Source organism: Pollachius pollachius (genome assembly GCF_949987615.1).
Source record: "Pollachius pollachius genome assembly, chromosome: 6".
Classification (NCBI taxonomy): Eukaryota; Metazoa; Chordata; class Actinopteri; order Gadiformes; family Gadidae; genus Pollachius; species Pollachius pollachius.
Window position 1 is genome coordinate 21,275,694 of NC_136939.1, and position 70,887 is coordinate 21,346,580.

The 70,887-nt window shown below is 44.0% G+C and overlaps 4 protein-coding genes across 9 annotated transcripts; all 4 read left to right on the top strand.

The window, feature by feature from the left end:
* Positions 1–1,037: 1,037 nt before the first annotated feature.
* On the top strand, positions 1,038–22,376 carry ap2b1 (adaptor related protein complex 2 subunit beta 1). Of its 3 annotated transcripts, none has more exons than XM_079738681.1 (22): positions 1,038–1,170; positions 4,144–4,198; positions 4,690–4,795; positions 5,003–5,138; positions 5,305–5,550; positions 6,071–6,261; positions 6,997–7,218; positions 7,797–7,917; positions 8,349–8,444; positions 8,601–8,716; positions 9,021–9,186; positions 10,482–10,580; positions 11,019–11,278; positions 12,178–12,370; positions 13,524–13,565; positions 14,027–14,173; positions 15,621–15,766; positions 15,875–16,004; positions 16,596–16,680; positions 17,179–17,265; positions 19,731–19,885; positions 20,543–22,376. In XM_079738681.1, exons 2-22 carry the CDS (start codon positions 4,162–4,164, stop codon positions 20,615–20,617), a joined length of 2,856 nt encoding a protein of 951 aa, XP_079594807.1. In that variant the 5' UTR covers positions 1,038–1,170; positions 4,144–4,161; the 3' UTR covers positions 20,618–22,376. The 3 variants fall into 3 exon arrangements, with proteins under 3 accessions (XP_079594807.1, XP_079594808.1, XP_079594809.1); XM_079738682.1 differs by having other exon boundaries at positions 1,038–1,162; XM_079738683.1 differs by lacking the exon at positions 13,524–13,565.
* Positions 22,377–23,685: 1,309 nt separating this feature from the next.
* On the top strand, positions 23,686–29,848 carry LOC307077238 (protein C-ets-2-like). The gene is made up of 10 exons (XM_079738581.1): positions 23,686–23,812; positions 24,141–24,208; positions 25,249–25,363; positions 25,636–25,755; positions 26,395–26,595; positions 26,808–26,885; positions 27,247–27,453; positions 27,589–27,840; positions 28,265–28,383; positions 28,629–29,848. The coding sequence occupies exons 2-10, from the start codon at positions 24,146–24,148 to the stop codon at positions 28,842–28,844; spliced, it is 1,371 nt and encodes a 456-aa protein (XP_079594707.1). The 5' UTR covers positions 23,686–23,812; positions 24,141–24,145; the 3' UTR covers positions 28,845–29,848.
* Positions 29,849–36,038: 6,190 nt separating this feature from the next.
* On the top strand, positions 36,039–43,281 carry gmeb2 (glucocorticoid modulatory element binding protein 2). Of its 3 annotated transcripts, none has more exons than XM_079737646.1 (10): positions 36,039–36,099; positions 38,360–38,520; positions 38,624–38,709; positions 38,803–38,927; positions 39,081–39,184; positions 39,271–39,428; positions 40,442–40,507; positions 41,495–41,632; positions 41,885–42,007; positions 42,266–43,281. In XM_079737646.1, the coding sequence occupies exons 2-10, from the start codon at positions 38,393–38,395 to the stop codon at positions 42,895–42,897; spliced, it is 1,560 nt and encodes a 519-aa protein (XP_079593772.1). In that variant the 5' UTR covers positions 36,039–36,099; positions 38,360–38,392; the 3' UTR covers positions 42,898–43,281. The 3 variants fall into 3 exon arrangements, with proteins under 3 accessions (XP_079593772.1, XP_079593773.1, XP_079593774.1); XM_079737647.1 differs by having other exon boundaries at positions 36,042–36,099; positions 38,351–38,520; XM_079737648.1 differs by lacking the exon at positions 36,039–36,099 and adding an exon at positions 38,029–38,082.
* A 12,099-nt stretch (positions 43,282–55,380) lies between these two features.
* On the top strand, positions 55,381–57,720 carry lamtor3 (late endosomal/lysosomal adaptor, MAPK and MTOR activator 3). 2 transcript variants are annotated; one of them, XM_079737856.1, is made up of 7 exons: positions 55,381–55,434; positions 55,619–55,739; positions 55,920–55,954; positions 56,038–56,096; positions 56,806–56,939; positions 57,253–57,316; positions 57,520–57,720. In XM_079737856.1, the coding sequence occupies exons 2-7, from the start codon at positions 55,731–55,733 to the stop codon at positions 57,591–57,593; spliced, it is 375 nt and encodes a 124-aa protein (XP_079593982.1). In that variant the 5' UTR covers positions 55,381–55,434; positions 55,619–55,730; the 3' UTR covers positions 57,594–57,720. The 2 variants fall into 2 exon arrangements, with proteins under 2 accessions (XP_079593982.1, XP_079593981.1); XM_079737855.1 differs by having other exon boundaries at positions 55,414–55,529.
* Positions 57,721–70,887: the final 13,167 nt, after the last annotated feature.

Genomic DNA, 70,887 nt, shown 5'->3' on the forward strand with positions numbered 1-70,887 from the left:
TACTTTATAGGGGTGTTTGCCAACGATGCATGGATTGTTTCATCGTGTGATGTTGCTAGTATAAACATTCCCTAAATGTGCGTTTACATAAGACAGAAAGTTCTCCAGAGCCATCAACAAGTTTCTTTAAACTTCACTGTCTCCCGCTGAAAGTTTAAATAGGCTTATTTTAAATCACAATGCTTCATCAACATCCTTATTAAAAGAGGCAAAGAGGCCATGTTTGTAGTGTCTGACTTATCTTCAAACTCATGAAACCTTATATGGTGGTGTTGTGTTGACCTATTCCCATCGACCTCTATGTGGAGAATAATCCATTCGTAATTGGTGTCAGCACTTCAAATGTGTGGTCCAATGAGGTACTGATGTTAGCTTGAAAAATGCGGTCTGAATAAAGCATAGATAATATACATTAATGGACCAACACTAGTCTTTTTCCATCAACCAACGCTTTCTCAAATAAACATTCCTGAATAGATATTTGTATATTCATCCTTGTCCATTTTATTACCAACGGACACACTAAATCTAAATTGGCCAGTTTGAGGTGAAAGTGATTAAAGTTATGCTTCTGCTCATGACAACAGAATAGTGGCTGTTTGCATCTCACAATTTAAAAGGGCGGAGACGTTGCACACTGCCGCGTTCAAGTCAAACGAAAAAACTGGGAGGGTAATCTCCTTTTGCTTTTGACAGTCGAATTGTCCTTATGTTGCTTTACTTCCGCGTTTTGTAGCAATTAGTAGGAGGGAAGGTGGGGGGGGGGGGAGAGAAATAACCCCTTCAAATGTCAACAATGTCAACAATGCACAATTAGGCTGGCTTGCTTGGGTTATTAATATGGGCATGATTGGCAGATGCTTGAATTAAATGATAGACTTTCTAAATTGATAAAAAAATATATATTGGTTCGTTATTTTCGTGCATATGCTTTGTTTATATATATTGAAAATAAAAAAAGACGTCGCTTACACAATTCTGGAATTAATATGTATTCACAATTTTCTCTCCGACTGTATTCGAACGCGTCCTCCGTTAAGACCTTGAATTCCGTTCTCCATCTTCCTCCAGCGCTCATTTCAGTCAACATTTTACTTCCTACATTTCACGGCCTAGGTGTTTCAGGATCATCTACTTTGGAAATTAAGCCTTTGCATTACACGTAAGCAGGTATCGTTCATGTTTTATAAATCCGCGTTGTTTTGTTTAGATTAAGCTACTGTCCAGATATCTAACGATAGCTTGATATAAAGCCTTCTGGGATCACAGTTCTGGCTGCCGATGATCGATAGATGGACCTCTAACCCAATTGGTGTTTTCATTATAATCGATTGTTTTCGTTCTGACACTAAACCAACATGAGGGCAGCACGAAGTGCGTTTCCTCCCGATGTGTGGTATTATCAGTCGTGTTAGCATTGACTTAGCATGCAATAAACACTGCATGCTAATATCTGCTAATGTAAGCTAAGTAAAAGAGCATGATATCAAGCCGTCTGTGGGGTTAAAGATATACATTGTGTGAGCTGTCGTTCTGTCAACCTTGTGTTTATCTTGCACCGTGTGCACATGGCTGGGGCTGTCTGTTAAAAGGAAGGGATTGATGGTAAGAAGTGTACGAGCTGAGTGTCGGCCAAAACGCAGTACAGGTAGCGGCGCGCTCCCGCTGTTACGTTGTGCGCAGCTGTCACCGGTATTACGGTAATGGCGATGGGACCTAATTAAAGGGGCAATGTCATGCTTTTTCGACTTTTCCCTGTTACATGACGTATGTATGTTTTACGTATGTGTGCGAGATGCATCATGCCCCGCCCGCACAAGTGTCAAAGTGGGAGATCTCCCAGCTTTGCTACATTTCACCGAGGCACGCCCCCTTTTGATCGCATCCACCTGGGATTCTGAGTCCACCGAGTTCAGCGAGAGTAACTCGACAAACGAAGATGGCTGCATCCATAACGAGATGTATTTTCTTTATATTTGGGCCACGTTGGTCGTTTTAATCTCTATTTTAAATGCTCTTACCGATTGATTACATTGCATCTTGCTGTGCAATATAATGTAAAGTTGTGTTGTTTGTTTTGGATCTGGTTTGCTAAAGAGGCTAATGTAGCTAACAATAACAATGTCCGAGCCAGGCGGAGCATTCGCGCCCACCGAAAACGCCCCTCGAGTGCGTGCTTTACTTCCGTAACAGTGTGACGTCAGACCGTGCAGTGGAAGGAGCTGAATTGCAGAAGTTGCGCCTCCCGGCTATCCTCCATGTTTACAACTACTCGGGAGGGGGGCCTTAAAAGGACATGATACAAAACAACGTGTTTGAAAGACGCTGAAATTGGTTGTGCAAAAGTCAACAGTGAGAACAGCAATTAACAGCAATGCCATTACCCGTCCCCTGACCCGGTACACAAAACCAGAAACCTCACAGGGCCTGAGCGCAGCTGGTATGCACCCAGTGCTCTGCTGCCCTGCCAACCAATGCTCTCAGAGGACCAGCAGGTAGATGACCTGGTTGTCTACCCGCTGTTGTGGTTAGGTGTCAATGGATCTTAAAAAGCTCAACCAGTCTTGTCATTCTGAGGATTGACCATGTCGTTGTGGATTTCCTCACCCCCTTCCTCTGGCAAACCTTAACGATCAATTTAGTAGGAAAGTTCCACACTGATGAGGCGGTGGCAAACTGTGGCCTCTCAGCTGTGAAGGGTGGTAGAGTGCCGCTCGCAGTTGAATGGCGGCCGCTACCGCAGCCGGCTATCCTGCAAGACTTCAGCGGGAGGATGAAGTCTTGGCTCTCCCGTTACCAAATATCAGGTTGAAAAGCAGGGTAACCGTTGAATGCTCCTTACTGGTGGAGATGGGGTAGCCGTTCTCCCTGATGACGCTTCCCTTCGATCCCCCGCCAGTGACTCCCTCGACTAGGGCTGCTCGATTATAGGAAAAATCATTATCACGATTATTTTGGTCAATATTGAAATCACGATTATTCAAATGATTATTTTTGATTTTGAAAACATTTTGTATTTATTCACCATGTCTCTCCCCAAAAAAACTTTGTAACTGAGAACTTTGAAATTTCGCCTTAAAAAAATACACAAAATGGTCAAAAAGAAAATGTTCCAATCTAAAATGATAGACAGATATGTGTCCAGCTGTTCTGCCTTTTCTATAAATCATTAAAAAAAAAAAAAAAAAAGAATTGTGAAATCGAAAAACTTGATTATGGTAATTTTCTGATCGTTTGACGCTAAAATTGAAATCGCGATCAAAAAATCGCCCAGCCCTACCCTCGACCTCACAGAGCTACTGCTCTTCCTCTACGTTTTGAAAAAATGAAAACAAAATACACTTTAAAGCATTGATACAAAATTATGTGAACTATTTTCTTTCTTCACAATTTAACATTTTATTGACATAAGAGCTTTTCATTCAATTGTATTATAATTATATATATTTGCTTTCCTGTTTCACTTTTGACTTCTTGAGTGTGTATTCTTAGGAGGGAAAGGAGGGGGTATTCTTGTGTGATTGCATCCTTATAAAATGAAAATCTGTGACGAAAGAAAAAGGTTTTCTAGTCTGTGGCACGCTACACCAACAATGGAGCCATAGCTTCCACATTTTAAGATTCGCCGTCACCACTTGACCGAGGGCTGCTTGCAACATATGCCCCCCGCTTAAGATCGCCTTATTACCAAATGTGTATTTTCTGACTGGAAATGTTTGAATAGGGTGATATGCAATGGATCAAACAAAAGTTCTGTACTTAGACATTTTTGAAAGATTGCTGAAATCAAGCTTTCATTTTTTTTATAGGTTCATCAGATCTCTCCAATCTCCCTATTGTCCCATACCACATCTATTCTGGTGTGGAATGTCCTTGCGTTTTGTTAGCATTAAACGTGGCAATCCGTCCAAAGATATTATCCTGGTCTCTGCTCGATGCTAAACTGGAGATGAGCATGATCCATGATGATGTATTTAGTTATAAGTCTCACAAACAAACATTGGGAGATCTTCCTTTTAAAGGTCTTCTTGAACAGGACAGCAACTGTCACTATATTTGTTCTATATCAGTCCAATACTGTGTTGTCATTTTTGTCTAAATCTTCTCTTCTCTTCCACCTTCCTCTGTTTTTGTCATTCACAGACTTGAAAGACCATAGTCATGACAGACTCCAAATATTTTACCACCAACAAAAAAGGTAAATGATAAACTTTATTTCTATCTCACTGGAATTATTTTATATAGACCTGTACTATATCATTTGTATTGGATGTTAATATCTGATGGTGTGTCCTTTTTATGATGAGTTAATCACATTTTGCTGACTGCATTTCTGTATGAAATGCATTTCTGTATGAAAAACCTCAATAATCTATAATACTGTTAAAGGGAAATCAAACCCCCTGTTTCAGTTGGTCCTACCCACTATCAAGATAAAACCTTTGCTTTGCACACTTCTGGGAGAAACCTTTTTCCAGCATGAAAATCATTATCGGGGCTTGTGTAGTCAAGTGAATCAGGTTTGATTCAAGTTACCTGGTGACCCAAAACAGTTGAGCAGTAGGTCGAGAATTGGACTCGGATCAATCCGTATCAGTACCATGTGACCCGCGACATTACTCGGCATCCAAAATAAGATGTTTTAGGGTTTGGCTTTCCTTTAACGTTGGATATGGGCTTGCTTGATAGGTGAGATCTTCGAGCTGAAGGCGGAGTTGAACAATGAGAAAAAGGAGAAGAGAAAGGAGGCAGTCAAGAAGGTCATTGCTGCCATGACGGTGGGGAAGGATGTCAGGTACAAAAAAAGACATTTAAAAACTCTGGATATACATTTTTCGATAATCTATAGGAGTTAGCATATTAAGAGATTTCAATTCCTCATAAGAACATAAAACATGTTACTGAACATAACAGCGAATTCTTGCTTGCACGATGAACATTTGTGTTTTTGTTCTTGCCTTGTTTACTTCAAATGGGTTTCTCATCTTTTATCTCCCATCAGCTCCTTGTTTCCAGACGTGGTGAACTGCATGCAGACGGACAACCTGGAGCTGAAGAAGCTGGTGTACCTCTACCTGATGAACTACGCCAAGAGCCAGCCCGACATGGCCATCATGGCCGTCAACAGCTTCGTAAAGGCAAGCCCTCTCACGAGGTCCCCCGTCAGTCAGAGTCTGATGGACGGCCTCTTTCTCTAACCTAAGGTCTAGGAAGATGAAACTGTCAATGGCAGAAATCAGTGATATTGCAGCTGATAAATTGTACCCCAGCCCTCTTGACGTCCCTCCCCCATGTCCCTGGTAGGACTGCGAGGACCCTAACCCTCTGATCCGCGCCCTGGCCGTGCGCACCATGGGCTGCATCCGAGTGGACAAGATCACAGAGTATCTGTGCGAGCCGCTGAGGAAGTGTCTGAAGGACGAGGACCCCTACGTTAGGAAGACAGCGGCGGTGTGCGTGGCCAAGCTCCACGACATCAACGCCCAGATGGTGGAGGACCAGGGCTTCCTGGACTCCCTGAGGGACCTCATCGCCGACTCCAACCCCATGGTGCGGCCTCACACTTGACACTGTCCCCCACACTGTCGTCTTAGTGGAAGCTCATTAATGGTGCCATCCTACACTATAAAGGGTGCTATAGTGTAGTTGCCGATAGTGAGTTTGTATGAACTATGTTCTGTTCTGTTTGGCCAAAACAATGACAGACCTGTACAACCCAAACTCTGTTATACCGCGACAACGTGAAATTGCACTGAAGAAGTCACATCGTCGTGTGAAGACAGAAGCTTGTTGCTGTTGAAGAGCTAGTGGGATATGCATCGTAGTGCATCAACTCTCTGTTAAAGATGCAGCAGGTTGTCCACGCGAATGTCTGGTTAAAAAGCAGGTATATCTCCGGCCTTAGGCGTGAGATAGAGGAGTGCATCATTTAAACAGCGGGTGATCAGCAGTTATTGATACTTTTCACACCTTCTCAATGATATAGCTTTACCTGAGCTGCGATGCGTCCCTGTAGCATTGCTGCAAGCACGGCATCAGATCATCCATGTCGGCGATATGAAACCCTTAGGTCGTGGCCAATGCGGTGGCGGCTCTGTCGGAGATCAGCGAGTCCCATCCCAACAGCAACCTGCTGGACCTGAACCCGCAGAACATCAACAAGCTGCTTACGGCCCTCAACGAGTGCACCGAGTGGGGCCAGATCTTCATCCTGGACTGCCTGTCCAACTACAACCCTAAGGATGAGCGAGAGGCCCAGAGGTAGATGCAAGGGAGCTCCGGGTGTGATATCAATGTTTATGATTGTTGGCACCAGGATCCATGACTCAGAGATCCTTCTTATGTCTCTGGTCAGATATGAGATCTTTTCCTTCTTTGTAGTGTCCTCTCTCTAGAGGTAGAGATCTTTCCCAGATAGGATCAGAGAAGGTGGTGGTTAGATAGTTTTGGTTACAAGTGCCCAATGTGCTTGGACACAGGCCGATCATCCGAGTGGTATTGAGACTTCCATTGGAATAATGAAACGCGTCGACCAATCATGGGAGTGGCTCCCCACGGGCTGCTCTCCATTACTTCCACATGTACAAAGATCGATGAAGACTAAGGCATTATGTTACAATGGAAGAATGGAGGATGTTTATAGACTGTCATGAACAATAACATTACAGCTGAAGAAAATAGTTGATTAAAGAAGCGTTGCTACAGGCGGAATTGCTAAGATAATTTGTAGCAGGTGAAGAATAGAAAAGTTTAAGAAAGCAGTGCAACGTGTGTTGTCCCCGTCTTCCAAACCTCAAAGAGAAATAGGAAGGTCAAGACTCGAGAGCAAAAAGCCATCTGTATTTGTGGGGAATCAACATCGGTTCATCAGACTGGAAGACATGCGGCAAGATCATCAATAACATATGTCTTCCACCTCCACTGTGGTGGCTGTTGCCGCGGTAACCGACCATCCTCCGCGACCTAAAGCAACCTTCTTTTCTGCTCCTCCCCAAGCATCTGTGAGCGCGTTACGCCCCGGCTGTCCCACGCCAACTCGGCGGTGGTGCTGTCCGCCGTCAAGGTGCTGATGAAGTTCCTGGAGCTCTTGCCCAAGGAGTCGGACTACTACAACACCCTGCTGAAGAAGCTCTCCCCCCCCCTTGTCACCCTGCTGTCCGGGGAGCCAGAGGTCCAGTACGTGGCCCTCAGGAACATCAACCTCATCGTCCAGAAAAGGTCAGACTGCACTTTCTATTGATTTATTTTTGACCGATTCTGCGGGCGAATCGCGATGCAGGATCGCTGTTGTTTAAGAGCTGATTCAAGGACGGACGGACTGGAAGGAAGGACTGTATGTCCTGTATGTCATACATGTATGTCATATGGGCTTGTAGAGCCGTAAATCTCGACGAGGTTTAATTATTATACAATTAATCCATCAACAGAAAAAGTCGAAATAGGAGGAAAGTATTAATAATGAAACATATTCATTTATAACATTCCACTTATTGTTAAGTGGAATGACCATTACTACCATGACTGGTGGCCAGTCATGGAGGTAATGGTAAGCCAGTGATGGTGAGATCTCATGGTGCTAGGCCTTAAGATTGGTCCATCCATCTTTATTTTCTTTAACCCCATTAGGTATTTCTTATTATTATATAATTATATATTTTCAAGCACTTGGGTTGTCTGAAAGATTTCCAAGTATCCATAGCTCGATCAAAATGAATGATAGGTGAAAAAGCATCATTGGTTCAAATAAAGAAGCATCCACTGGCGCGAGTCCAATGTGTGGTGTGGTTTCCCATCAGGCCTGAGATCTTGAAGCAGGAGATCAAGGTGTTCTTTGTGAAATACAACGACCCCATCTATGTGAAGCTGGAGAAACTGGATATCATGATTCGCTTGGCCTCCCAGGCCAACATAGCCCAGGTACACTACTCAAGTTATGACAATACTGAATGGAATGGCCTAGCTATGCCGTTTGACAGTGAAGGATGATTGGAAGATGATTGAAAGAGCGTGGGTGACCCCCACAGAGTTAGTAATAATGAATTGATGACGAATGGATGTGACTCATCTCTTTCACTTACCTAAGATGTCGAGGACCTTGGATGTGCACAGATAAATAAGGGAAAAGCATGATTTATTATTATTAAATATGAATAAAATGTCATTAAATTGTAATACAAAAAAGGATGGGCATGTTTTACATGTTTACAGATAAGCATGAACCGATAAGAGGGCTGAAAGAATGGACTTTCATTTTGCACCTTATGAAATTCAGTAGACTCGTTGGTAGTAAACATTAAAGCATGGTATTCCTGACTGGCTGGTTGTGACTCCCACACACCCGCCTCCAGGTGCTGGCTGAGCTGAAGGAGTACGCTACCGAGGTCGATGTGGACTTTGTTCGCAAGGCTGTCCGGGCCATCGGACGCTGCGCCATCAAAGTTGAGGTGAGCTCGGAAAGCCGGCTGCAATGTGGAAGCACAAATGAAGTCGGACTCGAGGTGGCTGCGCCTTGCTGTGTTGTTTTCTCCGACGTGCGAGTCCCGAGTCATTGCCCTGAGACGGGGTTCGTCTTTACGCCATACGCTGTCTCCCCCACACAGCAATCTGCGGAGCGCTGCGTCAGCACCCTGTTGGACCTCATCCAGACCAAGGTCAACTACGTGGTGCAGGAAGCCATCGTGGTCATTCGGGACATCTTCCGCAAGTATCCCAACAAGTACGTGCTACTGTGGGAATACAAGGGGAAGCCTGTCCTTTGTTTGGCGCGTGGGAATGATCTCAATGTACTCACCAAATAATGACAACGAACGTTTACTTTTTTACTTTTTCCCTGCAATATTGAAATTTTCACTCTTTTTTTTTCAATAGTGAAAAATGCTTTACTGGCCAAGCAATTCATTTATTATTTAAACCAGTCCTTTTATTCTATTGCGGCCTATATGGTCAGATGTTGGTGGTATGGGCCGGGGGGGGGCGGTGTTTACCGTGGGACCCTAATCCCGCACCCTGTGCCCCCCCAGGTATGAGAGCATCATCGCCACGCTGTGCGAGAACCTGGACTCCCTGGACGAGCCCGACGCACGCGCCGCCATGATCTGGATCGTGGGCGAGTACGCCGAGCGCATCGACAACGCCGACGAGCTGCTGGAGAGCTTCCTGGAGGGCTTCCACGACGAGAGCACGCAGGTACGACCCCTCTCCCCCCCCCCCCCCCCCCCACCTGCTGGGTCCTAGTGTCCCTCCCTGCGCGTTGCATTGAACTTGAAGCATGTGCCTGAACTTCCCTGGGTGAGTGCCATCGTACCTAGCTAGGGGGTTAGGTGTGAGGTACTCAACCGCGGGACCACAGTCGTGCCATCCGAGCAGCTCTCTTAGACACGCCGTACCGGTACCTCGGCTCGGTGGGGCGTGCCGTCGGTCCAGGCGACCAGCCCTCGCGCTTTGATCAGGTCGTTCAGCTCTCCGCCGTGTATTTACAAAACAAAGTTCTTTCAAGTGTAGCAAATTGGAGCCGTGCGTCCTCCGTGTTAGGTCCTTCTTCTCTGAGTCTCACCTCAGAGTCTCACCTTCGCCTGCGCTCCCAGCTGTTCTTATTTCCAGCCTAATGGGACCTCAGCACTGCCCCCTCTGTGTGACGTCGGTACTGTCCCTATCCATAAGCATACTAAAGCTCCATTCCTCATATCGTAAAAGTCCTCTTCTTCATTTGTTTGCACAGACCTCGCCTGTTTCATGGGTTGTTGTTTTGTTTTACTAAAGTGCAGACCTCTTCCCATTTAATTTAGATTGTATCCAGATTAAAAAACAGCATTTGTTAACATGTAAGGCACAACTGGCTCAGCCTGTTTGCACGTAGGAGTGATGTTCGAGAGATCCCCCACTTGATACGACCACGTACGTCCTGTTTGCGCAGGCACACACAGGCTTCAAGGTTGCACCACGTGTATGTATATTCTCAGGAACGGGCGGAGACAGAACGACCTTGTTTCCAGTTACACAGATTTTGATCAATTCCTTGGAAACTGAGAGGAATTTGGAAATTCACTCTTGTATTTTAGAGTTATTTTACTCACCAATTGTATGTTTTAATTAGTTATAGTACTTAATTGTGTAGCATCTTATCCAAGCTATCTTTTTTGTACACAGGGAACGGGTTAAATTAGCGATTGTTGGTGCTTTGCACTTGGTTCTATGAACGTCCTTACTGTACCAACAGCAATGTATTGTTGTTTCTCTTCCTTCTGACAAATGTAGTTATTGTAAGTCAGTTTGGATAAGAGCGTCTGCTAAATGCCCTAGATGTAAATGTAATAGGACTACATTTTGATTCTATCTTCATTACGTTGGCGACCTTGGTGTAACCTCAATATAACACTGGAGAATAAAGCACATCCGTTAGGGTAATGTTGGCTCACTGGACGGCGTTGGGGCGATGGCGTAGAGTGTGTATCGCTGACGGATGTTGCGTCCTCCGTCCTCAGGTCCAGCTCACTCTGCTGACCGCCATCGTCAAGCTGTTCCTCAAGAAACCCTCTGAGACCCAGGAGCTGGTCCAGCAGGTCCTCAGCCTGGCCACGCAGGTGAGCCCCCCCCCCCCCCCCCCCCCCACACACACACTCACACTGACACACACACACTCACACACACACACACACACTCTCACTCACACTCACAGTCTCACTCACTCACTCACTCACTCACACACTCTCACACACACAGACTCACACTCACACTCACTCACACTCACACACACACACACACACTCACACTCTCACACACATAGACTCACACACACACACTCACACTCACTCACTCACTCACTCACTCACTCACTCACTCACTCACTCACTCACTCACTCACTCAATCACTCACTCCAACCAGACATTCTTTCTTTACCCCTAACCCTTCCACACCTCAAAATGTAAAATGCAAAGATAACAAGATAAACAAAACAATTAAAAGTATAGTCTTTTTTTTTTATCCAAACACAATTAATAAAGTCATTCTTTGTCCCCAGGACTCTGACAACCCGGACCTGCGCGACAGGGGCTACATCTACTGGCGCCTGCTGTCCACCGACCCGGTCACCGCCAAGGAGGTGGTGCTCTCCGAGAAGCCCCTGATCTCGGAGGAGACGGACCTCATCGAGCCCACCCTGCTGGACGAGCTCATCTGCCACATCGGCTCGCTGGCCTCCGTCTACCACAAGCCCCCCAACGCCTTTGTGGAGGGCAGCCACGGCATCCACCGCAAGCACCTGCCCATCCAGCACAGCAGGTCAGACGCCACAGCCCAGGGTCGACCATTGGCCCCGTCACACCAACCCTTTTGACCCGTAGGGTCACATGACCTGGGAGCCAGCGGCCAGCCCCGCCCCGCTGACCGCCACCTCTGAACACCGAATCCTTCCCTTTTGGTGTGTCTGCCTGTATTCAGGGGTCTCCTGTTGAGTTTCATGGTGACTCCTTGCGTACTGTGTGTCTACGTGGTGTGGCCCTTATTGGTGAACATGGTTGTGTTCTTTGAGGACGATACAATGCCTTTCAGGATAGGGAGCTTAGCCAATAGGAGCTGACCATCCCTGGTCTGGAGCTGAACAGGGAGAGGGAGCTTGGCCAATTGGAGCTCACCGTCCCTGTTCTGGAGCTGAACAGGGAGAGGGAGCTTAGCCAATAGGAGCTGACCATCCCTGGTCTGGAGCTGACCTGGCTCTCCTCTTAGGAACAGGTCAGAGCAGATGTTGTGGTGTGAATGGCTACGAACGGGCCAGCTGGAACCCGCAACCCACCTCGACCAATAAGAGACTGCGACGGCTTCACCTTCTTAACGCTGACTGTGCTTTGAATGAGGTCCTAAACAGTGATACATTACAACATCACAAAACAGGTTATCTTTTACATGGCATGTGTCTGACGCTTTAAGTCACGTATCCCTGGGGAGGATTTCCAGTGAAGAGCATAATCCATTGAACGCCTGAAGACAGAAGGGCTGGGAAACCGTGTCTGCCCGCAGAGTGGTCCTGGCAGAGGGTGGGTGTCCGCCAGGACCACTCTGCGGACAGACACGGTAGGCGTCTCTGCACGGTTTCGCGCCCCAACAGCGTGGCAAACACGTCCCAGCGTGTTGAATGACTCTCATGGCCCGTCTCTCATCGTTCTCTCCCCCCTTGTCCGCAGCACGGAGACTGGGGAGAGCCCGGTGAGCAGTGGGCCCGCCCCGGCCATGGACCAGACCAGCGTGATCCCCAGCCAGGGGGACCTGCTGGGGGACCTGCTCAACCTGGACCTGGGGCCCCCCGTCAACGTGCCCCAGGTGTCCTCCATGCAGATGGGGGCCGTGGACCTGTTGGGAGGAGGGCTGGACAGCCTGGTGGGGGACAGAATACTGCTTATTACAACATGTAGCACGATGCGATTGTTTTACATTGATGCAAAACTCATGAGGGAGCCCCAAAAGCCACCCGCCAAAAATCCAAAACTTTCACGTCATAAAATGTGTTGGTTTAGAATAATACAAAAGTGTAAATGAATGTAAAAAGTGGAAGGCGGATATCCCTTTTAGGAGTTCACTCCCTTTCTCCCGCCACGCAACACTAACACGCGTGACTGAAAGGAGTCCCACCTTCTCCCCCTCGCCCACGATGCGAGCGAGAAGCCTGTTCCGTCAACACCTTTCCCCAAGTGTGGGTGGTTGCATTCCGTAGGTAATCTAGGCTGTCCATTAAACAGGCGAGGATGTGTTGCCATTTACCAGCAATACTGTCAACACGACCTCTGGAGAGAGAATTCCGTTTTTCTGAAGCCAGAGAACGGAACTTGACGGCTGTGAGCCCTGAACATCCGCCAAGCTTCCGGATACATGACGGACAAATAGGTTTCCATTGAATGGAAAGTGAACTGCCTTGTACTCTATTAAGTGAGCTACTGTGGCACACCATCTATCTCTAATAAAGTAGTGTTCTATTTGATTTATCTACGTAACATTATAACAGGGTTCTTACTAGTGCTATTTAAAATACTTTTTCTTGATTGCTTACATTTGGCGTATGGAGAGTAACATTTTTTCCCGTTGACTGTTTTACAAATGTCCAAAAGGCTAAAAAAAAATAAGCTCACAAAAAAAGCGTGATTCCAACAAAACCCAAAATCACAATGCTTTCTCTCCAAAGCCTGATTCAGTGTGTACTTGTTAATATGGGACTACAATTATACACCGATCCTGCAACACCTATTTCTGCACACACATATAGCGTGTAAAACTAGGATCTGTAGGATGGTACCATTCATTTTTTTTTCTTTTCCTTCACAAAGATAAAATTTATGTTTTCTTTTTAAAAAGAAGAAAACCCCCAAAGGGCTAATCTGTTGGTCTCTGTGGCTAGACATATCTCTAAGTGTCTCTCTCTCTCTCTCTCTCTCTCTCTCGCTCTCTCTCTCTCTCTCTCTCTCTCTCTCTCTCTCTCTCTCTCTCTCTCTGTGTTTGTAATGCTTGGGGTTTCCTCTCTTCTATTCTCTCGCTCTAGCTCGGGGGAGATCTGGGCGGTGGTGTTGGGGGAAGTCCTGCTGTAAGTTCTGAAGCCCGTTGTGTTGTAGCCGGCCGTCTGCATGCTTCCTTGCATAAGTTCAGTCAGCTCTTGTCAGTTGACAATGCTAGCTAGCTAAAGGTTTACATAAATAATCATAATTCTGATGCATGATCAGTTGGACTCGTCTACGGTATTGGCCTGGGTAAGAAGCTGACTGCATCTTCCTAATCTTTCACTCTTTCACTGACATTCAAGTGCAAGGTTAAAGTTTTATGTGTCACCTAAAACACACACACATACAAATAGCACTGACATGCTCACACTGCCTGCTCCTTTCATTGTGCTTGGACAATAAATTATATTTGAGTAAACAGATAAAATAAAACTACTTTTGTCTATTAATTGGAGCAAAAAATAAAGAATCTTAGACTGGCTGACATGCTTACCGAATCCAGTGAGGTCAAAGGCCATCAATCCGATGTTGTGATTTACTCCCCCAGGTGGGGCAGAACTTCATCCCGTCCTCGGTGCCCAACACGTTTGCCCCGTCGCCCACACCCGCCGCCCTCAGCAGTGGCCTCAACGACCTGTTCGAGCTCTCCACCGGCATGGCCAACACCACCGGTGGCTACGTCATTCCCAAATCCGTGAGTGGAGGCCAAAGTACCATCAGGTCGTCTATGGCGCTAGCGTATTCCTTAAGATAGAAACGTACGGGTTGACGCCTTCCGCTGTTGAACTGGTGACACGAGCTGCGGTGGGAACCGATACCAAATACAAGGTTAACGGTGGAACGCAGCAGGCCTCACCTGTACTCTGCTGCACCAGGGGGACCCAACCTTTGACCTTAGGTGAACACACACTCAAGCACTTTCAGAAATGCCATCAGAGACTTGCGTATTCAGGTTTCCAGATGTATAATAATTCCTGTGAGGTGAGTATGTGTTTTTCTGGTCACCCTAGTAAGAACGTGTTGGGAGTCAGTGAGACATGGCGACAAGCGGGCAAAAGGCAGAGATAGATAGTGCATGTAAAATAACATGATGATAAAGAACATTTTAGTTGCTCGGGAATAACAGACAGGTTGGGGATATGCTAGGCCCCTCTTAGCCGCGTGCTGCCCGAGGCCGGTACACTGCAGTTAAACAGGCCGACATTTAGACGAAATTTGCAGTGGTAACCGGTTTTCCAAATGTAATTTGCAGGTCTTTAACTTCCACTTTGAGTTACAAACGAACCAAATATACACTCATGTTTCCGAAGGACTAGACAGGTTATAATGGGCATGGTCTAGAACCTTGTTTGGTAAACCTTGGGAATTCACAGGGTGTGGACTCGAAGCTCGTTCATCTCGGGACAACCGGTATTTATAAACAGAAAACCCTGTAGCGTTGTGCTATGCACGGTTTGAAAATCTACATAGAGCTCAACACAAATGGCCACTGGTCTCTACTTGTTCTGCTCTCCTTGATTAACATGTGAGCGGATTAAAAACACATCTACTCCCATGTTAATCAGATGGATGCATTTCTTTACAGGCTCCACTGGGAGAAGCTTGTGAAACCAATGTAGCTGCACGCATATAGTTGGGAAATGGATTGGAAACGGACTCATCTGATGCAAGAAATGTATACTCATAATAATAATAATGATGATTGTTTGCATAATTATTCTTCATCTCAAATCTCAAACTCTTATGTATACACACATAAAATCGACACGGCTATTATGTGGCTTGTGAAAAATCGACATTATCTTCCAAATGCACCGCCGGACTGCAGAGTCGCTCCCAAGACTCACTTGTTCTGACTTCATCTAGACTTTGCATCGCCACACCCTCCCACCCCTCCTATGCACTTATTGTATGCCGCACTTAGTTATAGTACTTTGTTGTGCAGTATCTCATCCTATCTTTGTTGAACACGGGAAGTGGGCTAACCCAGTGATTTTTTTGTGTTTGACACTTGGTTCTCTGAACATCCTAACTCTACGGACAGCCGTATTGTTGTTTCACCTTCTTCTGACAAATGTGCTTATTGTAAGTCGCTTTGGATGAAAACGTCTGCTAAATGTAAATGAAATGTTGTGTGCCAGGTGTGGCTCCCGGCCGTCAAAGCCAAGGGTCTGGAGATCTGCGGGACGTTCTCTCGGCGCCAGGGCCACATGTACATGGACATGACCTTCACCAACAAGGCCCTGCAACACATGTCTGACTTCGCCATCCAGTTCAACAAGAACAGGTGGCCAACCGCGCACTCCGGCCGTCCACAGGGCCTTTAAACGCCCGCCTTTGAGAATGTTGTGCGTTGTGGCTTCCGCTTTGTGTAATTGCTTGTTGTGGCTTGTAGCTTCGGGATGATCCCCACCAGCCCCCTGCCCATCCACACCCCCCTGATGCCCAGCCAGACCCTCGAGGTGTCTCTGCCCCTCAACACCATCGGGCCGGTCATGAAGATGGACCCTCTCAACAACCTACAGGTACCCACACCTTCAGAAAGAACCGAGCCTGGACCGCTGATGAGGAAATACTCTCATGCATTAGAAAATCATTAGCGTGGCGGTTCTTCCTTTTTCAAATATATCCATTCCTGTAAGAGCCATATTTAGCAAATGTCTTGTTTGCATACTTTGAGTTATTGTTTTGTATTATATTTGATCATTATTAAGAGTGCATATATTAGCATGGACCCATATGGCTTCCGCAGAGTCATGACGTCAAAGATCATGCGCGGGAACATTCAGTTTGAAGCCTACTGAAAAACAGAATTTATTTGGATTTCATGCATTTTGTTTGTTTTGTTCCCTCTTTCAAGTAACATATCAAACTCACTCCAGAGACATGTCATTAGGGAGTCAAGCTCATTGCGTCTTCAGGCTTACCAAGTGTTGCGAAGAAATTGGAAAAAAAATATGTGGAAAGACGACGCTACAACTCTACGCACGCCAGTCCAATACAAACAGTGTTCCATCTATTCACAGGAATGGCATCGCGTGGTCGGTCAAACTAAAGCGTGTCGTTTATAGTGTGGAGTCCAGGTCTAAGTGCTGCTTTGGTTCCTGTGTACACAGGTGGCCGTGAAGAACAACATCGATGTGTTCTACTTCAGCGGGCTCATCCCCCTCAACATATTCTTTGTGGAAGATGGAAAAATGGGTATGTGTTGAAGTCCCAACCCCTTATCCTTAACAGGGATTGTATGTTACACCGAGTGTGACTTAGAGGTGCTGTAGGTAGCATTCACCAAGATTTAAGACAGTGAGATTTTTCTAATAAGCCAAAAATTCCCATCTTGGCCTGCTGTTGCAGTGCTGCAATCACACACCTGTGATTGAAAGGAAAGATGGATTCCCTGAACCAATCAGGGAATAGAGTTCCTGATCAGTCAGAAATGAGCCGAGACCGGTCTGAAATCTAAATCCTCCCAGGCAGAGCGAGGAGCAATCAATCTGAACAGTTATCCTCAGCACGTATTCCACTGAAAGCTGATGGATGGTTATGGCCTTCCTAAGAAATCACAGAATTAATGATCAAAGGACAGCCATTTGTGCTCCAGCAGCTGGCAATCCTAGAGGAACCTGCGATAAGGGTAGGGTTGAGCCAGGCGTAGCAGGGATGAGTGATGGCGAGCGCGAGTTACCTTGTTCTCCACAGAGCGCCAGGTGTTCCTCGCCACATGGAAGGACATCCCCAACGAGAATGAGCTGCAGTACCAGATTAAGGAATGCCACCTTAATGCAGGTATGTGCTCACCGGTGTCCTGCATTTCCAAAATGTCCGTTATTATATTATGTCGCGGGCTGTGTTGGGATATTATCAAGGGTAAATGATCCCTAGGGCTAAAAAAAAAGATGGTGTTAAAAGTTGAAGATATTCCTACACTGTCAGAATATGGCCTTCACAGCTCATCCTAATCAATTTCAGCATTGTTTTGTGATCACATTGATCACATTGTCAAATCATACAGCTGACATTGACTCCCCCCGCCCCCCAACACCACCACCTTTCTACAAATCTATAATAAGACAGAGCTATCACGATTCTTTTTACTTTTCCTGATGGATAGATGTAAGACCCATCATTTCCTCGACGTAATCAAAAGACCACCCGTCCTCATGTTTTCCTTTCAGAGAGCTCTAAGACCCTACAGGTGTGCGTTGCCCTTGGCTGGCAGTGGAGTTGCCGGCCACCTGTAGAGCAGCAACAAGCCGCCACGTTATAAGAGCACGAAGGATGTGCCGCACTCAGGTTCTCCAAATAGCTCAACCCTGTCCCTGTAGCGTGTGGTGGAACAGCTAGTCGGACCCAGCCGCAGTAGTGGTCCTCTTCCCTCCCGTAGTCAGTGTGTGGGTTAGCATAGTCGTACACGTAACGTTGGAAGCCTGAAATGAAGTGGGGGTCCAGGGATGTGTTGATACAGATGGGACATGTGGCTCATTGCATCCGGCCCCTTCAAGGCGGCGTGGCTAGCTTTGTTTTGTAATGAATATTCTCCATGACGACACAATGCGTCCCTCGGACCAACCCTCGGCTCCACGTGAGCCTTCGAGCGGCGAGTAATGTGTGTAGCGGAGACCTTTTGGATTTGGCTGGGAAACGGCAGCTTAGTAATCAATGTCTCTGTCCCAACTCAATGAGGGCTGAACTTCCGTCCTCAACGGCGAACTCTGGGGCCAACTCTCCACTTTCACAACATTATTCTTATCTTATCTTATTGCTTGTTATCAATGTTCAAAGAGACGATTTGGGACGCGCCATGTGGAGCACATGGCGGCAAGTTAACGCAATGCCCAGTGATTTAGTCATGAAACAAACACGCAATTACTGTTTAGTTGCAGCCTTTGAACTGTATCTGTCTACCTGGTTTGGACCTCTTCAGGTGGATGTCAATTCAGAAAGGTGATGTTGTTTTGTTGTTATCCTCCGGACCTGAGTCTTGTTCTGAATTTAATTTACCACTCCCAACAAGAGCTGTAATGTCCCCCTCACAAAGGTCTGGGTAGCACAGAAAGACCCAAATAACGAGGCAATTATCTTTCTGCATGCAAGAGATGTAATTATGGATCGTAATCCTAAACTGATACACTCTGCCCAGAATCGTGCTGTAATTGGTTGCCGACGCACTGCTTACTTAACATTACCATCTGTGACCCAATACCTTAACTTAACCATCTCCAACCTTATACCTAAACCATCTCTAACCCAATACCTTAACTTAACTATCTCCAACCTTATACCTAAACAATCTCTAACCCAATATCTTAACTTAATCTCTAACCTTCTACCTAAACCATCTCTAACCTAATACATTATAGCCTAGTACCTAAACATAACCATTTCTCACTTGGTACCTAACAGCACAACAATATCTATCCCTATAGCTAAACTTAACCAACTCCTTTTACCCTAATACCTAAATGTCCTTTGCCACACTCCACCGAGGTGACTTTTCTGGGCTCCTACAGGACACAGGTGGGGATGTTGATATTCGGTTTATTGTAGAAGTTGCAGTTAATGAACACAAGGGTGATCCACTGCCATACAGGGGATCCCTCCCTGACTCGGTTCACACCAAAAGCAAAGCCGATTCATGAGTACACAAGTTTAATCCCGGGGTAGTGAAAGCTGATCACAACAAAGCATCACGTGAAATCCAAGCGAACCGGGTTTTCGTTCCGCACCATTAATCAGTTTTCCTGTGGAAAAATGTGGAATTGACTTTTTATGGATTTGCGCGGCGCCTCCCGTTTTTTGTGTGGATGCACCTTGAGGGTGGTGATGGCTGGTTTAACCTGTTTCACACTGATCACTCAATGTGCAACAGGTGGGCAGCCTCACCCAGCCCCAGATCAGATTGACCCAATCAGACTGGGCCAGGTGAGGCGGCTTCAACCAGCCATCATCCACACACACTCCCACACTCTGCTCAACCATCTCTGACCTAATAGCTAAACTTCACCGTCTCTAATGTAATCCCTAAACCTAATCATCTCTAATGTAACCCCTAAACTTCACCATCTCTAACCTTACACCTAACCCTCTCTAAGCTAATACTTAAACTCAAACATCTCTGAACCAATCCGTAATCATGACCATCTCTCACCTTGTGAGCCAATCACAGCGATCACACCCCGATCTGCGGGCTGTGATCCATCATCCCCTGTCAAACAGCAGTGAACCAATGAATCCTCCCTGTGGTCTCGCAGACACAGTGTCGGGCAAACTGCAGAGCAACAACATCTACACCATCGCCAAGAGGAACGTGGAGGGCCAGGATATGCTGTACCAGTCCCTGAAGCTCACCAACGGCATCTGGATCCTGGCCGAGCTCCGCATCCAGCCCGGGAACCCCAACTACACGGTAGGGGAACTCCCCCAAAGGCTTTCGCTTTTAAACGGGGCATATCATGCTTTTTGACTTTTCCCTTTGCTTTAGACTGTTGCATGACATTGGTATACATGTTTTACGTCTGCTAAGCTAGAAAAATCTAAGTCTGAGCAAGGCAGAGTATTCGTGCCCAACGGGAACGGCCCTCAATATGTGTGTGAAACAGCTTGCTTGCGCTAAAAAAATTCTTCCATAATAGTGCGGGACTAGTGTGGGAAACACACGCAAACCGTTCCACCAATCGCAACAGAGTGGGCGTGTTGACCAATCACAGCAGACTGGGCAACTCGGGAGGGGGGCCTTAAAGCGATCCGATACAAAACAGAAGGTTTTTGAAAGATGCTGAAATTGTTTTTGCAGAAATGAGTGTGAGAATAATAAGGGGTATTCCTAACACACAGGCATCATGTAACCCTATTCTAGTTGTACCCCCAAATCCAATTATTAACGCTAAAAAAGCCTGATATGGGTTCTTTAACAAACCACTGATCTCCATGGAGTTGACCTCCAGCTGGCACTGAAGTCGGTCAGGAACTGCATGAGCGTAGCGTGTTTCAAGCTAATGCTCCTGGCAGGCGAGTGTCCTCTGTTCCTCTATGTTTATGCTCATGTCCCTTCTGGTTTCCACAGCTCTCCTTGAAGTGCAGGGCTCCTGAGGTTACCCAGTACGTCTACCAAGTCTACGACTCCGTCTTGAAGAACTGAGGACCACCTTTTAACCCCCCCCCCCCCACACACACACACACACACTCCACACCGCTCCTAGGCCCACCCCAACACCCCCTTACCCCTAGAGAGAGCGCTTCCCCCTCTGGCCGTCACTAAAAACGTAATTGCCAAACTGAAAGGAAACCAGGACCACAGTGAAATGCTTGCATCACGGGGGACACCGTGAGGAGGGAATGGTGGACCATTTGAGTCCCAACAGCTAATTATCCTCTGGGTCTATTGGCAGAAAACCTCTGCAACAAACATTAACCCGTTGCACCAGGACTAACCAAATTAACAATTAGATCTTCACTCTCACACTAGTCCTCTGCTACGCACCGATGTATAGGTGTGTCTTCGGGAAAGGATATTCGTATCTCCACCAATCGGGGGTACCCACACACTGTTGGCGTTCCTTTTCGTTTTGAGCAATTACTAGTTGTCCCCCATCAGCGCGGAAGCACCCCGGCTCAGTCCGACCTTGTGAAAATGTAGCCACTATTCCAACTTAAACTTTGGTGTCTTAAATGTTGTAATCCGTGATCTATAGTGAAATCCTGTTGGTAGCAAAACCATATATCTATTATCTTTTTTCCACAAAGCCATTGGTGTTTTTGTACTGTGAAGATTGTTTTGCCTTTTATTTTAAGTGACTTTTAGTGATTACTATGGACTGACCCCCCCCCATGCATTCCATACCTAATATTCAGTTCTTAGTGTTGTTCTCTTGACATGCAACAGTGAGAAAGGAAGTGTCAGGTTGCCATGGTGTTTTAAGAACTAGCATTCTGTCATTGGTTATTGGAGAGCACCCCAAATCAAATAAGATAGTGATTTTTTTATGATAAGTGCCAATTTCTTCTTATTTTCCTTTGCACTAGTACAACCCTAACTCTGTAAAAGCATATCTTTGAACAGTGGTAGTTCAGCTTTGTAATTGTATGACTACATTTCCATTCTCCTTTTGCCCTGCATCTACCTCTGCATTATGTTCATTTCTTTGCCAATTTTCAGGATAATAATTCAACAATTAATGTAATTGTTGTTGTTTTTATTACTTGTGCAATTGCTTTCTGCAGCATTACCAAAAGCAAAGACCCGTATATCATTCAAGTGAGTTATAATTAAATGCCCCGTTTGCTTCACACACATTGCTATAAAGCAATCCAATATAGGATTTTTACGCAGAAATACAATAGCATTTTCTTGATGAGGAGCGACATTGCCCTTTTCCTATATAGCATCCGATAACCTAAATTGAATTTGATTGAAAGTAAAAGCTGATGTTAAAATTAGTTTTTAAATGTATGTGCCATGTTGGAAACTAAACGGTTAAACTGATATTGTTTGGTTGATTTGCAGTTAAACTTCACTGATTCAATTTCATAATTGCAATATACTGCTACTATGTTCTGTGCGAGTATTACATGAACATAGTTCAATAATGTTTTGATGTTTTTTTTTTCTCTTTGATTGCTTAATTTAAAGATGCTGTAGGTGAGATTTAAGAGCGATCATTTTAGTTTAATTAGTTAGAAATGCCATTGCCATCCGTCAGCTATTAATGAGTGAAATGCTCTAAAAATATATTTCTGGGTGACTGCATGCCACCCTCGGTATGAGGTCATCTAGCTTTGACACTGCTCCTGACTAATATCTTACCAATCAGGGCATCTCTTCACTGATTGGTTCGGGAATCCATCTTGTCTGTCAATCACAGGTATGTGAATATAACACTTTTTAATGGTGGAGAAACGCAGGGAGGGAGGGCGCAAAGAGGGAGGGGGTGTTTGGTTGTTTTAAAAGTCTTAAAAGTCTCTCTTTACAACTCTAAAATCGTACCAACAGCAGCTTTAAGTCAGGAAAGCTCATTCATTACTGGGATGACGCTGTATCTTTGCACTCATCCATTTTACCGTTGGAGTTTATTAAAAGGACACCAGCAATACAGAATATCTAGATTGAGCTATCATGGCAGATTGACAAAATTGAGAATTGCTAGCAGGGTATCATGTATCTGTTGTACTTTAACAATAAATATATTGCAAATGATGTTACTGTATCCCCTCCACATACCAATAAAATACCCTAATTATTATCTCATCGTATTATCTCATCGTTTTCAAGTGCTGAACCATGTTGGGGATTTTCTTCCAAAGCCAGTCATCAGGTGTGATGGAGTACAAACATGGTCCCCTCACTAGTAGGGATGGACCAATGCAACTTATTTCAGAGGACAGAGAAGGCAGACTGATGCATGAAGGCCTATGATAAAAGGCTTTTTTTCCTTCACAATAGAGGGAGTGCTGATTTTGAAGTAATTATTTGTTTAAGTTAAAATATATACAAATTACTGTAAAACAATAAGAAAAAGTTTTGTGATATATCCCAACCACAAATTTGATCTACTCATTGTACTTATTTTGTGTTCATCTGTGAGAGTTTCATAAATATGTTTAAGTTTGGGCAAATATCATCAAAACGTTAATATAAATACATTTTTGATGAACCCCTCAAATTATATTTCGTACAATTACTGTATAGATGTTCTTCTATAAATCCAGCTCAATCATATTGTTTTAAACCTCCACATATGCCTTGGAACATATAAAGTTAATTGAGAAATGGTTCATGCACAATTTTTTCCCATCAGAGATATGGGCTACATTTTGGCAAAGCTTGGAAACAATAAACTCCTTGTAGCCGATAACAGTAACGTACAATATGGTTAAATCTACCGAAATGAGTGGGAAAGTATGGAAGAGGATTAGGGCCACATTTGGTTATGTTTATGGAATTCCGAGTTCAAAGTCAGGATTCTGAGATTAAAGTCAGAACTCTTTTTATTCTGATTTAAAATCTTAATTCTGAGATTAAAATCAGTACTACAAAATCACAGGTGAATCACATCCTCTTCCGTAGAAAAGGGTGAAGGTCTTTTTTGGTCTTTTGAAAACCATTTTTCCACTGCGCATGATGGAAATTTTGTCTGAGCTGGCCACGCCCATCGGAGGATCAGACCCCCACCCATCGGAGCGTCAGAGCCCTGCCCATCAGAGCAATCTCCGGGAAGAACTCACCTCCTGTGGTCCGTCACAACGTCTCCTGGTACGACAAGGACACTTCGCTCATGCACGTTTAAGGAATACTCTGTTAGTAGTTGAATCTGCGTCAGCTCTCTCCATTCAACAGGTAAGCGCTGGAGAACATGGCCCACTGACTGTATACAATGCTATTGGCCTGCTGTGGATGACATGTTGTACGACAGATCATGCCTAGATTAAGTTCTATATTCAATTATTTTATTTTATTTTTGTTTTAATCCTTAATAGAAACATGTGTTCTACTGGTTGTGGAGAAAAAACATTCAATGAGTTGGACTGTTAACCTACATACATACAATATACATACATACACATACATAGGTTCCTACATTTAGTTTAAATGGTTTTAATGGTAATATTTTAACTAGAATGCAGTATGGTGAAAATGCTGCTTTGTATTCCATCCCCCTTTATAGTCGACATGTGTGACTTCTCCGTGGATCCGATGTCTCTGATCCTCAATGGGCATCACTCCCCTCTCAAGGTAGGCTCTCCACATTGGCTTTCTTTACTTTTTGTTCCTGAGTTGTAGAACCTGGGTTTAATTCACGGAATTGGTGGACCGATACCTCCCTCAAATAGACTATAAATATACAGAATGAACCTCAGAGAAAACTATTGGCTGACTTCATCCCCATGGTCTCTCGTCCACTGGACTGCCAGCCAAACCATTGAAGGGATTTGCGGAGGAACACCTCGGGAAGAATGTATTATTATTGTATAGCCTATGTAATACGACCTGTATTGTAGAGGCTGTTGCTTGGTTTGCCTTAACAAGGACACACCCGATACTTGAATAACGATGCTTGCCCTAATGTGTTCAGAGCTAAATGTGTTATGTAGAATAAAGCTTTAATGTGACTTTATAATGTATGACGGGCGTGTAGTTAATAATGTTATGTAATAATAAGATAATAATGTACCCCCTACGTGAGCGACGGGTCAGTGGCGCAGACTGTGGCAAAAAAAAACAAAAACGTTGAACGCTTCCTATAGAAGAGCTTCCTATAGAAGAAAGAAATAGCGTATATAAAGGAAGGGCAATATATAACATGTCAACATATCACTGTGTGCCATGCTGATACGTGATGTGCAAATAGTACCAGTAAAAAAGCAAGAACGGTCCAGGATGTCGGGATTATAATAATAAAGGAGTACAGAGGAGAGGGACTTGAGAAGCGTTCTCCGCCCAAATAGCCACGCTACCTTCAGATACATTTTCAAGCGGAGCTACGGAACAGGAAAGACCATATATGGCCCAGTGAACGAGCTGGGCGCAGAGTCCTCAGGGCAACGAGTTTGATAAAAGATAACCGATTGGTGCGCTAGAAAACAAGGTGTGGCGCTTTTTTTTTTTTATGTTTTGACTGGGAAATCTGTTAAAGAAAACAGATTTCCCCTCCCCCCCCAGCCCCTACTAAATGAGTCATCACAACTCTTGTTGAATTGTTGATCTTATAGTCACTGGATTGTACACTCAAATCGAAGTGTGTGTGTGTGTGTGTGTGTGTGTGTTGTCCACAGCGCCAAATGGCCTTTGACATGTTTGAAGACTCCCTGGCCATGGGGTACTACTTGACTCCTGATCAGGATCAGTCCCTCCAGGAGGTTCCCTCGGGCCTAGACTGTGTGTCTCAAGGTATGCTGCGGTCCACTTCACCCCCCGCACTGTCATCAATCACGTCGCCCACACATGTCAGCAAACCTCTGCCCGCATACGTTTGGTTCCCACTGTACTACTAGTCTTATATATACATAAGAATGACAATCCCCTAGATCAGATGTTATTCAACACACTGAATCCTCTCGAATATAAACAAGTTGGCCGGGGTTATTCGGTAAACAATGATTCAGTCCATGATTAATGCACCTTTTGTCAATAAACCATCCGCTCCGTTCCGTGTTCTCCAGAGCTCGGGGCCTGCTCTGTGCCGATGCTAACCCCGTGTAGCAAAGCAGTGATGAGTCAAGCCCTGAAGGACAGCTTCAGAGGCTTCAACAAAGTCCAGCAGTGCTTCGGCATCTCCGACAGTGAGTCCAAATGATTTGATTTACAGTTTTCTGGGCTATGAGTCACAGCATTGTAGCGGCATTATGTGTTCTTGCCTTTGGCAAATGGCTTGTTTATTGCGTTTAGATTTGTCTTGGGATTCTAACGACCGTTCCGAGGCCGCCGTTGACAGATTCATAAAGATAATTTGTGGAGAGCTGAAATTAGATTGGTAATCAAGACTATAAAAATATCTGTAATTCAATATGTCAGGATGGCACTGCAAGTTTGTTATGAGAAAGCTCCTGAAAATGGATCCTAAAGTGGCCTCATTCCAGCCCAAGAATCTCTGCCACCCTTTTTACATTTTAACTGGCTGACCCTGAATATTTGAAGTCTTGTTAGCAGAACTTGATAACAAATATGGTGACAGAGTCTGTGTAATCATAGAGCTTAAGAAAGGTCACAGTCTATTCTGCTATTGGAGATGCTTTTAGAGCCACGTCACCGGTGGAATCGTTATCTGCTTGGTGATCGGTTGAGGCCAAAGCAGCCCCGCCCAGGCTATGAAAACGGCTCACAGAAGAACCCTAAGAACTGATTATAAAGTGAAACAAAATAGAACTCAGGATGATGATCAGGCTAATGATAAAGTACAATGTGTTGGCTTCTCCCTGCAGACCCCCGGAAGTGGACGAGGCCTCATGTCCTCCAATGGCTGCACTGGGCCTCAGGTGAGTTCAGCCTGGCTCACCTCAACTTCTCCCGGTTCGAGATGAACGGTCACCAGTTGTGCGCTTTGGGAAAAGAGAACTTTCTGCAGCTGGCGCCTGACTTTGTTGGAGACATCCTGTGGGAGCATCTAGATCAAATGATGAGAGGTAAATTCATCCGTAAGGATTTTAATGCTATAAAGACTCTGTGTAGTAAAGCTGTAGTCATGTGTTAATCACTTTGTGTTAGTATTTCTTGATGGTGTTTTGATTAAAGAAGGTTCAGTTTAGTGGTTCAGCATTCATTCACACTTTTGAGGGCAGCTCTGTGTTTGATCAATTCCATAAAGGGTAACATATTTTACAACTTTTCTCTTAAGAGTCCCAGGAGAAAGTGATGGCCGCCAATAACCTGAACAGTGTTGTCCCCTCTTTAGTGGACTGGATGTGCACTTCTGGTAAGGCTCTAGCCCATCATTGCTCATTAACTACATTTCAATGTTTCCATTTTTGTGTAAATATGAGAACTAAACTAAGTGGTTTGCTCGCTATCTTTTTAAAACATTCATCCACATAATTCCCCTAACATCTACTGTATATGTATCTATTTGGGAACATTAACATTCATCTACTTATTCTAGAATCCTTGGGGACTTGCAGTTTATCCTTTTGCATATTTATCTTAATATCCTCTAGATGTTAATAAGGGCCTTTCCAAAAGCGTCATGATGTATGTTTAGAAGGAATCCCTTTTTTGACCTCCTATGCATGTAGCAGGCTGCAATCAACGTTATCATTGGTTGTTCCTCCTCTTTGCAGATCTTGGTAGGGAAGACAATGGTGGTGTCATGCAGGTTACAAAAAGCAGCAGCAGCCTCCTCAGACAGCTGTTTGAGAGCCCTGATAAGACCTCTCCTCTGATCCAGGACCAGAAAGACTCCACCGAGAAACAGTGGGACAATGACCAACTGAGCTACGCTGCAGGAAGCCCCAGCTTTTCCAATAACTGCCCCCAAGCCAAACCCCGTAAGTGTGCCCACATCAGAGAGCTTGTTCTATATTCTTTGCCGTGAAACTTTTTATGTGCGTTGGAATTGATTCTTTATTCCCAGTAGGGAGTGTGGAAAGTAACCAGCGTATTGATTTTGTATTATCTTTCAGTCTCACTTCATGAGCAGAGCTCCCTCGACAGCGTGGAGAGTTTCAACGGGCTGCACTCGTGGGGCAGCCAGTCGTCTCTGGCCGACACCCAGAGGGTGCCATCTATCGACAGCTTTGACGAGGACTGCAGTGCGCCTCCGTTTTGTGTGGGCAAACAGAGCCTGTCCTTTAAGGACTACATCCAGGAGCAGAATGTGCCCGTCGGACAGGGGAAGCCGGTTGTACCAGCTGCTGTCCTCGCTCGGTTTACCGGTAAGTTCCATGGGATCTTCCCAGGGATTACTTTGAGGATGGGCTTGGTTTTCTGATGCAACCTTCTTGCTGCTATTCTTCATGTATTGCACTTAATTGTAAATAGGCCTACTGAGAGAGATGCTTTCTATGTTAGCCTTGCCTTGATGTTTTCATTTCATTGTCCAGAATGAACCTGTGATATATTGGGTATCTGATTAGTAAAACACTTTGATGTTATTCTGTACTAGTATTGATTTTATCTGATGCTCACAAGTATAGTTGAAAATATACTGATTTATACTTGATTGCCAAGGTTATCCGTCTTTCTATTCGCCAAGTTGGTTTAGCAACATAATTTAAATTAATACAGCACAAACAATTCATGGGGTATATAGGAAGAGGGCATTTCCCCTCTATTCATCTTGACTTTATCACTCTTCAGGCAGTGGCCCTATACAACTTTGGCAGTTTCTCCTGGAACTCCTGACCGACATCAGTTGTCAGACCATTATAATCTGGACTGGGGACGGGTGGGAATTCAAACTCACCGATCCTGACGAGGTGTGTGTATTCCTGTTGCATCCATAATACTATGTTAAGTATGAGTATGTTGTTGAAATGTTAGTTTACATTGGGCTCAATGATTTGATTGCGGTAAATAAATTTCCTGCCGAGCATAATATGTATTGCTCGGGTTTTACCACCGCGTATGTGTTTTTAGATAAATTGTAACGCAAAGTCAAGAATGTTGTCGACCTCTAAACTAGAGCCACAGAAACACTAATTCGTGCTCTGTTGGGGTGAAGGTGGCGCAGCGTTGGGGTCAGCGCAAGAACAAGCCCAAGATGAACTACGAGAAGCTGAGCCGTGGCCTGCGTTACTACTATGACAAGAACATCATCCACAAGACGCCGGGGAAGCGCTACGTCTACCGGTTCGCCTGCGACTTGGAGAAGCTGCTGGGCTACTCGGCCGAAGAGCTCCACGTGGTGCTGGGGATCCCACGCGGTGCCAAGGACTGAGCCAGGCACTGGGGTACAAGCCCAGCGTTCAGCTGGGGCACATTGAGCTGGTCAGGCTTCCTTTTTACGGTGGGAGCCCGAGACAAACCTGCAAAGAACACCCCCACCACCTTGATGGTGTTTTTAATCAGGGGTTGGTGGCGGACGAGGCTGCTAAAGGCTAACAAAGTCGACTGCACTGACTAAAGGTAGAGTCGTCACTGTGAGGCTGCTTTGTTGTGTTTCTCATGTACTATGGGAGCTGTCTTTGTGGTCAGGGGAACACTCTTGATCGGTAGCTGTATTTGGTTCCTGGTCATGGGTCAAGGCATACTCTTCTGGGAACACAGTGAGTGAGAGTGCCGGTGCTGGCTGTATTCATGTTCCGCGCTCGACGTATAGGAAAGGCGGCTTTTATTGAAACAATTTCTGGTCTTATTTATTCAAACAATGTGGGCCTGTTGAGGCCACTGTCTTTTTTGGGACTGGATTCTTCCCGGGATTACACTGGAATGTAACAATGCACAAAATGGAGCAAATTCTTATCTTTGTGTACCATTGCGTTTCTTTATTTAAAAATGCTTAACTCCTTACAGCATTTTTGAGTGTTTATGGTATTTTTCTATGAAATAATGAAATCATATGGTTGGATAAAAAATGTAATTATTTATATATTTTATTTTTTTGGATGAGCTAAACTATATGCTCGCTTTAAGTCTCGGGACTAAGAATTGTATTTTGCGTCAAAGTTAAACATTTAATGGTGTTATATTATAAATGTGTTAATGTTTGTGTGCTACTTTTACATGTTTCTTATACATTAAGGAAGTTGTATTTTTGGAAGGCGAGTGTTATCATTTGGTAGCTAGTATTGGATCCAGGTATGGGTAAACGCATACTTCTGCACAGTCAGCGGTGGTTGTTGCAGTTTAAAAGAAACAAAGCTATATAATTTAGATTTGTCCATTTTCTCAGTGATTTTCTTCACTGGTGACTGTTTTATGCCCACTTAATAAAACCTTTGTACTGCTTCTATTGTCTCTGCTGTTTAAATTGTGTAAAATGTAAAGCGTGTGTGTGTGTGTGTGTGTGTGTGTGTGTGTGTGTGTGTGTGAGAGAGCGAGAGATTGCTTATAGTCGCCACCATGAGAAAAATGTCTTGCATAATCTCTTTGATTGATTTGATACTATTACTCAGTGTTTAAGTACACATCTACCTTGCACAACAGTCGAAGGAGTGGTGCGGGTAATTAGATCTCATTCATTGCGGCAAAAAAAAACCTTTGTATTGGTACCTTTTTTTACTGTCTACAGTGCCTTTTCCCATCTCCAGTGATTGTTAAAGTAGGTGACTGGTAGCTGACTGGAAATGGAGCGGGTTAATGTCACTTGGCAGCGATGCTGCCAAACCCAGTGATTCATTGCGAAAGAGGTAAGGTTTCCTTCTGTGACAAGTACAGACTAGAGTTAAGAATGCGTTGAAGAAAATCTTGAATGCTAACCACTTTGTGTTAAAATAACACAATCACATATTGGATTTTGAGCATACGATCACACACACGGGTTGGATGTTACAAACTTAAGTATTCAATAAAGAAACACCAACTGTCTATATATTTCACCTTCTTTTGTAGGTTAGACAGAGGCATTCCGGACAGCCAGTGCAGGCACAGCCTTGTGTCACCACACAGTGGCTTTACTGCTTCTGACTGCACCTCATGGTCAACTGAACGGGCCGGTTGTGGCCCCTCTGCACTGAGGCCGGGGAATGCTTGCATATGAACAATAGTAATTGTTCGATGTAGCTATATTGAGATTTTGAAATCTCTTTCTCCCTCCAAGATTAATAAGGTTAACTGTTACAGATTAATTACAATAACAGCAGCAGAGAGACGGTTCTTCCCCTTATTCTATAGATGATCCTACCAGGCAGAGAGACGTGTCTTCCTCTGGTTCTATAGATGATCCTACCAGGCAGAGAGACAGTTCTTCCTCTGGTTCTATAGATGATCCTACCAGGCAGAGAGACGTGTCTTCCTCTGGTTCTATTGATGATCCTACCAGGCAGAGAGACGTGTCTTCCTCTGGTTCTATTGATGATCCTACCAGGCTCATGCCCCTCTGTAGGTGTCTTCGTAGGGTTGTGGAGACTTTTGCAAAAGTCCTTCCTCACCACCATGCCGTTATGTGACAAGCCACAGGTGGAGAGTGCATTTGGGTCTACTCCTCCCGGGCCTCTCCAACCAGTATGGTGTTGGTCTGCACTGAGGAAGATTAGTAAAACCTGGCACGGATAGCTTGCCAAACTGAGGAGGAAGCCCATCAACAAAAGCGCACGCTTCAACTTCAAGTTTTCACTAAAATGTTAAAATATGGAGAGAAGGAACTATGCCTACTAGTTGGAAGAGTGCAATGATTTTGCTTTTGAATATACCTGTAAACGATCCTGCTGGAAGCTTTAGCCCTATAGCTTTGACTTCCATTGTAGCTGATGGACGGAGAGGGTTGTCCATAGTCTATATATATATATATATATATATATATATATATATATATATATATATATATATATATATAATAACATATATATATCAGTGGCGGCTGGTGGGCAGCATGTCTTGGACTACAAGGGCAGAAGGAAAGGATGCAAAGCCAATTAGTCAATTCAGGCCTACGCTTGATTTGCAAAACTAAATAATAAAATCTGGGCCTATCATTGGGCCACTTTGTGTTAAAATAACACAATCACATATTGGATTTTGAGCATACGATCACACACACGGGTTGGATGTTACAAACTTAAGTATTCAATAAAGAAACACCAACTGTGTCTATATATTTCACCTTCTTTTGTAGGTTAGACAGAGGCATTCCGGACAGCCAGTGCAGGCACAGCCTTGTGTCACCACACAGTGGCTTTACTGCTTCTGACTGCACCTCATGGTCAACTGAACGGGCCGGTTGTGGCCCCTCTGCACTGAGGCCGGGGAATGCTTGCATATGAACAATAGTAATTGTTCGATGTAGCTATATTGAGATTTTGAAATCTCTTTCTCCCTCCAAGATTAATAAGGTTAACTGTTACAGATTAATTACAATAACAGCAGCAGAGACGGTTCTTCCCCTTATTCTATAGATGATCCTACCAGGCAGAGAGACGTGTCTTCCTCTGGTTCTATTGATGATCCTACCAGGCAGAGAGACGGTTCTTCCTCTGGTTCTATAGATGATCCTACCAGGCAGAGAGACGTGTCTTCCTCTGGTTCTATTGATGATCCTACCAGGCAGAGAGACGTGTCTTCCTCTGGTTCTATAGATGATCCTACCAGGCAGAGAGACGGTTCTTCCTCTGGTTCTATAGATGATCCTACCAGGCAGTGAGACGTGGCTTCCTCTGGTTCTATAGATGATCCTACCAGGCAGAGAGACGGTTCTTCCTCTGGTTCTATTGATGATCCTACCAGGCAGAGAGACAGTTATTCCTCTGGTTCTATAGATGATCCTACCAGGCAGAGAGACGGTTCTTCCTCTGGTTCTATTGATGATCCTACCAGGCAGAGAGACGGTTCTTCCTCTGGTTCTATTGATGATCCTACCAGGCAGAGAGACGGTTCTTCCTCTGGTTCTATTGATGATCCTACCAGGCAGAGAGACGGTTCTTCCTCTGGTTCTATTGATGATCCTACCAGGCAGAGAGACGGTTCTTCCTCTGGTTCTATTGATGATCCTACCAGGCAGAGAGACGATTCTTCCTCTGGTTCTATTGATGATCCTACCAGGCAGAGAGACGGTTCTTCCTCTGGTTCTATTGATGATCCTACCAGGCAGAGAGACGGTTCTTCCTCTGGTTCTATTGATGATCCTACCAGGCAGAGAGACGGTTCTTCCTCTGGTTCTATTGATGATCCTACCAGGCTCATGCCCCTCTGTAGGTGTCTTCGTAGGGTTGTGGAGACTTTTGCAAAAGTCCTTCCTCACCACCATGCCGTTATGTGACAAACCACAGGTGGAGAGTGCATTTGGGTCTACTCCTCCCGGGCCTCTCCAACCAGTATGGTGTTGGTCTGCACTGAGGAAGATTAGTAAAACCTGGCACGGATAGCTCGCCAAACTGAGGAGGAAGCCCATCAACAAAAGCGCACGCTTCAACTTCAAGTTTTCACTAAAATGTTAAAATATGGAGAGAAGAAACTATGCCTACTAGTTGGAAGAGTGCAATGATTTTGCTTTTGAATATACCTGTAAACGATCCTGCTGGAAGCTTTAGCCCTATAGCTTTGACCTCCATTGTAGCTGATGGACGGAGCGGGTTGTCCATAGTCTATATATATATATATATATATATATATATATATATATATATATAATAACATATATATATCAGTGGCGGCTGGTGGGCAGCATGTCTTGGACTACAATGGCAGAAGGAAAGGATGCAAAGCCAATTAGTCAATTCAGGCCTACGCTTGATTTGCAAAACTAAATAATAAAATCTGGGCCTATCATTGGGCCTATTTTTGCCCTCAATGACTGAAGCTATTGGTTGTAATTTGGCTATGTTTAATTCAGCTACAATTGTTTTAAGAAAAGTGAAGACACAACCATAAGTGATGCCATTTAGAACGCATCATCCTCTGAATCATTCACTAACATCCTTTCCACAATATCAAACAGAACGGTCAGAGTAACAAACAATTAAAAGAACGGCAAGAACATTATTTCAAAACTATTTACATGGGCTGTAATCCTAACATTGTTTGAGGCAAATGTGGATGTTAATAGGTGTTTCAGAATGTTGGTCATGGTGTTAATCCAATTAAGATTGAGGGACTTCATTTATAGATCAAGTCAATCCTCCTCGCGGGCTCCGCAGCTCGGCCGCAGGCAGCCTGGCCGCGAACTCCGCAGCCCGGCCGCGGGCAGCCCTGCCCGGCCGCGGACTCCGCAGCCCGGCTACGAGCTCCGCAGCCCGGCTGCGGCCTCGGAAATTGTCATGATCCGCCCCTGGTTTTCCCATTCACCTGCCTGCCACCCTGATCACTCCCAATTAGCCCAACCACCTTCACCTGTGTTTCCCCTATATCAGTCCTTTCCTCCCAAACATTCCCTGCCAGATTGTCTCTTGTGTTTCACAGTGCTTTCCCGCGATTCGAATCCTGATCTACCACCTATCCTGCCTGCTCTCTGATCCTCGCCTGTCTGACTATCCTGCCTGCTCCTGATCCTCGCCTGTCTGACTATCCTGCCTGCTCCTGATCCCCGCCTGTCTGACTATTCTGCCGGTTCCTGATCCCCGCCTGTCTGACTATCCTGCCTGCTCCTGACCCCCGCCTGTCTGACTATTCTGCCGGTTCCTGATCCCCGCCTGTCCGACTACCCTGCCTGCTCCTGATCCCCGCCTGTCTGACTATCCTGCCTGCAGATCCTGAATCCGAATAAACGATTGACACTGTTCCACGCTCTTCGCCCGTCTGTGCACTTGGGTTCAGCCAAACGCTAACGTTACAGGAAATATTGCTCTGTTCGTCAACAGAGCCGCACTGTAAGGCAACGACCAGTAGCGCACCACTCGGTGGAAACGAGGCATACGACTGAGCGGGTTGTTGGTGGATTTAAATGATATTTCATGTCAAGGGTTCGACCGTTTGTTGGGCAATTGTTCAGTTAAAGGCTGTAGAGTAAACACAATGAGAAAAGCTACACGTCTCGTATGTGACATCTCACGCTCCCTGCGACTGGCTTGGACAAGACCGACAATCTCCCTATCGGCATAACTGAAACTCTCCACATGCCCCGACTTATAATGGTTTTCACCTCTTTCGATGCTTTTATCCTCCCCTTAGAAAAAAGCGGTGAAGTGGAGCAGAGAGATCGACATGTCTGTACCGGAGTTCCAAGTGCGGGTGGTGACGCATATCATTCGTGTCGAGAGCTGTAGTTCACAAAGCGTCCTCACACAAAACCCAACATTATCAAACTTCGCAATTTGTTTTAGTTTTCTTTGCATGAAAAATTATAATTTAAATCCACAAACAACATATGTGTAATCAAGGGCATATAAAGACTGGGACCAGAAAATAATTACTTTCTCTCCATTGAAACCCATTCATATTTTTCGATCTCATAGGTCCCATGGGGTCTACCGGAAAGGGCGTGACTTCGCCACTCTGGAGGCTGAGGGAGGAACGTCCTCCCTGAAGCAATTGTCAATAGGCGATAGGAGGTGCTAATATCCCTTTACCCAGGAAAACGAACATTACATATACAAAGGCATTAGTCATATTCAAGGGCATTAATTCATTACAGTAGTCTGGACAATCTATATTTTTTATTCTCAACAGTGTTAAGGAGGATCTTCCTCCCTCTCCTCACTGGAAAAGCCTCCACTGATCCAGTGCAAATATGTTTAAATTAGTTACAGAAAGCAGTGTTCTGAAATTGGATCAATTAATAGTTTTTATGTTGTGAGTAATAGAGAAGAAATTATTTAAAATATTGTTGAAAGTGGCCTGTATGCATCGCCTTCACATGGTTTTGCAAAGCTGTACATGTCGTAAAGATATTGATGTGGATGGTTCCAACATTCTCATATTTTCTTGTTTTTTACATTTCTCACAGTGCAAATATGTTTTTGAATGAGTTTCTGAAAATGGTGTTTTAAGATGGGACAGATGTAATTATAATTTGTAAGCCCATGTTGCAAATATAACAACCAAAAAAACCTTTAAAATGTTGATGCATGATTCTGGACTATATGGAAATAACACAATTCCAGGTCTTCTGGAAATGTTTTTGGTCGCTCTGTCATAATTTAGCTTAATTTTGATTATATTGTTGCTTAAGGCACACTCATTAACGAGAAAATGTCAAACTGGCACAGCATGTTGAGAAGGTTGCTGACCCCTGGCGTAGGGTAATATTAATGAAAAAATAGAACATATCTTATTTAATAGTCCAATATACTATATAAAGATACATGTTGGTCATAGGGTCAGAGAGACCGGGCTGAGGTTGGACCTGGGTGGGGGAAAAGAGATAGGGGAGGTCAGAGAAGCAGAAATAAACATTTAGTTTGGTAAAGCCTCAATCACAGATCAGCTAGTAGGATATAAATGAGAGCTTTAGTGAACATAAAGCTGTAGTGATATACACTCCCTGGCAGTAGGGGGCGCTGTACACCTTTAGCGTCGTTTTGAACTAAAAGAAGGAGAACGACAATAACAACATCAGTAGTTCTCATAGGATCTCGAAAAGCGTGCTGTGTCTACTTCCCAAGGTCAGTTGTAGCGACGCGTTTACTTTTAATTTGAAGCCTGATGTTACTAAATGAAGCTCGCTTCGAGGTTGGGTTGAGACGCGATGCACACCGCGGTAGAGGAGGGGATAGTTGGACGTCAGATTCCGCGGGGAAGAGTTCAGCTCCAGGGATCATCTGGATCAGTGGTTACTCTGGCATCGCGTTTATATTTGCGTGTCAAATCCTATTCAATCCTCTTTGTCAAGCTCTTGATCACAGTGAGTCTCAAAAGGCTTCACCGGCCACATGGTTTACACACCCCTAACCTCAGCCCTCCAAAGAGCACGGAGGAGGTTCCTTCATCATGGAGGAGACTAGGAGAAGGGATGTTTAGGAGGAGACCAGGAGAAGGGATGGTTAGGAGGAGACCAGGAGAAGGGATGGTTAGGAGGAGACCAGGAGAAGGGATGGTTAGGAGGAGACCAGGAGAAGGGATGGTTAGGAGGAGACCAGGAGAAGGGATGGTTAGGAGTGCTACTATAATGGACAGTATGTTCTACTGAATGGTGTTGGAGAACCTGCTATATACAGTATGTTCTACTGAATAGTGTTAGAGAACCTGATATAGACAGTATGTTCTACTGATGGTGTTAACCTACTATATACAGTATGTTCTACTGATGGTGTTAGAGAACCTGCTATATACAGTATGTTGTACTGATGGTGTTGACCTGCTATATACAGTATGTTCTACTGATGGTGTTAACCTGCTATATACAGTATGTTTTACTGATGGCGTTAACCTGCTATATACAGTATGTTCTACTGATGGTGTTAATCTGCTATATACAGTATGTTCTACTGATGGTGTTAACCTGCTATATACAGTATGTTCTACTGATGGTGTTAACCTGCTACATACAGTATGTTCTACTGATGGTGTTAACCTACTATATACAGTATGTTCTACTGAATGGTGTTGGAGAACCTGCTATATACAGTATGTTCTACTGATGGTGTTAACCTGCTATATACAGTATGTTCTACTGATGGTGTTAACCTACTATATACAGTATGTTCTACTGATGGTGTTAACCTACTATATACAGTATGTTCTACTGATGGTGTTAACCTGCTACATACAGTATGTTCTACTGATGGTGTTAACCTACTATATACAGTATGTTCTACTGAATGGTGTTGGAGAACCTGCTATATACAGTATGTTCTACTGATGGTGTTAACCTGCTATATACAGTATGTTCTACTGATGGTGTTAACCTACTATATACAGTATGTTCTACTGATGGTGTTAACCTACTATATACAGTATGTTCTACTGAATGGTGTTGGAGAACCTGCTATATACAGTATGTTCTACTGATGGTGTTAACCTGCTATATACAGTATGTTCTACTGATGGTGTTAACCTACTATATACAGTATGTTCTACTGATGGTGTTAACCTACTATATACAGTATGTTCTACTGATGGTGTTAACCTACTATATACAGTATGTTCTACTGATGGTGTTAACCTGCTATATACAGTATGTTCTACTGATGGTGTTAGAGAACCTTCTATGAACAGCCGTCGTGGTAGCACAACAAGCTGAACCCTTTAGATAATGGTTAGACACTGAGCAATGTCCATGGTGTTGTAGATGTGCCAGCTAGTGGTTGAGCTGCCAGGCATCCAGTAATGATCACATCAACTTAAGCAAGGGCCGCATTATGGTCAGATGACGGGAAAGGTCGGACAAGGAGCAAGGAGGAACAACCTCTTATCTAGTACCAGCAGGCAGCAGGGGTAGGCTAGTGCTGGCCAACGTGTGGATTTAGCTGTAGGCCTAATGAGGAGCTGAGAGACACTCCTATGAGCCAAACAAGGGAGTCAAGAGATGGCTTTTAAGTTTGGATTTTCGGCATCCACAGCTGGGAGAGCGCGTGATAAAAGGACACTGCTCTCTGCGTGTTTCTCCTAACTTGTGGACTGCATAGGAGGAGACGGGGAATAATAAGGTACTTCGGGTAGGAGGGGGCTACTCTGTGACAGATTTTATAAGTTAATAATTGCACATCTTGAATCTGCAAGTCAGAGAATAATACGTGGTAATACTGGTTGATGCAAAAGTAAGATTTGTTAACACATGAACTTAGATAATAGGGTAGTGATAGTGGGAAACATTGTGTTGGTTGTTGCTTCCGGTCAATAACTTTCAGTTGTTATTTCCCTGTTTTGAGCTTGAATTGGTTTTGGGACACACTTATTTTTGTATACTGAATGCAGATCTTTCAGTTTCAGTTGGAACTAACCTCGACACCAGTCGCTATGCAAGATGTGGAAGAGGTGGTGTTGATGACCATACCTGACCAGAAGACGGATGATGTTTCTTCTGTCAAGGAGGAGGAGGATGTAAAATCTGTATTGGTGACTACGGAATTGAGCCAACATATGGGGTCCGTGTTCAAATGAAAATCCTCATCATTCAACGCCACAAACCTTTAGTTTGCTAAGTGTATTTCTCCTGATACGTTTGTGTGCATTTGTGTTTTCCTCTAGGGAGGAGGTTGTGGAGATTGCACCAGAGGACCTGGATGTTGAGTCCTGCACCGCAGATGCTCTGTCAAAGCAAGAGGCTGTCTATGGTAACGTGAAAACCTCCAGCGTACGACAAAACATCAGTATGATCTTCTTCAGCTCTATTGAAACAATGTCTACTTGTGTGTCTTACCCCGCAGTGAAGTTAACAGAAGAGGTCGACGTGGAATCGGATATCTACTACCCAATCACCTGTGGCGATACAAAGGCTATTCTAGTCTGGAAGAAGTTTGTGTGTCCTGGCATTAACATCAAATGCATACAAGTGGGTTCTTTTTTTAAATCATTAAATTGTTCTGTTGATAAAAAGAAAAAAGTCTAAAAAATGTAGTTATTATAAGTTGCTTTGGATAAAAGCGTCTGCTAAATGTTGAAGTAAGGTTACCTCATTGAATTGTTCATTCCTTCTGTTGATTAGTTAAATGAACAGCTGGTCAGCCCAAAGGAGTTTGTCTGTTTAGCGGGGAAATCCACGCTGAAGGACTGGAAGAGAGCCATCCGGCTCAATGGCACCATGCTCAGGTACGGGATTAGGAAACGCATACAAATCAGACGGCCGTGTGTCACATCCACTCAACAACGCCTGTCTGTGTTTGAATGTCCTGCAGAAAGATCATGGACTCTGGTGAGCTGGAGTTCTACCAGCATGCCAAGGTGTGTTCCAACACATGTCGCAGCACTAAGATAGACCTGGTGGGAAGCAAACTATCCGCCATCAGCCAGCAGTCTGCTGAGTTTATTGCTGTCACACCTTCATCAACAATTTGTAAGATAACAGGCCTCATTTTGTGGAGGCTATTTCATTTTCTTATTCAATGATGCAATTTTTGTTTATATACTTTTTAACACCTCTGATTTGATCAAATCTGATTTGAGAATGTCCTTTTTACCATAACTAAATCCTAAGGTTTCTTCAACCATGGGGTGGTTGAAATAATAGTAGTATGCAGTGACGCCCCAATGGGGTGGCCAGGATAATTGACCTACAGAATATACGTATACACATATATGTGCGTGTGAATGTATGTGTATGTATGTTTGTAATATTAATATTATTCGGAACACAACTTCAAACTCTAACCTTAAACTGTGTTCAAACATTGAACAAATCATCACATTTCAAATTCATAATTAATCAAAGCAGGTTTCTAATATCTTGTGGACTTGAGATTCAGCAGTTCTAAGTGTTCAGATTCAACAGTAACCCAACTCTTATTCATGAAATACGCACTTCAGGGTTGTTATCCTCCCGTATCCCATTTTGGCAGTTTCACCTACTTCTGAATGTTTTAGAAACTCTGGAGTGGTTTTGGTTCAAACTAGTGTCTTGAAAATATGTCTGATGTAGCTTAATTCCAAGTGTCTACGGCAGTCAGAAAAAGTTATTCAGGAACAGCTATTTCTGAGGGGGTCTGAAGTGAGTTTTAATCCTAATCCAAAGCAATTGCTTTGCATCTATGTTGTAACTCCTTTTGAACACCACGTAACTCCTTTTAATGGGCACTACATAGGCCTTATAAAATATGAGTTTTGCTCTCCGAGCAGAGAGCCCACATCTTTTGTGCAGCCTACAAAAGCAGCCCACAAAAGCAAGTGTCAATAGTATGTTTATCATAATGATGCAAACCATAGTTGTGGCCAACTGTAAATGAAAGCGAAATTAGACGGATGTCGCAATTTCCTTTGACCGCATTTGATAACGTTAAAGTAAGTCGTGAGGCATGTGTATCGCTTGAATGGCCTTTGAATCTTAGTTTTATCGTTGATCTTTTTTCCCAGTGAACGGACAATCGCCGTCGTTCTCGGACGCAGAGGAGAGCTCAGAGTGGGTCACAGCCATCGGAGGTAAAGTCCACAACAAGTGAACGTCAGATAAAGAAATGGGATACAGCTATCTATATAGCATTGAAATATTACTGGGCATGAGTGTTGTCTCTCTGTCACCAACAGATTACAGAGAGAGAGTTGGGTAGGAATCTGTGATGTAGCCTTTTGAATTGGACTAATATACATTATTCTAGTAAAATAGGGTTATCTCATTCTTTATTCACTCCAGGGTTGCCCAAGGGTCAGTCTCACAAATCAAACGGCAGAGTAGCTAAAATCTTGTTTCACTTCATATTTGTTTGGATCAATTGATCTAAACAGTTGCTGAAGGCAGGGATCTTTATGCACGCGATTTGGCAACAGCGAATACAAACTGTAGCAGTCGGGGAAGACGAGTTAAAACATCCTCCCAGGACACCAACGTTCTCAGACGGATAGCATGCATGTCAAATCAACACCGTATAGACTTGTTGCTACTAGCAAATGAGTTCTATTCAGTAGAATATCTCCGTAGCCCGGCTGGGAACATGGCACAACCCCGCCCCTTTCAGCTGTACCTTCCACTGCAGGGTCTGTCTTCCCCCAGATGTTCTGCTTTAGTATAGAAGGACTGCTTGATCTGAGATGACTTGTGTCTGGAAAAGCAGGAGTGGTCCAAGATGTTGGGCTTAAAAGGAGTGCAGAGGAGAGGGACTTGAGGGCCGTTCTCCGCCCAATAAGCCTTGTTACCTTCAGGGACATTTTCAAGCGGCGCTACTGAACAGGAAACACCATATATGGCCTAGTGAACGAGCTGTGCACAGCGTCCTCAGGGCATCGAGTTTGCTAAAGATAACAATAGGTAGTGCGCTAGGAAACAAGGTGTGGCACTTGTTTTGTTTTTTATGTTTTGACTATACCTGTAAAAGAAAATGTAGAGCCCCTATAAAACTCCCCCCCCCCACACACACTAATTGTGTGTGTATGTGTTTGTGTGCGTGTGTATGTGTGTGTGTGTTCCTCCAGAGGACTCTGTTGTATTCTGGTGTGGGGTAAAGCAGGCCGGCCTGCTGGACGACGTGGTTGACGACTTCCGGACAGAGCTGAAGCAGCTGTTGACCAGCATGCATGAGAGGGTCTCGGAGCCACCGCTACTGGTAAAAGGTAAGCTGCCATGTGTGTATTTACATGAAGTTCAGATTCAATTTCAATTCAAATTGTATGTGTATAGCCCTTAATCCCAGGTAAATTCTCAAAGGCCCTAACAGGCCGTGTGTTTATGATCCCCCCCCCCCCGACCTTAGCCCCCCAGAGGGCAAGATAAAACTCTCTTAATAAGCAAGGAAGAAATCTTGATGGCCCCCAATGCACACACAGTGCATAATAGACGGATTACACATTCTTTTTTCCATGCAGACGTGAATTTGCTGGACAACATAGTGCAGAACTTTGGTATGCTGGACCTGGTGAAGAAGGTTCTTGCGCGTCACAAGAGCCAGATGGACCACTACAGGGAGCAGTACACCCAGAGCCTGGCTGGTGAGGACCCCCACTGACTACTCCTGACGAGCGGGCCGTCGCCCTGCGTGGTTGACTCCGCCGTCCGTGTGTCAATGTGTGCGTGAAGGGCTGAATGTTAGGCAGTATCGTAGGCGCTTTGAGTGGCTTCTTGGTAGAAAGGCGGTCCATTTGTTTACCGTCTGTCCACCCCGCTTTTTACACACTGTTTCTGTTTTTCCTTCCCGTCCCCCTGGATCTCTTTTGGTGACTCTGCGCCGTCGTCCGCCGGGGTCCCAGCCCTGGAGCAGCAGTGCGACGAGCACCGGAAGCGCGCCAAGGAGCTGAAGAGCAAAGCGCAGCACCTGGACAACGTCCTGATGACCTTCAGCCCCGCGCCGTCCCCCCCCGCGCCCAAGCACCCCCGGCTGAGCCGCTGTGCGTCGGCGCCGCCCGCCGCCCTCGGCGGCCCCCCGCCCGCCCAGATCACGCTGTCCCTGAACCAGCTGGCCGGCCTGGGGAAGGTGTTCACCTTGGCGGGCTCCCCCGTGGCGGGGAACCCCCTGGGCGGCTACACCGTCCTGTCCGCCGGCGGCCCGGCGGCGGAGCCGTCGCCCCTCTGCCACCCCTCTGACCTGACCCCGCCCTCCGCCGCCCCCGGGGGGCCGGAGGGCGCCGCCGCCGCCGCCGTCCCCGTGACCTTCCTCAAGGTCCTCGGGCCGCAGTACCAGCTGCTGACGCTGCCCCCGACACTGGGGGGCGCTCTGCGGGGACTGGGCGTAGCGTCGAGCGCCGCCGCGCCGCGGCCACTCGGTGGCAGCGTGGCGCGGCGCACACAGGTGAGAGCGCCGGCTGATCCGGAGGTGTGCGGCGTTGGGGACCCCCAGGAGGTCGCCGTGGAAACGGAGTCTGAGGAAGACCAAGAGTGCTGAGGGGCTGGACAGAGATGGCTGCTGAGCTTTCTGCCATGTTTGTAAATAAAGAAACAGGAGATTCTCCTCGTTTGCGACAGAGACGGCAAAGTATAATTCCACCTACTCTTTATACTGGACACTTCAAATGTATGTTATATTTTCGATTGCCCGACTGTGATCTGAGCTAAATTCCATCGGTCACCTGCTGTTTGTTTCATCTTGCTCTGTGCTATATCGAGATGTCTCTGTGGGAAATCTACTTTTTGCAGGGTAGTAAGGTGAAATGTATTGAATGCCATAGCAAATGCTGTTTCTTTTGTGTAAGAAGAGTTCAATCTAGTTACACCGTCCTTTTTAAATTAGTTCAATTATTTTTACAATGTTCAATGTTGTTACTGTTGATGTTGGCTAATTAAATTCAGGTATGTTTTGGAAAAGGTGCATCTAAATGAATATGAAGCTCATGCATATGATGTGGTCTGGCTAAAGGCCTCTCGGCGCTGGCTGAAGCACCACTGGGTGTATGGAAGTCAATGACAACGTTTTTACTTTTTGCCTTTGGGGTTTTCCAACCTACTTCATTGTTGAAAAGTTGCCTTTTTTTTACGAGCACAACGACGGACAAATTATAAACTGCCACCAGCATCTTGCTCTGAATAATATAGATATTTTTAAATCTTAACTCACAAAAGAAAACACTATCACGCTTTATATTCATTTCACTGCCTTCAAAAGGGTGGTAGAAGATGTGTGGCATACGGAAGAGGGGGTTGGTTGGATGGGAGATTATTTCTCACTGGCTTCATGTTCTGATGCCTCATTGTGATCGGCCACACCTGGTTGTCTACCAGAGAGCCATAACCGTTGGCGATCTGCAGGTACCATGGCATGGCCTCATGACACCGCTCTCATCTCCCACATTCACACTACGATGCGGCAGACCGGCCAATCAGCGCTACAGGGAGAGGTAGTTTTAGTTCAAGATGAAGGAAGGCGCAGGCAACCCACTCTGCAGGTTCTTTGAAACAATGGTGCCGCTGCAGGAATCTCTGGCATTCTTAACTGCAGGTAACCCGTAACATTGAGGGTAAATTAATAAAACATTAATATGAGTAAATGACGTAATAAGCATTATGTAGCATTATTCTAGGAATTAGGGTTTGATTTTTGTATTGTGTTTTTGTTAAATGTTAATCTGATTGCACTGGCACTTCATCTCCAATTCTCACTAGTTTTTTAGGATTTGCCAATCTGAGGACAATTAACCTCTGGGGGCAACGGGCAGAACAGTGGAGAGGGGTACCTGTGGAAGCGGGTTCCCGTGGAAGCGGGTTCCCGTGGAAGCGGGTTCCCGTGGAAGCGGGTTCCCTCGGAGGCGGGTTCCCTCGGAGACGGGTTCCCTCGGAGACGGGTTCCCTCGGAGACGGGTTCCTGTGGAGACGGTTCATGGGTATCGGGCCAAGACTCACATGTGCTGGGATTTCAGGTTTGATATTTCAACCTGCATATCTCTATAAATGGATATCAAAGCCTACTCAAACTGCAATAACTAATTGGTCAATAGTTAATTAATCTCCCACTGTATTGTGAAGTTTTACCAACAGTTTTATCTGAAATGCACTGAACGAAGTGATTCTTTTCCCTTTTTCCTGCATTTTATCAAAGTTAAGATATTTAATGCATTTGAAAAAGGTCCATGGGCTATTTTTACAATACAACACAAAATGACATTCCAACATACAGGCTACTGCACACGTTGAATACTTTATATATTAAGGTTTCCAGTAAAGATTTTCCAAGACGTCTTCATTGGACAAATTAGACAGTGCGGCTCAGCAAGTGCAGGCAAAGCAGCTATTCTCAGTGGAGACCCACCAGTTGCTGTCCTTGGTGCTGGATACTGACCAGAGGATTGACAGCTGGGGATTCATGGACTGTTTGGAAAACTGTTTGGAAAACTGCTTATCTTCCCGTCCACCACATGAGATTGGACACAAAAGAAGCACCTTCCATCGGATATGCACATTGGCTGAAATAAAATGTTCAATACCTTGACATCATGTCTACTTTCCACAGAGCTCTCACAGCAGGGTCAACGCTGGTGGAGCTCTTTACATTAACTTTGGGCGGATGTGTGTCAAAGCCCCAATGTGGGTTATCTCTAGTCCACTCAACGCACCGGGCCATAGGAGCACACTATGTGATGAGCCACAGCTGTGTTTGGCCTACTTAACTCAGTTTTTCCCCTGAATAGCTCTTCCCCTCCCCTTCACTACTCTCCCTACAATCGTCTCTGTCGTAATAAAAACTACCGGTTATCCCCTAATGCACTCATCTCCACTCTCCAGTCTGCTGGAATCCTCTGCCCCCATCGCTATCTCCGTCGCGGCCCCAAACACAACCGCCGCCTACATTTTTCCACTAACCCATCCATACGGTATCCAACATCCAAAGTATTCATTCCCACCACCCGCCTTCCGCTCCACCTTCTCGCACTGTTAACCTTGATGACCTCAGACCTCTTCAGCCTGCCCCCATCACACGCCCTCCGATTTACCCAACTTTTCCCTCCTCAACACCCGATCAATAAACAACAAAGCCCCCATCCTATATGAACTAGTTCTTGACTATTCACTAGATTTTCTCCTTCTCACTGAAACCTGACAACAACCTAATTGCAACGGTCTCTCCCACCAGATCCTAGTTTCCACTAGTAGCACTCTGTTATTCTTGTCTGTCCCTGTTTGTTGCTGTCTCAGTGTTTCACGTTGCCCGTCTTGAATCGTAACACTAATGATTCTTTCTCCCTTAATCAAGCATCGCCCCTGGTTTTGGTTAAATTTGCTAACCCCGCCCCTCCCGTTGTGGATGTGGTCTCATATTTTAAATTCCTAGCATTTAAAGCGCGTTGCTCAATGACTGTCATCGTCATTTACCGGTAACCCAAACCTAATTTATCCTCCCTGTCTGAACTCCTCACAATAGCCTCATCTCTCTCTTCTACTCGTTTACTGGTGCTCGGTGACATTAACATCCATATTGATTCAACCACCTGTAAGATTGCATCTGAATTCATCACTTTACTCGACGATTTCAACCTCACCCAGCATGTCACTTTCCCAACCCATGTTAAAGGTCATATCCTTGACCTAGTTTGCGCTGTCAATTCACTCCGCAACGTCTCCATTTCCCCCAACTCCTCGTCCACAACTCCTCAAAGAAATAACCTTCCAAAACACTAAATCGGTCGATACCCCTCCAACTCTCAGATCTGCTGTCCAATGCTCTCCCCCAGGAATCAGCCCTCATCTTACCTGATGATCTCACCAACAACCTCAACACCATTTTGTCTACCTCCTTCAACAAACTGGGCCCCCGCAAAATACCACCCTGGTTCACACCTGAACTTCGTTAACTGAAACAGACTGGCCGCCAACTGGAACGACTCACCAAGAAAACATCAGTGCGTTTACATGACACTGAAGAAAGTCTAATTATTGGCTTAGTCCTAGTATGATTGGATTATTAAGATGCATGTATACACCTTAGTCTGACTAAAATCTAAAAAAATCGAATCTAATCGAATCGGGTTACTCATAGTCGGATTAATGGTGTGTTCCTCAATCTTTGGACGCCAGACTTCCGAGTCGAAAGTCAAAGATCTCCCAGCTTTCTTGTGGCATTTCTCGGAGACACGCCTCCTTTTTGTCTTCATCTTTTCGGAATTCAACAAAATGGCTGCGCCCGTGAAGAAAATTATTTTCTATCTATTTGTATCACATTGGTCATTTTTATGTTGATTTTAAACGCTCTTACACACTTGATTACATTGCTACTTTATTCCGGTCACCAATTTATACAATGCATGGTCTTGCTGTGCGTGCAATACAATATAAAGTGTGTTGTTTTTAACCTAATAATCCTCTTAATTCCGACCTATAAGCAGACCCACTGCCGGTCAAAATGAAGGGTGTTACCCCCAAGAGAACATCGGCCCTGGAGGGAACATCTCCCCTGTGCTCCTCGACTACGGTCTGGGAGCTGACAGCAGGAAAGGTGTAACACTTCGATTCCACCCAGCTTTACAGTACACGTTTGCACAGACACAACTGGACTCGTTCATTCATTAAACTAAACAACTGCTCGCTCTCCTCGCTCGTCCACTCACTCGCTGACGTAACTCACAAACACACTGTCATTCTCGCGCACACACATAAACTACTCTCGTAACAGAAGCGTAGTGTGTACCGAATGCATTTTGATGATGATACACTTCTTATAGGGGGTAACTACATTGGCACAACACCGGTTTCCTCCATCTTCTTCACCACCTTTTAAAATAAATCGCTGTTTCTCATTTTCCGACGGCGACAAGAACACGACTATCGTCTCCTTTTACTTTCGGTTCACAGCCACGGGAAAAGATCTCGAGCATGCGCAGAACGCATAATCCAATTCCAATTCGATTGACCGTATACATGCATGCTTAATGCGACTATCAATCGAATAATCTTGGAGTCTTAATATAATCCGACTGTGAGTAACCCGATTCGATTCGATTTTAGTCTGACCATGGTGTATGCATGCACCTTAAAGGCCCACTATGCAGGATCGGCCATTTCTTCGCTGTTTTCTCGGTTTGCGCTCGCACCTTTCTCTACACAGCGCCCCCTACAGCTTCGTAGTAGACATTTTACAACACTCGTAACAACTCAACGGCCCTTCCCCATGCACTTCTATGCTAGCCATGTGCATTTGTTGTCAAAGAAGCCGGCGAATGCGTGGAGCCATGTCCGAAGTAGATGTTCATAAAGACTAGACAAGGTTATACATTTTGAAATGGTGTATTTGTGTTACAATAAACATTAACCCAATCCTTTTTTAAGTTGACAGGGAGATTTTATATCCTACATTAGAATTGTTTTATCTTTGGTTGAACAACGATCAGTGTAAGAGTGTTGGCCAACATAATACATAATGATAGCATGAACAATTTGCGCAGCAATCGTACATTTATGTATCTGCTCAAGTACGTCACTTGTGTACTGAATTACAGGGAGTTGGATTAGACATCGAGAGGGTATGCTGTTGCCAATCCCCGCAGGAGAGTTGTCGTAGCCAGATGCTGTGTGTGGAAGATTAGGGACACATTTATGTTAACGTGTAAATGTTTGCAAATAAACATTGCAAATAAATATTATTGAATATGGTTTTAAGATGTTTCCCTTTTTTTAAACAGATGTTTTCACCACCTTTCTTTCATTTGTTACACATTTTTAGGTTAGAAAAAAGTGAGTTCTTCATGGATGGTTTTTTGCCTTACGGCTATTGTGTAGCATCTTCTTGATGGGTCTCTGGATTTCCTTGTGACACTTGTACCTGCACAAGTTCGGATGTGGTTGGTGGCTGTACCGGGGCAAGCAGGCTGAACCGTCTTGGGTCATCAAGCCTCGTAACGATAACTCATAACAATGCTGTTTGCCAACGCTTGTAACAAAAAGAAATACAAAGCAATCTTTTTACAAGCGTGTTTACACACAGGGAACTACACCAAAGTAATAACATGGCCAAAGCTATAATGGAGGTTCACGTCTCGTAAAATGTAACAGTTCTGTTACTGACGAATATGTGCTAATTAGCAGCTCTCGTGCAGGGTACTGCATTATATGGCCAGCCGGACATCACATGATATAGGCTACACTCTTAGGAAAATCTGAGGCATTCGAATAGCGGTCTATGATCTAAATAAACAAGAACCTGGATTCGTGGATTTTGCCTGTATCTGGGGGACGAGACAGACGAACAGCAAAACAACCATGGAAACAAAGGTGTTTCCAAGGTTGCAAGCAAGCAAGCTAGAAACATACAGGGCTCACAACAAAACGGTCGAGCAAACACATGTTTACAGAGACTATCAACATCAAGAAAGCCACGAGGACAAAGTTCACCCAAGGGTACTTACAATTTCAAAAACAACACGGCCAAGTCGGCGTCTGATTTGTAGTCTTCTTTTTCTTTCAGTTCATGCTATTCCTGAAAAGCTCGCCCAACGTTTACTCGTTTACTCTGGTGTCTCTGTCGGTCAGCCTCCCTTTTCTCTTCTGTTTCTCCGACATTGGGTTTCTCTGTCTCTTTTTAGTCGACTGATCCATGATGAATGTAACAATCTTTTCGTTACTTGAGTTTATATCGAGCCGGTTCCGTGTTTCTGGGTCTGTAGTGCCGTAAAGCAATTCATTACTTTGCAAGACCCGAGACTCCCACGAGAGTGGGCAGCGGGTCGCCGGCAGAAACCTGCATGTTCCCTTTCGCCGCCAAGATGCGCTAGGGGGAGTCGAAACAATGACTAATCGAACCAAAAATTGTAATAGAACCATTACAATGACTCTTGACCTGTTATATAAGGTAAATTAAGCCAAAAAAGCTGCATAGATTCCTTTTAATAATCCAATCATTGTCGGACTAAGCCAATCATTTGATTTTCTTGAGTGTCATGTAAACGCACTGAGCCTATAAACTCCACCTCTCCACTTACAAAAGATGCCCACACCGCCGCCAAGTCTGCCTACTTCTCCACCATCATCAACGACAACAACCGTAACCCCTGAGCCCCCTTCTCCACCATGAAAAACATCCTCAAGCCCCGTGCCCGCCCCCTCTCTACCTCTACACCTGAACAATGCAAATCATTCCTTAAATTCTTTGCAGATAAAATCAGCACTATTAATAAATCAATGTCCCCTGCGTCTGACCCAGCAACACCTATTCCGGCCCCTCTCAAAATTGTCCCTATTGACCTCCCTACCCCTCCTAGTCTCTCTTGGTTCGCTCCAGTTGCCCTCTCAATCATCTCTAAACTCATAAGTTCATCCAAACCCACAACCTGCTCCCTTGACCCCCTCCCCAACCCCCTGCTGAAATCCTGCCTTCCTGTCCTATACCCCTACCTCACTTACTTTTTCAACTCCTCACTCTCCCAAGGAATTGTCCCCTCCGCCTTCAAAACCGCTGACCTCACCCCAATCCTCAAAAAAACTGGTCTTGATCCTTCGTGCCTAAACCACTACCAGCGTATCTCCATTCTCCCCTTCATCTCAAAACCACTGGGATGTCTCGTCGCCACACAACTCCAGGCCGGCTTGCATTCCAATCAGCTATTTGAACCCCTCCAGTACACTCAACAGCACAGAAACCGCACTCCTCAAAGTACTCAACAACCTCTCACCTCTGCTGAGACTAATGCCCATAACATCCTCATACTCTTCGACCTGAGTGCAGCCTTCGACACCGTGAGCCACACCATCTTGCTCACTAGACTCAAAGATCTTGGTGTTGAAGGCACTGCACTACCTCTACAACAGATCACACTTCATCTCTATTCAAAACCACTCCTCGGTCTCATCAACAGTCACACAAGGCATTCCCCAGGGCTCTGTACTTGGCCCACTCCTCTTCATCGTTTACACTCACCCTCCCGGACAGATTCTCCACCATTTCAACCTGTACTTCCACTGCTATGCCGATGACACTCATGATATACTCAAGACGTGCTCAAGTCTAGATAGTTTGGCTAGTGTGAGCACGCCAACCGTACTCAAGTACAGTTCAAATCCGTGGCCTGAGCACTTGGGAGAGGTGTGCTCAGGCCACGGTACAGATGCTTATGAGCCGACACACGCACGGCTACGCAACCTGAGCTGGATGACGGATAGTTCATGTGACCCTTCTTTCCCATTAAACAATTAACATGACGGCAAGCGGTTCACGTTGGTGCGATAGTGAAGTTTAGTTTTTGATCAAAAATCCCCCATTCACCACGGCGCAGGCTTTCTTGGTTCACTGGAGAAGGCGGGGCTGCGCACGGAGTCTAGACCTCTTTAGAATAATTTGCACACTCCCGATGAATGAAGACACCCGCATGCAATAAGTTCACGTCTGAGTGTAGGCTACAAACGCGACTAACTATCTACAAGTGCAAAAACGCCAACATATTCTTTATTTAGCTGACCACTTGTTTTTTATCCCAACAAAAGCCTCTTAAGGACAGTTCCTCCACGTCTCTCGTAGATCGCACCATCTTTCAACGTCTTTGTTTAATACGACTGCATCACCTTCTCTCACATGATCAGCAGCTTGCGGATTTCACTTTCTCTCAAGTTAGAAGTTAACTTGAGAGAAACTGCAGAAATTGCGTAGTGTGCGCACAGGCCTGTGCTGACTTAACTTTCAAGACCAAGACTTAAAAACAGCCATTTAGTGAAGAAGACTTAACAGTGGTGTTTCAGATATCAATCTGCATTTATATCATGAATATCTGTTATTGCAAGGTACAGAGTATCTGTTGCGTGGGACAGATGGCGTAATGTGCTTCTTATTGACTTCGGTGGAAAAGCAACATGAACACATTCAAACTTCTCTCACACCACAGCTTTTCGCTTCAATGCGACAATAGGTCATTTTAGTTTGCCATTAGCAATATTTCATATTTCCCAGTATCACCATACAAAGTCTAAACAACACAGAGCCCAAGATGGAACCCTGAGGTATCCCCACATGTTATTACACTTACATTCACTCATAGCTGATATGTTTATCGTTGTACTTTGTTATACCTCTGGACATTCTTTTGAATTTAATTCATTGAATTCCTTTCGGCATATTGTCAACACAATTTGTGTTGGATGTATTTACGCTTACAAAAAGCTAAATAAGATATGCTAATAATCTGCACAGGCCTGTATCCCTGATTGTCTTTTGAAACATTTCAGGGGTTTCCTGTAGTAGCCGTTGCAGCAGAGTAAAATCACTGTTGTTTCCTGCTCAACTGCAGAGGCAGAAAAAACATATGGAACCAAGTACATTCATGATCTTGTTGCAACCCGGAATCCAATCTAAGGCAATATTTGTACCAGTTGTCTTGACATGGGCATCAATTGCATCAGCTGATCATTGATTACTCTGTTTCCAGAGTCCTTACCCTTTCTGCATCGAGGCTGTTAATATGGTAGAAAATTATTGAGGTTTCAAGGAACGTCTTGCCCAGGTGTTTGATATCAGAGTGGAAAAAAAGCAGAGTTAACAGATGGCCCTGTTACAGGAGATTCCCTTTGTCATTCACCTCTGCTAGGGGCCCCTTGAATAAGAGTAGGCCCTAGGCTGCCCGGTGACCACTGAGACAGTCATCCCTCTGAAGTCAGCGACATTAGTCTATTTCTCAGCTCACTTAGATATTAAGGTTAAGTATATAAGTATATAAGGTAAATAGTGTTACATTAAATCCAAACGTTAAACAATGTATTAATATTATCTGGTCTCTTCGAGGGGACTGTCAACAAATGACTACATCCGGACGGACATGTGTCTCTCGTTCATATCATTTTAATTTCAAAAGATGAACCCCGGTTACTTAGTTGATAAAAAAGTGGCCCCTGAGAGGGACGTCTGGCTCACGTCACCGTGAGAGGGGGAAAAGAGGAGGGCTTTGTCAAGATAAGGCCCCCCCTGCAGTTTCACTAACCTTATGGTGCTTATTCTAACTCAGAAGTTGGATTCAACTAGTCCAGGGGTTTTCAAGGTATGAGAGAGTGAGACCCCCCTCAGAGAACAAATTTCAGCTGAGCCCCCCCCCCCCAAATTTTTTTTTTTTTTCTAAATCCCTGTGTTTTGAAAGATCTTTTAATTATTTTTCACATTTTAAACATCTCTGATCATATCTTAAACATTTCTGATAATATTTTTGAAACATTTTGAAGATATTTTTGAAAAAATGGAAAGATATTTTTGAAACATTTTACTTAACATTCTAATCATCTTTGTGCGTTTTTAAACACATTTCTTAACACATTTTAACATCTTTATCTAAGCATCTTTTTGTTTAACTTTTTTAAAATACATTTGAACACCTTAATCTGTAAACTGCCAGTTTAGCCTCCTTTTTAGCTCACCTCTACTTTAGTGGGAGGGTGCTCGCCATTTTGTTCTGGTGTTCGAATTCTCAGTGGTAGTTTTCGTTCACTATATAGTGGACTTAAAATACCCAAATTTTGAGTGCGCATACGATGTTCCCTACATGTTACTCCCGTATACCACAATGCAATGCAGTCGTGTTTTTCCGGAGAAGAAGAAGCTGAATAACCGCGAAAAAGTATACATTTAATGATGGAGTCTTCGGCTTTCGTTTAGAAATGTCAACAATTTATTTGGGATTTAACATAGAAAATGTTACATTCAAAATTAATTTAAAAAAAAAACTTAATCAAGGAAATGTTACAATCAACATCAATACAACCTCCAGCATTCCTCGTGGGTGCCCGGTTTGTTTACATGATGTGGGCGCATCTGTCTGCGTCACACAAATACCCGGCGCATTTACTGACGCAAATAACGTTTAGAAATGTTCAGCGTAGTGTCCGAATTGTCGTTTGTTCGCTCCCTATATAGTGCACTATATCATAAACACTATATAGGGAATAGTGAGTGAGTGAATAGGGAACGATTTCGAACACGGCTTTTGACTTTGGGTCTTCGCGTTTTTTTTCTGTTACTTTTTCTGGTTTATTTTTTCTCAGGTCGCGCCTGAAGAACTCTGGCGCCCCCAAGGGGAGGCGCGCGTCACAGTTTGAAAACCACTGGCTTAAACTGTTACGGTATTTCTTGTTTCACTGCTGCTAAAATGATCAATCGATTGAAAATATGATATGATCAATAATGATGATCCGTGGGGACCCCGTTTTATTTGGCTAGAGGCAGGGGCGATTTTAGGCCCGGGCGAAGCGGGCAGCGGTCCGGGGCGGCATTATTTCATGACACATGCGGCGGCACGAGCGCTTAAAAAAAAAAATACATCTCCGCTGCAAAGCGTTTTTTATGATTAATCTCTATCATATCACTGTGTGGGGTACTGGCATATTGCCCCCCCTCCGGCTTAAGGTCTCCCTGCTTGCTGAGAAGGTGCCGTGCACAAAAGCTGTGTGAAAAGGGAAAAGGGGAGGGGGGCGCGGGGGACCGTTCAACTCTGCATCTTCCCAAATGGAACGAGCAAGGGGGGGGGGGGGGGGGGGGGGGGTGAGGGGTCCGGGATCCTCTGTGTGTGTCTGTGCCTCACACACACACACACACACACACACACACACACACACACACACACACATCCTCACTTGATTTAAGCCGTTTAACATTACCTAAATCTTAAACTATGTGGCTTTACTTAAACATATTTTCAACCTCACTTTGCACTACAGCACTCACCGCATTTTCTGCAGGAAATGCGTTTTCTAGTTTATTTATATTCCCCAACGTTTCACACTTTAAATTTTTCAGAAATGTTTTTCTGCAAATATCCAGTATAAACTTTCTTGTTCTGCTTACGGTAGCCATTCTCAAATAAAGCAGTGGACGAGGACAGGCTGGAAATTAATAATCAAAAGGAATAGCCTAACTAATTATTATTTAAAGAAAATGTATTGAAATGTACACAATCAATTCATGAGGTTGATCAAAATGGTCACTATAAATCCCTATTGTGTTCGGCATATTTGAGATACTCAACATGATTGTATCACATCTCACTTGTTTATCATTTTACATTTGTTATAGGAATAAATTGCAACACTGCAACTCTTCATTCCAGTGTCCGGAATCCATACTCGCCAAAAGTATATTCCTTAAAGGAGGTAAAATAATAAAGGGCAAATGGTTTTAGGAAAAAGTAGGCTTAAAAGATAAGCATAGAAAACAACGCTAACGATCAAACCAAAAATGATGTACACTATGTTATAAGGATGTGAAACTGCTGGCACTGCCTTAGACGCCAACCACATGTCAAAGGTTGGTTAATTGGAGTTAGTCTCACAAATCAATTTTTTTATTAACTTCTTAAGACTGATGGCAAACAAGCTCAAATCTTGGAGAACGAGGCGTTTAATGTAATCGTCTTTATATGTTGCTGGGGACGCGATCTGCAGACATGGATGGAACCACAACAAATGTGACATGGCTAGCCCTTAAACTCGGATCCAGATCAGGACTGATAACTAAAACCATTGCATTGTCTTCTCATTGCCCCTGTCCAACATTAGCCAACAGCAAACATGAAATCGTCACTGGTAACGACAAGACAAGCTCAAACATCCTGTCTGGTCATCAACGTCCTTAGACAAAGTGTAAAGGTTTAAAATCAAACCTTTGGCTATAGACATTGTAAAAATACATTAGTTTAAATCATCTGAAACCTCCATCTTGCACTGGCAAATACTTGGAATCCTTGGAAGAATATATATGTAACAACACAGGAAACGTTGCATAACTCTGCCCCTCTTACGTTCTGGTTTCCAACCCAGTTTTATTAAACAAATAAATTATACAAAGTAATATTTAGCAGATATTTTTTCTGTTGTTTTTTGTGTTTTTTCTTTTGTTTTTTAAGTAATGATTAAATTAAACGGAGACTTCCGGGTTAGGGAAGTGACGTTTGACGTAAAGAAAATAGAACTGTCATGTGACCTCAGGCTGTCATGTGACCTCTCTTCCTGGTATCTTCATTACAATTCATCCAAGGTAAACAAGTTCAGCGTGTCTTTACTTGAGTTATTTGGGGACCTTATCACCGATAAGTTACCGGTGATTACAGACCGCATAACGTTTAAAGGACGGTTCGTAGTTATTTTGTTGGTAATCCTCTGTCGTTACTACTCGTTTCCTTTCCTCAGATCCACTGGTTTGACTCGTTTCTCCCCCACAGATCCACTGGTTTGACTCGGTTCTTCTCCTCAGATCCACTGGTTTGACTCGGTTCTTCTCCTCAGATCCACTGGTTTGACTCTTTGACTCCGTGGAGACCCACGCCGACCACCATGGTCGATGTAAGGACGTTCTGCTGGTGCTTTTAAATCACCTTGCTGTCACTCCTACTTTAACAGTTAAAATAGGGAATGCAATGAACGCATGAAATTCATGATCCTCAATTGGCCTTTTGGATGTAAACCATGGTCATGGTCCTCATGATGTGACGATAATATGTTTAATAATGTGTTATCTTGCAGGATATAAGACGATATCTGTACAAACAGCTTCCAAGGTTGGTATAATCAGTCGGTTATATTAGACATTGCATTTAAACCACCGAGTCCTTCCACTAACCTTGTGGTTAATCTCCTCCAGTGTTGAAGGTCTTCATGCCATCGTGGTGACTGACAGAGACGGTGTACCGGTCATTAAAGGTACGATGCCACATCACGTGTTCAGTTCAATGTTTCAGATGAATGTACACAAAGTACACAACCCCATGTCTTGACTTAAAGTATTCTTATAGTGAGCTTAGTTATAGTACTTAATGAGCTGCCTAGATAGTAGAACCACCATTCCCTGAATCATTTTACTCTCCGATGTCTATCTAGACTGCCTGTTTTTACTTTGTATAATTGAGCTGCATATAGGACTACACTCAACACAGCGACACCCTTACAGTTGAGTTAACTCGGGAGAGGATGTTTTCAACAGCTATATTAATGTTTCATTTCCATAGGAACTATTCCCTACTTCGTAAATTCAAGAACACCCTTTGCGTAAAAAGAAAAATAAAGATTTATGACAGGGATGACTAGTAGGGATCAAATGCAAATGATGCAACTATTGATTCAAATGATTCACCAACCTGCGGCCCGTAGCCGAATGTGTCTCTGAGCTTTGAATAAATGACACGTCCCACACCCAAACATTTCACAAATGCTATAGGCTATTGGTTATTTTATTTATAGTATAGCTATATATAAAATGTTAGATGCTGTGCTATCTTCATTTTGGGGGTTGAATAGGTTATGTGGTTGATACATTTTATTTGGTGTGAGGGACGAGAATTGGCTCTTTTGATAGTGAAGGTTGCAGACCCCTGGTATATCCTTTAATAAAATAAATGTGTTTCCTATTTAGTGGCCAATGAGAACGCTCCGGAATATGCCCAGCGGCCAGGGTTCCTCTCAACGTTCGCTCTGGCCACGGACCAGGGCAGTAAACTGGGTCTCTCCAAGAACAAGAGTATCATCTGCTACTACAACACATACCAGGTTTCTTCCACATTCTGGGTTAATTTCTATCCAACTATTGAGTGAACACTATTTCACTCCATGTAGTTAACTTCTAGAACAGTGAAAGACTGTTTGTATTCCTAATGGGTCTTAAGTCTTTGTAAATGGAAATGCGATGTTCAAAAACAACTAGGATTATGCTTGTGTGTTTCTAATCTGCAATTAGTTTTATGTATGTAAGGAAAATGATTTACAATGAAACTATTAGCTTTTTGAAACCAAGTTATTGATTGTAGTGGCATGTTGCCTTTGACTGGATTTTTGTTTTTCCTTTTGTCTCCTTCTGCAACAGATTGTGCAGTTCAACCGGTTACCACTAGTGATCAGCTTCATCGCTAGCAGCAGTGCCAACACAGGTACAAATTAGAGCAATCCGATTCACTTCTTTATTTCTGTACATTGTGTATCAAATTAGTCTGTTTTATTTTTCATATAACAGGGCAGTTTCGCCCTAAAAGTGTGTTGCTTGCATAATACTTTCAGCAGAAAATCACTTAACAGAACTTATTGACTTAATGGCTCACATTAATTAATTTTTTTCGGCCCTCTGCCCTTACAGGTCTGATCATCAGTCTGGAGAAGGAGCTGGTACCGCTCATCGAAGAACTACGACAAGTAGTGGAGACAGCTTAGGGCTTTGGGCTCTATGGCAACTCTGGGCTTGGACCCACACTCTGCTCCCCAAAACATGCAAACGTGTTCCCCACTTTTTTGTTTTTTGCATTTGTTTCTCCTCTTTAAATAAATCTGTCATATGTCCTATTGTTGATTGTTTATTCATTTGCAGTTACCTATACACATTTAAACCCTAACATTTTTGAGGTTGAAATAATTATATAATTTTCGCCACTTCAGAGCTCTCTGTCATAGCATTAATGTTTGGTACTACAAAGCTAATTTCAAAAGGTGGATGTTGTAAATGGATGGAAATACACCTAACGAGCGCGTCTTCACAGCGCGTCTTCACAGCGCGTCTTCACAGCAAAGACGCACTGTGTTCGAACTCACTATTCCTTATATAGTGTTTATGATATAGTGCACTATATAGGAAACGAACAAACGAGAATTCGGACACTACGCTTAACATTTCTAAACATCATTTGCGTCGGTAAATGCACCTGGTATTTGTGTGACACAGACAGACGCGCCCACATCATGTAAACAAACCGGGCACCCACGAGGAAAGCTGGAGGTTGTATTGATATTGAATGTTACATTTCCTTGATCAAGTTTTTTTTAAAATTCATTTTGAATGTTATATTTTCTATGTTAAATCCCAAACAAATTGTTGACATTTCTAAATGAAAGCCGGAGACTCCATCATTAAATGTATACGTTTTCGTTATTATTCAGCTTCTTCCTCATCTTTCAAAACACAGGGATTTAGAACTTTTTTTTGGGGGGGGGGGGGCTCAGCTGAAATTTGTTCTCTGAGGGTGGGCTCACTCTCTCATACTTTGAAAACTTCTGATATAGAGTATGTACACTGAATAGGTTTGCAGAGGACTATATACAATATGCACACTGAAGGCCTGATGCCACCATAGGTTTGCAGAGAACTATATACAGTACACTTAAAAGGGGTGGGGGGGTTGTGAGGGTCTGCAACCAGTGTCCACCTCACGGGAAGGAGAAGGGGCTGTGAGTGAGAGAGACTAGTAAGAGAACTCTTGGAAAACTCTTACTTGTATAGGAACTTTGCTCGTCTGTCTTTCTGACAAATTTCTCAAATTTCTCAATAACCCTTTTATTGAAATCTGGAACGTCCCGTGTAAGTTTTCTTCTCTATAGATAGCATAGCCAGAGCATTGAGGCGATCTTGTGCCATAGTGTTCTTAAGGAAAGTCTTTATCCTCTTTAAGGTGGAGAAGCATCTCTCTGATTCTGCTGTTGACACTGGTGTGGTGATGAGGATCTTGAGAAGACTTACAGTTTCGCTGAATGTGTCTTGCAGGTTCTTTCCCATTAGAACCTGAAATAGAGCCAGTGGTCCACTGCAGCCCTTGAAGTCCTCATGCTCGTAGATCAGGGACAGTTTGGTTTTAAGTCTGGCTTCGTCCAATATGGGATAGGCATCCACCGTGGTTTCCAGCACTGAATCTGGAAACTTTCTGCTGTGTTGTGAGAACAAGTCACCTTGCAACAGAGTAGCACTGATGAGATGCTTTGTGAAAGAAAACCTCTCCTTGGCATGGCTCATAATGGTTTCACAGACCTATGAAATAATAACCACAGAAAACATGTCCCAGTTCAACAATACAATAAAATCAGCATACTCCTACCAGCTATTTTTTTAGTTAAGTGTACAGTAATAATTAAAAAGCATAAATGTGGGGAAAAAAGACAATGTCTGCATTCTCCAGTAGATATACAGTATATATAGTATGTCTAATAATGACAACTCTGAATACAAAAATGTTTTAAAAAGTATAAAAGGAAAGCAAAAAAATGCATTGGCATACCCACAACTAGTTAGCCAAGCCTGAACCAAACTCTGGGAAAACTTCTCTTGTAGGCTCCATCCTTTTCTCTAGCTTGTTGGGTTATGTTCACTTCTGGCTTGTCTGGTCCGAGTTCTTTTACTTTTTTCTTTTAATTTTTCTGCAAATGTTCTTCTTTCGAAGGGATTCATAAGCAAAGACTTAACTGAATTTGAGGCTAGCTGAACTCACAGGGAAACAGTGGTAGCAGTACTCAAACTCGCCTTGTTGCTGATCTCTGAGGTTATGGCAAATGCGCGTTACGTTCAGTGGACGGTGCACTGTTGGGGGCTATATTTTGAGCGCCCACAAGCCATACAATTAGGCTTAGGCACAAAATAATGTACTTTTCTGCTTAGCAACCGGGGAACCATTGGCTAAAAATTCAGGCTTGTTGTGCTGAGCGAACTGTGGCCCCAGGGAAGACACCTACTTCACCACAATGATACATGAAAGTGAATGAAGATATAATTATGGAGGATTCTAAAGATATTCTAAAGTTAATGCATTATTCAAATGCAATTAGTATAGATTATTTCTCAAAATGAGAAAGATTATTAAAAAATATATAAATGAAAAAATAAAAATAAATAAAAATAAAAATACAACAGGGAGGCAGGTCGGCGGGAGGGCGGCGCTCCAGCGCCCTCTATAGGCGACCCGCCACTGGTAAATGGGGAACGGGAGACCGTGGTGAAGTTAGTTTGAGGTTGGATATTCGACAGATATTCAACAGATATTCGGCCATTCATTTCCTATGGGAAATCGCTTTTTGCTCAATAGCTTCCGAGTTATGGGACCCAGAGGCCCCAGACCAATGTAGACCTGTCCTACTATTTGGTACTAACAACACACACCTCACTAAAAAAATAATATTTTGCACCTCCTATTTTATTTGAATATTTTAAGAATCCCATTTATTTCCTATGGGAAATTGCTTTTTGCTCAATAGCTTCCGAGTTATGGGACCCAGAGGCCCCAGACCAATGTAGACCTGTCCTACTTTGTGGTACTAACAACACACACCTCACTAAAAATTTATATTTTGCACCTCCTATTTTATTTAAATATTTTAAGAATTCCATTCATGATATACTAATAACACACCTTAATATGTTTTCCCACTTCATTATGTGAACTTGCAAATTATATTTTAGCTTTAGACCTTTCTGTAATAGTTCCTTCTTGCAATCCATGGCAATGAATGAGACTATGCACAGTATAGGTGTAAACAGGGCTGTACAGTGCGACAGTTTTGATTGCATTTGCTATTAAAATATATAACGTGCGAAGATAAATAAAAGTCCACTCGCACCGGTGCGAAAGGGTGAGAAGGACCCGTGCCGAAAAAAAAAACGTCTTTCTGTATGGCTTTCAATGGCACTGCTAAGCGCGAGTGTGTGGGAGCATGATGGGAGTGATGCATGTAGGGAAATGTATTTCGAATTATAGGCTCGCCAGTTCCGCTCAACTACTAAAAAACGACATTTCCCAAACATTCGCACGTTGAGGAAGAGGCTTTGTAACGGTTGCGGGAAATTCACTTTTTAAGCAAAACAGAAAAATGAAAAGGCATTTCTCTGTATTCTGAAGTTCTTCTTCATCAAATAAAGATGGAAACTTGGAAAAAAAATTATGTATGGAAGAGATTGACTCGGCGACCACATGCAAGGAACCGGCACCTTCGGACGAAGCCGACTCCACCCATGACTCCGTCTCGGCCAACAGGAAAACGTATAGGTTTAACCCCCAGTGGTTAAAAACTTTCAATTGGCTGGTCTACGACCAATCCAAGAAGTCTATGTTTTGTAAATATTGCCTCGAGGCAGGGGAAAGGACATCTGGGAAGACACCCTACATTACAGGGAACACTATTTTCAAGAGGGACAACGTCACTAAGCACAACTTGTCAAAGCGACACATCGCTTGCCGGGAGGCTTTTTTTTCGCAAAAATCCAGGTTAACCGTGCTGGTTAAATTTGTAATAATTACTTAATTTTGTTGAATGTGTTCACCACTTCTGGCTGCTGATGTTTAAAAAAAGGCTCTCATAGTCACTTTACTATTTAATATGTTCATTGTCACTTTACTGTTGTTACATTTGTTCATATTGTGTTACTTTTGAATATACGTCCTATTCTGTTCATATAGTTAAATCTGAATAAAATAATTATCTTGACTATAGTATGTGTGCTACCAAAATTATTTTTGTGCTACTGAATTTTTTTGCTTATAAGCGTACAGCCCTGGTAACGCGATTCTCAATCAACGCAGCTGGCGTGTTTTATACACTCCACAGAATCTTTTGGTAATCAGGCATTGATCTTCAGTCATTACGGTATAGTCGAGGGTTAAAGTAAGTGGAAGGGATCCAATATGAAAGTGTATATGGCTGTAACCAGAGAGAATAGATGAAATGAAAATGTGTGTGTGTGTGTGTGTGTGTGTGTGTATGAGTATACTGGTGTATACACGTGTGTGTGTGTGTATGAGTATACTGGTGTATATGCGAGATTATAATAGTGTGTGTAAGGCCAAGTATGAATTCTGTCCCAGGCGGCCCCTCATGCTTAACAGCCTTTCTTATGGTCTTGGACAGTTAGAATTCTACCTACAACATAAACTGTAGTTGGGAGCCCACCTTTTTGCAACGCTTCAGTGCGGACTCCTTGTCTGTCCTGCTGCCAAATAACCTTCAACCACTTCTGGAGGTTTTCCTTGGTTTTCCTCCTAAATCAAGTGTGACAGAGGACCACTGATCTGTGTTGACATTAAGTTTGTGAGAAATTAAATATTTTACAATATTTTCTCTTCCTCCTGCTTCTTTCCAGAGGTCTTTATTTTTGCTTGTCTGTCCACTCTTGAACTGCCCCATCATTGATATCCTCTTCCATGTCCTCTTCCATGTGCTCTAACTTTTTCTTCATGTAGCCTACATTTGATCACGAGCTCATGGATGCCACCTACTGGTTCTAAGGATATCAGTCAACCTGCATTTTGGATTATGAACCAGGTTGCTCTTACTGTTTTTTTTTTTTTAGGGCCGGCTTTTTCCCAGAGAGCCACAATTTTCACAGAGTAACCCCTAGATGCACCCTGGTTGAAGGTCTAATGGACAAGTTTGTATCACTTGTCAACTAATTTAGATTCATTTCTAGCAACGGCTTGTTGCCAATGCGTTTCAATGGAGCATTTGATGATGCTGTGTGAGCCTTTCCTGTAGGGCTGGAGCCCCCAAGTTGATAATCATGTGTCCTTTGAGACCCCCTTTGATATAAAAGAGACCCCAGATCTATAGCTTACTTGTTAATGTCCTCGACTCAGTCACCTATTGCATCACTTCCTTTAGGGCTTCGGCCTCCTAATTGATCATTGTAGTATATTTAAATGTCCTCTTTTATATATATGACACCACCACCACTGGGACGTGGCAACAATTCTCCATATCCATATGGGGAGGGGGGTGGGTGCTTGTGGACAGTATGGGTGTACACTAGACATAAATAGGAAGCACACTCAAGAGGAGGAATGGCCTCTCACACATATTTAATTAACTCTTTCAAATAACCCTGCCTTAAGTGCACTGTATATAGTTCTCTGAAAATTGATTTAACAGGGTTATTTAACAATAACCCTGTTAAAGCAATGTTTTAATTTCAAGAATAGGTTATAGGCTGTGTGTCACTATAAAATCTGTCCATGCATGTCTCAGAGTGACGTAACAAGCCACCAGACAGCGATTTAAAAAAAACGAGTCAAGTTCATACAAGTTCTTATTAATTACGTCTAAACTGCGGAGAATAGAAACGTATTCCAAGGTGCCTTTCGAAGGAAACTATCTGTCTATTTCCTAACCAGCGGACCCTAGTTTATGACAAAAACAACACAATTGACGGCAGCTCCGTTGCCGCCCACGTGGTTTGGAGCCATGTAAGGAGCAGGGGGGGCTGACAACCACCATAGCAACCATGAGAGTCACGTGAAGTGGACGCAGGCCCATTGAAGAGAAAAGGCCAAAAAACCTAGGCATGTCACATGTTTAAAGCCGTTATTGTATTTAATTAATTAAATATAAAAAAGATATATTATATAAATATACAATTATTTTGTTATAATATTATAAGTAGACCATAGCTTTTATTCAATTATCGTTATAACAAGATCCAACCATTGACCATCAACTCGGAAATTCTATGAATTAAATTCATATTGACGGTATGGCGATGGACCGTATGGCACTATATCCCTTCACTCCCATCTTGAATTTAATAGACCATTCTCGTTGCTTCGAGGAAGTCTGGTGGTCTCCGTATATGATAAATAAATATATAGATATATTTATTTATTTATTACACAGCTCTTCTCAATGCTGTGGAACGCTCACTAAAATGATTACATAAACACTATTAATGGCATAACTATACTGAAATATCATATTATCCACCCAGAATAAACAGTATGTCCGCCATTTTCACAGAAAAATATCCTAAAAACTATCCAATAGGAAAGATGCTCACAGCGTCTATTAGAGACGTAGTCGGGTAAATACAGGAGTGAATGGGCTGCTGGAGCATCCCCTTTCCGTCTGCAGACGACGCCGAAGGGTACCTTTCCCGTCACCGACCGACGGCAAAGGGTACCTTTCCCGTCAGCCACCGACGCTAAAGTGCCTTGGCCAACAGTCGGTATTTGACGATCTCGGAGTGATACTGTGTTGGTCTGCATTGGTCTGGGGCGTCTGGGTCCCATAACTCGGAAGCTATTGAGCAAAAGGCAATTTCCCATAGGAAATGAATGGGATTCTTAAAATATTCAAATAAAATAGGAAGTGCAAAATAGTAATTTTTAGTGAGGTGTGTGTTGTTAGTACCACATAGTAGGACAGGTCTACATTGGTCTGGGGCCTCTGGGTCCCATAACTCGGAAGCTAATGAGCAAAAAGCAATTTCCCATAGGAAATGAATGGGATTCTTAAAATATTCAAATAAAATAGGAGGTGCAAAATATAAATTTTTAGTGAGGTGTGTGTTGTTAGTACCACATAGTAGGACAGGTTTACATTGGTCTGGAGCCTCTGGGTTCCATAACTTGGAAGCTATTCAGCAAAAAGCAATTTCCCATAGGAAATGAATGGCCAAATATCTGTTGAATATCTGTCGAATATCCAACCTCAAACTAACTTCACCACGGTGAACGGGAGTGGGAGACACAAGAGCTGTCCAGTTTCAAGGCCCGTAGTAGAGAGCGTTGTGATTGGCCAAGTTCATGTTGGGGGAAGCCACACAATGGAGAAAAGCGATACCTGAGGACTGTAAAGGAGTTATTTGCACACCAACTCAGAGTTGTTGTTATCTTAGCAAGTGGTAATAAAGCCTTAATCTTTCCAACCTAGTCCTTCTCGACCTTTCGTCTTTTGTTAAAGTATTAGATTGTGGGTTTTTATCCACACTAGAGTAAAACATGTCACATGTTTAAAGCCGTTATTGTATTTAATTAATTAAATATTAAAATATATATTAAATAAATATAAAATTATTTTGTTATAATATTATAAGTAGACCATAGCTTTTATTCAATTATCGTTATAACAAGATCTATATCCGACCATTGACCATCAACTCGGAAATTCTATGAATTAAATTCATATTGACGGTATGGCGATGGACCGTATGGCACTATATCCCTTCACTCCCATCTTGAATTTAATAGACCATTCTCGTTGCTTCGAGGAAGTCTGGTGGTCTCCGTATATGATAAATAAATATATAGATAGATTTATTTATTTATTACACAGCTCTTCTCAATGCTGTGGAACGCTCACTAAAATGTTTACATATACACTATTAATGGCATAACTATACTGAAATATCATATTATCCACCCAGAATAAACAGTATGTCCGCCATTTTCACAGAAAAATATCCTAAAAACTATCCAATAGGAAAGATACTCACAGCGTCTATTAGAGACGTAGTCGGGTAAATACAGGAGTGAATGGGCTGCTGGAGCATCCCCTTTCCGTCTGCAGACGACGCCGAAGGGTACCTTTCCCGTCACCGACCGACGGCAAAGGGTACCTTTCCCGTCAGCCACCGACGCTAAAGTGCCTTGGCCAACAGTCGGTATTTGACGATCTCGGAGTGATACTGTGTTGGTCTGCATTGGTCTGGGGCGTCTGGGTCCCATAACTCGGAAGCTATTGAGCAAAAAGCCGTTTTCCATAGGAAATGAATGGGATTATTACAATATTCAAATAAAATAGGAGGTGCAAAATATTAATTTTTAGTGAGGTGTGTGTTGTTAGTACCACATAGTAGGACAGGTCTACATTGGTCTGGGGCCTCTGTGTCCCATAACTCGGAAGCTATTGAGCAAAAAGCAATTTCCAATAGGAAATGAATGGGATTCTTAAAATATTTAAATAAAATAGGAGGTGCAAAATATTAATTTTTAGTGAGGTGTGTGTTGTTTGTACCACATAGTAGGACAGGTTTACATTGGTCTGGGGCCTCCCGGTTCCATAACTTGTTGAATATCTGTCGAATATCCAACCTCAAACTAACTTCACCACGGTGAACGGGAGTGGTAGACACAAGAGCTGTCCAGTTTCAAGGCCCGTAGTAGAGAGCGTTGTGATTGGCCAAGTTCATGTTGGGGGAAGCCACACATTGGAGAAAAAGCGATACCTGAGGACTGTAAAGGAGTTATTTGCAAACCAACTCAGAGTTGCTGTTATCTTAGCAAGTGGTAATAAAGCCTTAATCTTTCCAACCTAGTCCTTCTAGACCTTTCGTCTTTTGTTAAAGTATTAGATTGTGGGGGTTTTACCCACACTAGAGTAAAACATGTCAATGAACATGTCACCATGCGGCTCAACTTTGGAAGAACAGCTTTCGTCCATAATGGACGTACTTGGGAAAGCTGCCGTATCTGAAATTAGCCAATTGTTTTCAGAAGGCTTGACTACCCTTCACTTACAAATATCTCAGAGCATGAAAGAAAACGAAGCGCTGAGGACGAAGATGAAGGTGATGAGGAGTGAGCTTTTTTCTTTGCGGCTTCAAACGAGATCAGACGCATCGCGAGCGGCAAGTCGTTTCACCCTGGCTCGACCCAACATCTGCAAACCACGGCCATCACTGGGAATTGGTCAGTTGAGTCCTTGCTGTACTAGGTGGAGAACGGGAAAGTCCAAGGGTTGAGGGGCCTTTATTAGTTGTTACATTTGTAACAACCAGCGGTCGAGTTGTGAAAAAAAAGGCAGGGGGGATGGTGGATTTTAACTTTTAGGGACAGATAATTTGTGCTGATAACAGCGTATATGGTGGGAGACCAACGGTGTGATAATTATTATTATTATTATTATTATTATTATTATTATTATTATTATTATTATTATTTTTATTATATTATTATATATTTTTTCGTCGCTCTTATAAAGTAAGAACGATGACAGTAGTCATCGCTCTTATTTTATCCCCAAAAACGCAGCTCATCGGACGAATCACACGATTCGAGGCATGCATCACTTTTAAGGATTTTAAAAACTGATTCTTATTCTTTTTTTCAAAAATGCATTCGGCAGAGAAGGGAGATAGCGTTGCTCACGGGTTGGAATGAATGGGAGAAAAGGGGACAGAGTTGTCTGCGGATTCATGTCAGAGATGCAGAGACAGCTTCAGGCTACCAGTGTCTGTCTCGTACGGTTTGGAATGAGAGCTCGTGAAGGCACTATTATAGTGCCTTCACGATAGCATACTGCCCGAGAATGCAGTGTCGCTGTCAAATCTGTCCCTGGGAAAAGTAACGTTGGGTTATTGAAAAAGGAATTGAAAAAGGAAACCACTATAATGAAAGAGCGGTAATATTTCCACATTAATTGATAAAATAACAGGAAATGGGAAGGGGGGATGGCTGTTTCAGAAGGGAGATGATTTTGATCATTTTAATTCCAAAGGGGGATGCCATCCCCCCTCATCTCGAGTGCTGGTAACAACTATAATAATCATGATTCAAAATTAACAATGAATAATGATTTATATTGGAGAAAAGGCTACCTCACAACACATGCCGAATATAATTTGACAATATGCTGTCCTTTGAATGGTCTTGGATGTAATGTATTCTTCATCATCATCAGGCCAAAAGCCCCTGAAAGAAACAAGGCGGTTGGAAATTCCCCTCATCTTACACCTCCCATAGATTCTAGACAGCATAGATTCTAGGCTGACTGCTAGAGTCTTCCTGCGCTAAAAAAGAAAGAGGCCTGGTACTCTTTTGCAAAGCATCGTGACCAGAGACATGATAAAACACAAGTCAAACTTGGGATTTGCAAGATGGAAACCGTCAAGAGCCCAGAAGGGTTTCAAGACAGACGCCACATGAGCTGGTTTATCATTCTCAAACATCAGTAAATTCAAAACGTATATATGTTAGCTGATCAGCTTATATGGTTAGTGTTTGCAGAGAGGGCTATTGTAATGACACGTTGTTGCTTGTTAATGCCAAAATAGAATAATTTTTGCTCTGCATGTCATGTTGTGCTCATATCATTTTGCGTGGTGTGCGTTCAGTGTCCTTAACCTGGTCACCCGCTTGAGCTTTGAGTCGAATGAGGAGGGGGCTGGAGGAGACATCCCTTTCCAAAACTCTGAATCTGTTTGCAGTACACATTAAAACCTTCTGTGCCATGTTACATACATTTAAATAGTTCAGTTTCATGTGTACAAATGCACACTGTCTCCTTCTTCCGTTTCTGCAGAAGACTGCGATGACTTTGGAGACCGTAGCACACAGCACGGCGCCACCTCAGATACTCTGCATGTGGACGCCCCTGGCTCCTCCCACGTGTCCAGTCACAGCGAGGAGCTGAGGATCCTGAGCGTCCACGGAAAAGGGGAGGGCCCACTGGTGGGGGACGGCCATGACACCCACTTCACGTCCGAACCGGAGGCTCTTAACTCGCTGTCCACGGACCACGGCGTGGCCAAGAGCCTGGAGCAGCTGGTCCGCCGCGAGGAGCTGACTGGACAGGTTGGAAATCATCTTCTCATTCACCATCCAAAAGAGAGGCTTCCTCTGCTACAACTCCAGCACGCACCCATCGAAAGCACACACCTTTAAGATTCAATGTTTTTTCAGCGGGGATTGAAAACTTTTCTGTGCAAATGTAAGAATATGTCTTGTGTGTGTTTCCTTCTTTATGTGGAAAGCAGCGGACCCCAGACACCATTTTAATCAAGGAAGAAGAGGATATTGGCGGAGGCATGGCCGCTGTTGGTTAGTAATACACATTGCGTCCATGCAAGAAAACGACCTGGATCAACTGACAATGTGCTCAATTCTACCAGTGCTTAAAAGCCTGTTCCTCTTTTGAAGGCGCATCATGACCAGAGCCCTGCTAAAACACCAGGACTACTTATTCTGTTCATAGCAGATTGATTTACACCTTCTTTATGGCAGACAGGTGTCAGGAATGTTGAGATCTGGTCTGATTCCCAATATAACTACAGTATTGGTAAAACAGCTGATCGGAAACAATAGATGACCTGGGTTGTATCTTTATGACCTCCCCACATCATTAAAAGGAGGAGACGTAGCAGTGCCTTCTCAGCTGGAGCATGTCCCTTGACCACCCCAATGGGACAAGGAAAAGGCATAATCAACAAAGAAAATGATTAGAAAGATAGAATGTCAAAATATAATTGAAGTGTTTACAAAGTACATACTGTATCACTTTGTGCAAATAATGAATTAATACAATTATTTTCGCTCTTTCTTTGTTTTCCCCTCTGCAGAAGACTGCGATGATTTTAGAGACCGCAGCACCACCCTGGATAGTCTGCATGTGGACGCCCCTGGCTCCTCCCACATGTCCAGTCAGAATGGGGAGCTGCGGATCCTGAGCGTCCACGGAAAAGGGGAGGGCCCATTTGCAGACGGCCATGACACTCCCTTCACCGTGCCCGAACTGGAGGCCCTGAGCTCGCTGTCCACGGACCACAGCAGGGCCAAGAGCCTGGAGCACGGCAAGCGGCTGGCCCACCATGAGGAGCTGACTGGGCATCAGGGCGGCCGCAAGGGCCCGCCCTGTGCCTTGTTTGGCAAGGGTTTTCCCGACAATACCAAGATGACCGTCCGCATGCGTAACACCGGCGAGAGGCCGTGCTTCATGCATTGGTGCGACCAATGCATGAAGCGCTTCAGGACAAGGAGCCACCTGAAGATCCACATGAGGATTCACTCCGGGGAGAAGCCCTACGAATGTGACCATTGCATGAAGCGCTTCAGGACAAGTGGCCAGCTGACGATCCACATGAGGACTCACTCCGGGGAGAAGCCCTACGGATGTGACCAATGCATGAAGCGCTTCAGTACAAGCTCCAACCGGAAGAGCCACATGAGGACTCACTCCGAGGAGAAGTCCTGAAGGTGGCCCTGCCTGCATTGGCACATGCTCAAGCACAAAGACAATGGGGTGCTTTGACATGGGGCAACGGTACGCTTTGATTGACACCTCTATCCTCTATTCGTTGAAATGACTGCTGTAGCTTTTTTTTCATTATGATAAAAGACGCTTTCCAGCTTTTGAGTCACTTACTGTTTTTATTGTTAAAGATCCCATGGCATGAAAATCTCACTTTATGAGGTTTTCTAACATAAATATGAGTTCCCCTAGCCTGCCTATGGTCCCCCAGTGGCTAAAACTTGCGTTCAGTGTAAAACGAGCACTAGGTGTTCTGCTCGCCTTTGAAAAATTGGGGGCTCAAGCGCGCTGATTTGGAATGTGGTCCCATATGTCGTCATAAAGGATCTAAGCTTCTCCCCTTTCTCTGCCTTGCCCTCCCTGAGAATTTGGCCCACCAATGAGATACGACTGTGCGAGCGCCACATACACACTGTAACGCAAGTGTTTGCTGTTGGTGTTATGGCGCATAACACGTCGGTTCTTTGACGTCTCTTATATTTCCACAACAAGACTGTAGTTGGGGTTATCTCAGACATGGTTGAGAAGGAATTGGGGGAAAGGAACTTTGGCTTTGACTCCCTGAAGTACATGAACTGCGACATGCTGCCTGCTGCCGGTTGCCGCGAGGCACAACCGCCGCGAAGCACCACCGCCGGGAAGCACCACCGCCGGGAAGCACCACCGCCGGGAGGCACCACCGCCGGGAAGCACCACCGCCGGGAAGCACCACCGCCGGGAAGCACCACCGCCTGGCAGCAGGCAGCGCGCGGTTCAGTCTACTTCAGATTGATGTGAAAGTGGAGAACCAGAGACGTCGGAGAACCCGACAAAGTCGTTTGTGATTCATAATATCGTCTGGAGGCGCACACAGCTTTTGGCCGTGATAATATGTATTATATGATATAGTTATCTATGTATTATATGATATTATTTAGATATAGAGCCCCAGGACTGTAACGCAACACTTCCTTGTTATTTG

Coding starts and splice junctions, on each gene's coding strand:
- lamtor3 (XM_079737856.1), top strand. Junction 55,955..56,037: donor CTGTACAAACAGCTTCCAAG/GTTGGTATAATC, acceptor AATCTCCTCCAG/TGTTGAAGGTCTTCATGCCA. Junction 57,317..57,519: donor TAGCAGCAGTGCCAACACAG/GTACAAATTAGA, acceptor CTGCCCTTACAG/GTCTGATCATCAGTCTGGAG.
- ap2b1 (XM_079738681.1), top strand. CDS start 4,162: ATGACAGACTCCAAATATTTTACCACCAACAAAAAAG. Junction 5,139..5,304: donor CCGTCAACAGCTTCGTAAAG/GCAAGCCCTCTC, acceptor TGTCCCTGGTAG/GACTGCGAGGACCCTAACCC. Junction 13,566..14,026: donor GTGTTGGGGGAAGTCCTGCT/GTAAGTTCTGAA, acceptor TTACTCCCCCAG/GTGGGGCAGAACTTCATCCC.
- gmeb2 (XM_079737646.1), top strand. CDS start 38,393: ATGCAAGATGTGGAAGAGGTGGTGTTGATGACCATACCTGACCAGAAG. Junction 38,928..39,080: donor TTAACATCAAATGCATACAA/GTGGGTTCTTTT, acceptor TCTGTTGATTAG/TTAAATGAACAGCTGGTCAG. Junction 39,429..40,441: donor CACACCTTCATCAACAATTT/GTAAGATAACAG, acceptor CTTTTTTCCCAG/TGAACGGACAATCGCCGTCG.
- LOC307077238 (XM_079738581.1), top strand. CDS start 24,146: ATGTGTGACTTCTCCGTGGATCCGATGTCTCTGATCCTCAATGGGCAT. Junction 26,596..26,807: donor TCTAGATCAAATGATGAGAG/GTAAATTCATCC, acceptor TTTTCTCTTAAG/AGTCCCAGGAGAAAGTGATG. Junction 28,384..28,628: donor AACTCACCGATCCTGACGAG/GTGTGTGTATTC, acceptor GTTGGGGTGAAG/GTGGCGCAGCGTTGGGGTCA.